Source organism: Perognathus longimembris, chromosome 17 (genome assembly GCF_023159225.1).
Source record: "Perognathus longimembris pacificus isolate PPM17 chromosome 17, ASM2315922v1, whole genome shotgun sequence".
Classification (NCBI taxonomy): domain Eukaryota; kingdom Metazoa; phylum Chordata; class Mammalia; order Rodentia; family Heteromyidae; genus Perognathus; species Perognathus longimembris.
Genome location: NC_063177.1, coordinates 37,776,847 through 37,847,192, shown reverse-complemented (window position 1 = coordinate 37,847,192; position 70,346 = coordinate 37,776,847). Strand labels below are relative to the sequence as shown.

Here is a 70,346-nt window from a genome sequence, read left to right as displayed (position 1 = left end):
CTGCCAAGACAAAGACATGGAGGATGGGTTAGTCAGCTCCCAGGTAAGAACAGAGTGCCCTCAAGGTCAGACATTTAGTGTTCCAAAATAGCATCTGAGGGCCAAGACACTTTTTGAGCACTGGTACTCTGAGCTAGTGACAGTAGAGAGAATTTGGCAAGAAGGAAACACCCAGAGAGCTTCCCTAGACCCTAGGGTTAGAAGATATATCTGGGGCTGGGGATATAGCCTAGTGGCAAGAGTGCCTGCCTCGGATACACGAGGCCCTAGGTTCGATTCCCCAGCACCACATATACAGAAAACGGCCAGAAGCGGCGCTGTGGCTCAAGTGGCGGAGTGCTAGCCTTGAGCGGGAAGAAGCCAGGGACAGTGCTCAGGCCCTGAGTCCAAGGCCCAGGACTGGCCAAAAAAAAAAAAGAAGATATATCTGGGTTTGTGCTGGAGATGTTTTGGGTGTGTGTTCTAATTTAGGCTGGGTGGGCCTTGAAGAATGGGATTATAGTTTAGAACAGCAACCAAGTTAGGGTTAAAAGCAGGATAGGACCAGAGTAGCAGCTAAAACTTGACTCAGGTGAGACTTAGAATCCAGGACAGAGACAGAGGCAAGATAAAGATAGAAGTCAAGGGCTTGCCTAATATGGGTGAGGGCCTAGGATCAATCCCCAGCTTGCATGGGTGCTCCCATGTGCACACAAACACACACACACACACACAAAATAAAAATAAAGATAGAAAGCAAGCACCAGTGGCTTGTGCCTATAATCCTAGCTACTCAGGAAGATGAGATTTGAGTATTGAAATTTGAAGCCAGCCAGGCAGGAAAGACCAACAGACTCTTATCTCAGACAGAAGTAGGGCTGTGGCTCAAGTGGTAGAGCAGTAGCCTTGAGCACAAAAACTCAGGGACAGCAACCCTGAATTCAAGCACCAGGATTGGCACAAAATAAATAAATAAACAAACAAATGAGGTAGAGGTCATGTTCAGGACAAATGAACTTGGACCAAAATTCAGGTCAGAATTAAACAATGGGGATGAAGCAAAGGTATATTTTAGCATCATTACCAGAGCTGAAAGAAAGTTTGCTCATAGGTCAGAACTGAATTGAGGATAATCAAGTATTATCACAACTATCACTGTAATAAGAAAATGTATTTTAAAATACAAAAAAGGGAGCCCTGATATATATTCTGTTATTTATAATACACCATACTGGTGCGCCAAATATACTAAGCTGATATAAGAAATTAATAATAGCCAGGTGTTGCTGGCTCATGCCTGTAATGTTAGCTACTCAAGAGGCTGAGATCTGAGGATAGAGGTTCAAAGCCAGCCCAGGCAGGAAAGTCCATGAGACTCATATCTCCAATTAGCCACCAGAAAACTGGAAGTAGCACTGTGGCTCAGGTGGTAGAGTGCTAGCCTTGAGTGCAAAGAGGCTCAGGGACAGCACCCAGGCACTGAGTTCAAGACCCAGGAATAAAACAATTAAAAAAAAAAAAAAAAGAGGGCTGGGGATATAGCCTAGTGGCAAGAGTGCCTGCCTCGGATACACGAGGCCCTAGGTTCGATTCCCCAGCACCACATATACAGAAAACAGCCAGAAGCGGCGCTGTGGCTCAAGTGGCAGAGTGCTAGCCTTGAGCGGGAAGAAGCCAGGGACAGTGCTCAGGCCCTGAGTCCAAGGCCCAGGACGGCCAAAAAAAAAAAAAAAAAAGAAAGGAAAAGAGGGAGGGAGAAAGTCTGAAGAGAAAGAAAGAGTGAGAGGGGAAGAAAAGAAAAAAAAGGAAGGGAGGGAAGGAGGAAAAGAAAGAAAGAAAGAAAGAAAGAAAGAAAGAAAGAAAGAAAGAAAGAAAGAAAGAAAGAAAGAAAGAAAGAAAGAAAGACTGGCTAGAGGCATGGCTCAGTAGTAGCATGCCCACCCAGCAAGAATAAAACTCAAACCATAGTCCTGCCAAAGAAAAAAAATTTTTTTAAATTGGGGAGCATTAAACAAAACGGTAGGATTTATGTTGGGCTAGAGGCTGAAGGCAGGCCAGGCATTCACCCATTGCACACCACCTTATGCCCTTTTCATGCCAAGCTGAGATGAACAGGTACTTTCCAAGTGGCACCTTTGCCCTCCTAGCAAGACTTCTGCTGGCCAGGTAGTGGCCCATCCTGGAGATGTGTGAGGCAAGGGGATATGTAGGCCAATGCTCACAAAAGCTGGACGGTACCAGTGCTCCCCAGGATACCCCAGCGGCCTGCCTAGATATGCCACCTTTCTAATGGGCTTGGGAAGGGTTGAAGCAGGCCGACCCTCCCAAAGATCCCAGGCTTCTGGGAGTTCCCCACATTGTTCCAACGACATAAATGAATACGAGGCTGCTACCTTCATATCTTCTCTCCTGCCCCTCCTTTCTCTGCTTCCAACCAAAGGCCCTGACTCAGGCTATCAGAGGCAGCTCCATCTCCACTCTTGCTGCACCCCAAGGGATGCTGTTGCTCAGCTTGGGAAGGATGAGCAGTTCCTTCCTGACTTCTCATAACTTGGGTCCTCCAAGCCCAGGTGAAGCCTGAGACATCAGTGATAAGGGAGCACTACCAGGAAATGAGGAGGGTGAGTGAGGCTGTTGGGAGCATGGGGTTGGCAGGATGACCACAACACAGATGGGAAAGCCAGTGGAGCATCCCTGGAGGGGAGCAGAGGTTTCCCTGCACTCACTGTGACTGAGGCCACCTGGACCTGTTTACTCTTTTCTGATCCTCGGTCTCTTCATTTCCAAAATGAGTGAGGTAGGCAAAATGAGGGGAGGTTCTGCACCTGGGATAGGGCAAAGGGAGGCCCAAGGGGTTGGGTAGGGATAGGAGTTTCCTCTTCCTACAGTCTCTTTCTGAGACTCTCTTTCAGAGAGGGAGCTAAGGCCAGGGCTGAGAAGCAGATGGGGGGACGCACCTGTTTGGGGTGGAAGTTGCCATTGCGATCGCAGTTGGGGATGGGGATGATGAAGAGGTCCTCGTGGGTGCGGCTCTGGGAGGCGGCCAGCCGCTCCAGGGCCCGGTGCAGCTCACTCTGGCAGGAGCCCTGGGGCTGAGGAAAGAACAAAACCGTTCATCAAGCTGGGAGCCATACACCTGTAAACCTAGCTACTCAGGAGGCTGAGATCTGAAGATCATTGTTTGAGAACAACCTGGGCACTAAAGTCTCTGAGACTTTTATTCCCACTTAACCACCAAAAAAGCAGAAAGTGGAGCTGTGGCTCAAGTAGTAAAGCACTAACCTTGAGCAAATCAGCTCAGGGACAGTGTCCAGGCCCCAAGTTCAAGCCCCAGGACTGGCAAAAAAAAAAAAAAAAAACATACAGGCAACTGTGCACCTTAGAGAGAGAGAGGCAAGAGGACTGCTTCAGAGTTAAATGAGGGCTGAGACTCAGCATTAAATGGGAGCTGAAGGCCCTGAATAAAGTCAAGACCTGGAGGTTGGGCAAGGCCTGAAGAAGTAAAAGCAGGGAGCCAGGTTCAAGGGATACTAGTGGGAAGATGCTGAAAGAAGGTCTTGAGCCAAAAATCTTCTAATTAGAATATGTAGGGCTGGAGGCATGGCTCAAGTGGTGGATCACCTAACTAGCAAGTATAAGGTTCTGAATTCAAATGGTAAAGTGAGGGACCTGGCTTAAAAGGGAGCTCTGGAAATGTATAGAGGCAAAGGGCAGGAAATTTCTAACCAGGAGGGATGAACCAAACCACACAATTAACACATAAGGCTCAGGCACAAGTCTATCAGAATCATTAATTTGAAAAGGCACTAGAGGGCTGGGAATGTGGCCTAGTGGCAAAAGTGCTTGCCTCGTATACATGAGGCCCTGGGTTCAATCCTCCAGCACCACATATATAGAAAACAGCCCAAAGTGGAGCTGTGGCTCAAGTGGTAGAGTGTTAGCCTTGAGCCAAAAGAAGCCAGGGACAGTGCTCAGGCCCTGAGTCCAAGGCCAGGGCTGTCAAAAAAAAAAAAAAAAAAAAAAAAAAAAGGCACTAGAGCCTGGCACTGAATCCTAGCTACTCAGGAAGCTGAGATCTAGTGTAAAGCGAGCCTAGGCAAGAAAGTCCATGAAACTCTTAGCTCCAATTAACTAACAAAACAACAACCCCCCCCCCAAAAAAAAAAAGCTGGATGTGGAGCTGTGGCGCAAGTAATAGAGTGCCAGCCTTGAGCATAAAAGCTCAGGGACAGCACCCAGGCCCTGAGTTCAGTCTCCAGAATCAGCACACACACATACAAAAAGATCATTAGTTGGGTGGAGTTCAATCTCCAGAATCAGCACACACATACACAAAAAAGATCATTAGTTAGGTGCTGGTAGTTTACTACACCTGTAATCCTACTTAACCTACAAGATTGAGAACTGAGGGTCATTGTTCTAAGCCAGCTGAGGCAGAAAACGTCTGTGAGACTCTTATCAACGACTAACCAGCAAAAAGCCAGAAATAAAGCTGTGGCTCAAGTGATAGAGCATTAGAGCATTATCCTTGAGCACAAAAGCTAAGGAACAGGGGGCTGGGAATATGGCTTAGTGGTAAAAGTGCTCGTCTCATATACATGAAGCCCTGGGTTCGATTCCTCAGCACCACATATATAGAAAAAGCCAGAAGTGGCGCTGTGGCTCAAGTGGTAGAGTGCTAGCCTTGAGCAAAAAGAAGCCAGGGACAGTGCTCAGGCCATGAGTTCAAGCCCCAGGACTGGGAAGGGAAGGAGAACAGGACCAAGAAACACTAGGAAGCTTGGAACCCTGCTTTTTTTTTTTTTTTTCTGCACCCTGATGAGGCAGAGGAGATGCATCTGGCACATAGTAAGTATCAAAGAGTGTCTTCTGGGTAAACATAATCTGTGTCTGGTGGTGATAGGGTGTGCGTGTGCACTAAGGTCCTCACCACAGGTCGAGCTTCCTCCCGAGGCATCCCTATAACCTTCATCTTGCCCCCACTGCTGCTCCGGTCTCTCAGTTTAGCGAAGTGCTTCTGTATGCATCTGAGGTCCTGGGCACTGCACGGGCTGAAGCTGTTGTTGGGGTGATCACCCTCATCCTTGTCTGCAGACAGGTCGAGAAGGGCAAAGGTCAGCACCTGGAAAGAGCAGAGCTTCACAACAACCCAGCCTCCCACCTGCTTCTTCCTCCTTGGGGATTCCAGCCTGAGCCTGAGAACAGCAGGGAACCCGTGGAGGAGCGGGAGGAGGTGAAAGCACCCCCTTCTGCACCTCACTCCCTTGGATTTCCTCAGGAGAGTACTCTTCTTGAAGTCCTTGACTTGTCCCTCACCCCACCCTGTTCAGCTTTCAGATGAGTCACTGGCTGCAGCTGCCCAGATGGCAGGAGGGTCCCCTGGGTTCTGTGCAGAGGTCTGATGAAGAAGGGGGTTGGGGAGGTAGGCTATTAAATCTCCCTCCTCCCACCATCCCCCTCTCCTTCTGTTCACTCTCTCCTTCCCCGCTCTTTCCAGTGCCTGACTGAGCCTGCCTGGGATCCCCGGGACCAGAATCAGACTTTCCATGAGCAAAGCAAAATCTGGCCCCAAAAGCTCTCCCACTGCCTGAGCGGGACTTAAGATCCATCTGCATGGGAAAGCAGGAAGGTGACACCCCGGGAGGACCAAGAGAAGAGTCACACACATTTCTCCAGCCCCCACCTCTAAGTTTCCCCTCCATAGACTTCAGACCCATCCAAAGTCGGTGTCTGTCTCCCCTGAGTCAGGGCTCTGGGTATGTGAGGGTAAGAGTGGCCCGGCTGGGCCCTCACTCCCTCCAGGGGAACCTCCTAAAGACTCTAGCTGAGCTGCAGAGAAACCTCATCCAGAAGATCCTGGACTATTACTGTGTTTCTCCCTCTAAGCAGCCAAGACTGGATTGCAGGGCTGAGCTGGAGAAGGAGGTCAGAAGACCTTTCAGCACATCAGAGCCACCTATGAAAGGCTCAGGCTTGGCAGCTTGCTGCAGGCCCCAGTGCAGAGTCCCTGCCAGCATTCCAGATGTTGGCAGCTGAACAGGAGGTTACATCTGGTTTGCGTCAGGACTTTTTTCTTCCTGAGGAGTTAACAGGTCCCTTCATGTGTGGCAACAGGCCCAGAGCTGCCTTTCGGTCAAATGGTATTTTTCTGCCTAGGCAAAGCTGAGGGGGGGGGCGGCAGGACGGGGGGCGGGGGCTGGTTCTCATTTTATTCATCTAGCTAGCAGGATGAAGGGATAAGTACATAGATTGAAAAGAAATCAGGCAAAAGATGATAAAGACCATCAGAAAATCTGTCAGGATTCTATACCAGAGTTATTAATAAGGCCAAGTTATTATAGATGGAAGATTTTGTCACAAGTGGAAAACTGGCTTAGAAAAAGAGTTCATAGGGCAGAAACAAGAGGACCAGAGACATCCCATCATCCTTTTATATATGAAACATCCCAATGGCAATCAAGAGGGGATTCTAACACAAATCAAGCTTCTGAGAATCAGCCAAAAATGATACACTACAGTTAGACCCACTCCCCACTACGTGTAGGCAGTAAAAGTGGTAGCATAGGGTTGTGCCAATTGAACCACAAGAAGATGCACTCTGAGCCCTCAGTCAGGAGCCAGAGAAAGTTCTAGAATCTAGGCCTTTCCTCAGAGCCCCTTCCTGGGAGCCTCTGGCACAAAAGACCCAACCAATTAGCATCCCCTTTCTTCCTATCCTCATCCTGCATAAAGCCATGAGTTTATAGATAGGGTCACACTGTTTCAGGGTGTAGACTGGACTTAGGTTGTGGAGAAAGAAGAAAAGGAAGACCCAAAAAATTAGAACCAAATCTGGGAAGGACAGAGGCTGAGCTCAGGTGTGAACAAAGGTGTGACCGTTGGCCCAGGGTATGACAGGAGCTAGGACACCAAGCTCTAAGGAGCACCCCTTCCTACCTGGAAAGCCTTATTCTTCCTGAGTTTGGGTTCCTTTCATAAACATGATGGAAAGTATGACTTTACACTGGGATTTTAGGTCCTTTCAGTAAATGGGCATAATGGGCTTAGGCTCAGAGTTCAATGATTCAGAAAGAAGTTTTTGTGTTGTGGTTTCTTTGGTGTTTTGTTGGAGGGGGAGAGTGTCAGTACTAGAGCTTGAACTCAGAGCCTGGGCACTGTACCTTAGCTTTTTCACTCAACGCTGACTTCCTATCACCTGAGTCACAACTCCATTTTTGGCTTTTTAGTGGTTAATTGGAGATAAGAGACTCTAGCTTTGAACTACAATCCTCAGCTCTCAGCCTCCTAGGTAGCTAGGATCCACAGTACCCAGCTAGGAAGAATTTTCTAAAGAAAGGGACTGCCTTAGAAGACTGAGAGCTTCCCACAAGTGTGCACCCTTGCAGCAAAGGAGAAAGCTCAAGAACCCAGAGAGGCTCCATCCAGACTCTGCTTTCTATTGAGGAGCTTCTACAAGCTCATAAATGACAAACCCTCAGGAAAACACCCATGGATATTTGAGTTGTTCATTGTATATGGAGGACAATCAAGTAGTTCACTGAAAACTAGGCTGCTGAGGATACAGAGTGAGCCTTCAAGCATAGTTTCAGCTCTTGTTGGAATGGCTCTAAACTGAGTCAGCAGTCTGCCTGGCCTCCCTATTGCTGATCTCCCCCCATCCCACTGACCCTGACCTCGTGCCTAAGCTTAGAGTAGAACCCACCCTCCTTACTACTCATGTGGGGACATAGGTACACAGAGTGAAGTCCACACAGGCGGAGACCCAAGAATCACAAACACATACAAACAATTATGTGTCCAGATATACACACTTGCCCACATGTGCACACCCACAGATTCAGGCCCTCTGACCCTACCATAGTCAGAGACATAGACCAAAGCAGGCCACAGTGAATTCCAGGTCTCTCTGGACCACAGATTGTTGACTTTTCAGTTAATCTGTGACTTTGCCTTATCCAGCCTTACTAACTGGTAGACTGAGGATCCACCCCAGGATCCACCCCTAGCAACTGGGTTTGTGGGGGTGGAGGGGATAAAGGGTTGCAGCATCAGGCCCACCTGAAATTCTTCCAGTGAGGATCACCTTGAAATGCCCTCTACAAAAGCCTCAATACCCTTGGACTCCCCTCTAAGCAGGAGCTGGGACCACAGTCCTCCCAGTGGAAGGTCAGACCTCTGAGAAGTTCTGGGAAGTGGTGCTTCCAAGACAAGCTAGGTCCTCTCCTTCAGCACTGGTTTGGAACTGAGCCAGCTGCCATTGGGCACACTGGAAAGCTTTGCTTTATGCTCTAGCCCCAAAGGAGAATAAGAAGCCTAAAGGGAGAAAAGGATGCATGGGCTTGACATTAGGGGCTACAAAGTTTTGCTACATGATTTGACCCCATGATTTCTCTTCAACTCCAGTTCATATCTCCATGAGACACCCAGACTATGAGCTGAGTGGATCCCACCACCCAAACCTGGAAGTTCCAGCCATGCCATGAAGGGTCACCCAACCAATGTGCCAAGAAAGGCCTTTCTTTTTTGCCTTCTTCCCTGTACTCTGCTTGGATAAGCCAAGATCATCCATATCAAGTATTAAGTCTGATTCAGAAGTGTCTCCTCACTGTTGTGCCATCCTTCTGGCCTCAGGTAAAGCAAATGGCCTTGTTTTCCCCATGTGTGTGCAGTAGCAAAAGGCACCAAAGCTAACCGACCCCTCTTAGCTCCTCTGAATGTGCTTCCAACTTTGCTCCCTTGACCTACAGGTCCCCAAAGTCCCAATGTCAGCTTCCTCATCACCATCTCTCATCATCACTCCAATTTATTGAGCTCTTCAGCCAGCTCTTCAGACCCCCTCTCCACTCCCAATGCTATCCTCTATCAGCATTCCCATTTTTAGTGGTGAGGAAATTAAAGTCTCCTGAGTATAGGAAAAGAAATGAGATTTGTTTCTGCCACTTCTATGTCTAAATAGACAGATTTCTGATAGCCCAAGGAACCAATAATTCAGGTTTTGCCAATACTAAAGAAAAACGCTAAGCAGCCATGCCCCTCCTTTCCCCTCCCCCAAGGCACAGAATTTCTGGGAAGGCCCTGTATCCATGGCATGACTGGATTCCCAGTACTGAAGTGGAGAGGGCAATATTTGCTGCAATGTCTAAACGTTAACCCAGCCTGCCTGTTCCTAAGCCTGTCCCTGAAGGACCCAGAGCACAGTTTGTGACCCTGTTCCAGGCCTGATCTCTCCATTGAAAATCTCCCAGATTTCAAGGGTCAGTGCCATGATGCAAAATTGTAGATTTCTGACGCACATGACCATCTCCACCTCTGCTGGCCTGTGGTTAATCCACAACCTGACTGAGAAAGGAGGGCTTGGCTGGCTACAGATAGAAGACCGAGAGAGGATGAGTGCCAAATATCCACTCTCTTGCTGAAGCTGAGCCTCAAGAAAAAAGAACAGCAAGAACAGACTAATATCCTCTACCAAACTGTTCTCAACAGAGGCCCCCCAAGCCTGGGAATCTAAAAGGGAGAGTAGCCTGCCGATAGTATCAAGCTAAAGAAGAGAGTGAAGACTGGGGCAGAGCCATGCTGAGTATCTCACCAGCGTCCCTGCAAGGCTGTCTTGTGGCTGTATGGGTGGCACTTCCCATGGTGCAATGTGGTCCAGGACATGAAAAGGGAGTACTTGCACAGTGACTAGAAAGTGAGAGGGCAGGGCATAGCTTGCTGACTGGGTACCTATTTTTCCAGGATCCTCCTGGCTTCCCCTTTCCCTTTTCCTGATATCTGTCTGCATCCGAGACACTGAGTGGAAGACAAGGCCAGGCAGGAAGGAGGAGGGGCCATTAGTAAACTACAGGTGCTGCAATCAAAGTAAACCTAAAGCCACCCCATCCCTAGACATCTTTGTCCCCCAGTCCTGAGGCTTGAACTCAGAACCTGGGTGCTGTCTCTGGCTTCTTTTTGCTCAAGGCTAGCACTCTACCATTGAGCCACAGAGCCACCTCCAGCTTTTTCTATTTATGTGGTGCTAAAGAATTGAACTCAGGGCTTCATGCATGTGAGGCAAGCACTCTGCTGCTAAGCCACATTCCCAGCCCCCTAGACATCTCTTGAGGCTGGTTTATATTATGTCCATAGGATAATGGCAAACTGTTCATGCCATCTCACCCCCCCCCCCAAACACCTAGGGGATGAGACTGTCCTCCACTACATCTGGGATGCTCATACAGATAAGATGGTGTCAGAGAATAAGCTGCCAATCTTCCCTGCTGCCAGATACCTACTAGCTGGTGTAACGATTCAAAGACAAAGTTGTACCCAGGAAGCCCAGACTCAGTCCTTACTCCTGGTCTCTCTGTTACTGGCATTTCTGCCCCCAATATCAGTGATTCTGTCCTTGAAAACCCCACTCTCCAGAAGTGCTGGTTTCCAGTTGGCATTTCCCCTAGAATGTTTTCTGCTGACCCATCTCTCCCTGCCCAAGGGCAGGAAGGGCAGAGAGGCCTGAGGCCCAGACTCCTGGGGTCCACCTCCTTCCTGTTTTCCTTGCATCCTGCTTTCCTCCAGCTCACATGCTACAGAGGATTGAGGAAGTAGAGCAGTCTGGGACCCAGGGCAGGAAGCTTGGGGCCAAAGTCCCAGCATCCGGAATGCAACAATGGAAGCTTTAAGCACCAAGAAAAGAGACACAGACAGACAGACAGAGGCTCAGAGAAAGCCAAACAGTCAGAGAGAGATCAACAAACAGAGATACAGCAAGGCAGAGAAAAACTGAGCAACAGAAATGCAGTGACAAAAAGAAAAAAGAAAAACAGGATAAGGCAGAGGAAAAGAAACTAATAATGCATAGAAGACTGTGAAGAAAAGAGAACTTGAGAGCATCATGGTGAAACCAGAAGTTGAGAGCCAGAAAAATATAACAAAAGAGTCACTGAGACAATGAAAGATTCTAAGGAGAACCTGAGAAGCTTGGTGAGAAATAGAAAAAGTCTAAAAATGAGGTGGAACAAGGAGCCATATAAGAGCCCCCCCCCCACACACACACACAAAATTTTATCTCTCTTGCCTATTGCATACCCCTGACCTGGGAGCCAGGGCTTCTCTCCCCCTACCTTACCAGATGGCACCTGCCAGGAGAAAGGAGCAAGCAGCCTGCATACCAGGAGAAATGGAGATGCCCAGACCTGGCATGATCACCTTCATCTTTCCACCAATTCTCAAAAAGATGGCTCAGGTCTTTGGGAAAGGACAAGCCTTATGCCTCTGATTTGTATGTTCCACTCCATCACAAGGAAACAGTGAAAAGTCCAAGCCCTGGCTCCTCACACCCCTGGGGTGTCATTTGTGGCCCTGCTTCAGGAATAGAAAGATGCCCCCCCCCTTCCCATCCCGACCCACCCTTTCCCACCAATTTTCTATCCCTAAACAGACCTGACTGGAGCAGGACACTTACTTGGCCTACCAATGAGAGCCTCTTCCCACACAGGCACCCCTGGGAGGTTTGAGATGAGGACTGGGACAAAGTTCCCTTGGGAGGTGGTGAGGTGCTCAGAAGCAGTTTCTTTGGCGGAACCTGTCCCACCAGTGGAGCCCTGCGGCATACCTACCGATTCTCCTCAAATCTCAGGGGATTTTCATGGCCTTCCAAGCCAGCCAGAACGAAGGAAGAAGCTGCTAAGTAGAGAATCCAATGCGGATGGAGTAGGGGGGCAAGGGTACCTTACCAGAAGGCTGCAGGCTTTCCTGGATGGCTTCGATCTCTGTCAGCTCCGTGCACACCCCTTGCCCGTGCACCAGCATGTGCAGGGGCCTCTCCACCCCCCGAGGTGGGTAGCAGCGCAGGCCTGAGCCACAACGAGGGGTGTACACCCCGCAGGGCATCCCCAAACCCAGGGCGCAAGTGGCACAACAACCACAGCCAGGTTCCCGCACCAGCTCCTCGCAGCCCACGGGGGGTTGGCAGCGTGCCAGCTTCTCCTCGGAGCAGGGTGGGCAGTGGATGGCTTCGTCGCCCAGGCTCGGCCCGGGCCCTGAGGCCAACAGGAGGGCCACCACGAGGCAAAAGGGCAGCATGACCGGGCAGGGACCAGGTACACGCACCCGGGCGCAGGCGGGGAGCGCGGGGCGATGGGACGGACAGCAGGGGTATCGGAAGCCAAGTGGCTGAGGCGCCTGGAGGACCCGATCCGGAGGGCACTGGGAGACGGGGCGGCCCGCGCAGGCTAGGAGGGAGCCGGGGAAGTTAGCGTGCGCGCTGGAGCAAAGCGATCCTGGGCGCCGGGACGCTACGCCGCATCCTCAGCCGGGGCAGCGAGCGAGCGGCGGGAGGCGGGAGGTTAGGGGCAGGGGTCTGAGCGGCTGCCGGAGACCGGCTCCCCAGACTTTATACCGGCCCCTGGCCACACCCCCAGCGCCTTCCTCGAGGTGGGGGAGCCCGGGCGGTGAGGGGGAGAGGGGGAGGCGGCCGTTAGGGGGAGGGGGCGCTGTCCTAAGTCGCCGTGGCTCCACACGCCAAAGTCCTTCGCTCTCAGGCACCCGGGAGTCCTGCAAAGAGCTAAGGGAGAAGCGAAGGGGCTGCTGCCTGGTCTCCCTCCTCCAACCTGGATTTCGTCTCTGGCCAGAGTCCTTTCCACCCCACCGGGAGTTTCAACTGGGGGAGACCACGCGGGGTGAGGTTGGGCACAGTCACCCAACACTAGCCTTGGGAAGGGCTGCTGGCCCATGACACTAATAGGCTCTCTGCCCACGGGCTCCCTCTCCCCAAAGTCTCATTTGGGCTCTGATCCACTCTGCCCTCCCAGGATGGAAGCCACCCAACTCCGAGGGAGTTGGATCCCGCCTGGATGTTTGCCTCTACTATCCAGATCCACTCCCAGAGGGAGACTGTACAAGTTGTGCACTGAACAACTCCAGGGGGCACCATTCCTTGTAATTTATGTATATGTGCATAGCCCTTATGACCATTTCCCAGTAGATAATAGAGGATTTTGAGGAAGAGGTACCTTTTTTCTAATTCACTCAGTGTTACTCTTTGGGTTGGTGTTCTGCTGGTTCCACTCCCCTCTCCCTGAAATCCTGTCAGTGCCCATATCCCCATTATTCTCTTGATGCCACTGAAATTGGTAGGAGGTCTAAAGGGGCTTCTCTTTAGCTTCCTTCTCAGCTTCCCCCAAAGTCTGCACCCTCCTCCTGCACAAGGTTTCCTGCTAGCCTGGAATACACCTCAACAGTAAGGGCACCTTGTCCAGGCACAATCCGTCCCCCAATGGGAAATGTTTTTGTCCTGGCTTAGAAAACTAAGGAGTAGCCAAGCTGAAGTGAAGTTTGTAAGCCCCCTTCCTGCTTCTTCTCCTAGGACAGGGGTCTTTCTGTCTCCTGGCGTTTAGGACACCTCCTACTTTCCACAAATTCAGACTGTTGTGGAGGAAGAATCCAGCTGAATGCTGACTTGTAGGACAGACCAAAAAGTTACGAACTGATGACACCTACTGGCAGTCACTAAGACTGCAGAGATGCAGACCAGGTGGCTTGTGCCTGTAAGAATACCAGCTACTTGGGAGTCTGAGGTTGTCAGGATGAGGAGGCCAAACCTAGGCCTCCTCAAGGAAGAACTGGATGCAATGGCACACACCTGTTATCCTAGCTACTGGGGAAGCCTAACATAGGTGGAGCTCAGGGACATCTGCGTAGAAAGCCAAACCTTATCTCAAAAATAACTAGTGGGCTGGGAATATGGCCTAGTGGTAAAGTGCTCACCTCGTATATGTGAAGCCCTGGGTTTGATTCCTCAGCACCACATATATAGAAAAAGCTGGAAGTGGTGCTATGGCTCAAGTGGTAGAGTGCTAGCCTTGAGCAAAAAGAAGCCAGGGACAGTGCTCAGGTCCTGAGTTCAAGCCCCAGGACTGGCAAAAAAAAATAAATAACTAGCAAAAATCAAGGTTAGAGGCATGGCACAGCAGTGAGTTTCTGCTTAGCAAGTTCAAAATCCCAGTACACCGAAAGGAAAAAGACTGTAGAACACTAGGGACTTACAGCCAGGAACAAAGTTCTAGGATTCTCTCCATCCCATCTTTCAAATGAAAGGGGATTCTTATGTCCCCATCTGCCTTTGAGAAAGGCAAACAGAACAAGGTCCCTCAAGTCCCTGGGGAAAGTCCTGCTTATTCCAGATTCAGAGAACTACTCCACACGCCCTCCTTTTCCTCCTCCTCTTCACAACCCAGTTCTGCCACCAGCTTACTGAATGAATTTGGAGTTTGTCCCTAACTGTAAAAGGAAGGGAAATAGACATCTCCGTCTACCCCATCTCTTGAAACTCTTATAGGACTGAGGACAGTTCTGATCCCAGGGCCAGATTTGTCTATGAGACAGCAATGTGAAAGTAATAGGACCCAGAGATCAGAGGGCAGGTGAGGCTGGAGAGGCCGAGATGAAGCTTGAAGTTCCAGTGATGTGAGAAACCCAACCCATCTTCTAATATCCTTTCCATGCCTCATTTTAAAAAACAATGTCTGGGATCATCCTAAGGAAGCAAAAGAATGAACCTGAGGAGGCCTTCCAAGCACCTCCCTACCAACATACACCACCAACATGCTGCCTAAGTTTACGGAGCACCTATTGCTCCCAAGTGTTGTGTTCCATCCTGGGAATGCACTCTCTATCTCATGGAGTTCACCGTCTAGTGAGAGAAGGCACGAATGAAAATAAAATAAGGATATGGAAAGCCCTTTATGAAGGATCTGAAGACAAGTCTTTCATGCAAGAGGAAAAAAAACCACAGATGTCAGCATCACCAAGCTGGACCAATCCTGGCTTTGTCTCTAAGAACTCACTAGGGACCTGAAGCAAAGTTACTTAAGCTCTCAGCTTCAAACTTTGTCAGGTAAATGGGACTTTTCAGCGAGAGACAGGGACCTGTACAAAGCAGATAGTGTTTGTTTCTCTTCTACCCCTACTCTGTTGTTAATTGTAACTTCCTCAAGTGTTTGGCTATCCTCTGGTGGCAAGATACCACTGAAGACTGGTTTCGTGTCTTGCCTTCTCTCAGTACCTGGGAATGGAAACATATGAAGAGCATGAGATTGGAAGAAAGAGCACCTGGATTTAAGTGGTAGCAAAGCTACTGATGGAGGAGACAAATTGTACATAGTAACAATCTCCCCAGGTACAGACTGAGTAGTATAATACTGATGAAGCTTCCTGTCCACTTGGGATTCCATACTTTCAGGAGACTCAGGATCTCCACAGAGAACCCACAGTGTAGAGGGAGGGCTTGTCCAGCCCAGCTCCAGAGCATAGAGCCCAGGTCCTTCCTTCTGGATGTGTGGCTCCAAAAGCAAATACTAGGGATGAGTGGAGATAGGGAGAATGGAGCCCGTCTGCAGCTGGGCTGGTCAGGATCTGATTTCATATCTTTAGACAGCCAGTCCTGCTACTTGCCCACCTTATGACCACTTTCCCTTCCTCAGCTTCAGTTTTGCCATCTAGTAAAGGAGGGAGAACACACAGAAAGCTGAAACCCTATCCAGCTCTGAGAGTCTAGGAATCTAGTTCTGCAGTCCTTTTGAGTCACCTTAGCCACACTTCCTCCTACTCCTGGCATAGGTCCCGATCCTTCAGTCTACACTGGCACAGGCAGGATTTCTTTCCCGTTGACTAAAGTCTGCACAAGAAACAAACCAAATAAATGATGTTGGGCCCTGGGCGAGCTCTGTCGCCACTCAGAGAACAGATCAGGTTCATTCAAGAGCACACAGCTAGAAAGTAACAGAGAGAGGCCTTGTGGCAAGTGTAATATTTGCTGCACAATTAGCCCTGTGCACCTTACTGCCTCTGTTGCCTCAAAGCCATCATCAGTGAGCTATAGGTTCAGGAGTCAAGCAAGAAAGGTAGGGTGGAGGGAAAAGAAGAAAGGGCAACCTGGGAGAATCTTGCAGGATACCTGCAAAAGTAAAGACACAGAGAACTTGAGCAGATGGAACTAGATGTTTTTAGAAGGGAAATTCCCTGCCCTGCCCCTTCTCCACTACACACCTCCTGCTGGTGTGTCCAAGAGGAAGGTGCCTATTTGCCCTATGACCTCACAGATCAGAAGGCCAGATTCAGAGAGAGTTCCTTATTCTTTTCCCCATACTCCCTGGAAACATTTAGTCTTTGTCTCCTGCTCTCCCAGCTCTGGGGAACATGGTTCTACCTATCCCTTAAGGATTGAAACTTGAACTCAGGGCCAGGGTGCTGACCCTTAGCTTTTGGCTCAAGGCTAGCACTTGAGCCACACCATATCATCATATTATTTATTTATTTATTTATTGGTGCTGGTATTAAGAGCTTGAATTCATGGCCTTACATTCTTGCTCAGCTTCCCTCCCTACCTCTTTTTTTGTTTTGTTTTTAGTTTCTGTGGTTTATTTAAGCACAAATAAAAAGTGTATGTGAGCCATCTATTCGTTCTCCTCACTGTGCAGCCTGGCATTGGGATTGGTGACTCTGATGGCCAGCTGGGCTGCTCGTTCCACGATGGCTTTTCGGTTCTTCGAGGAAACGTCGTGGGCGATCTCGGCACAGTAAGACTTGTTGCACATGAGCAGCACTTCTAGCTCCTTGACGTTGTGGACCAGGAACTTCCGGAAGCCACTGGGCAGCATGTGCTTTGTTTTCTTGTTGCTCCCATAACCAATGTTGGGCATCAAGATCTGGCCCTTGAATCTCCTCCACACCCGGTTGTCGATGCCCCTGGGTTTCTGCCAGTTCCGCTTAATCTTGACATAGCGGTCTGACTGGTGGCGGATGAACTTCTTGGTCCTCTTTTTGACGATCTTGGGCTTCACCAGAGGTCTGAGGGCAGCCATGATGCCGAGTGGGAGAGACGGCAGCCACCTCCGTGGGCAGCGCCAAGGAAGAAGGCCCCTCCCTACCTTTTATCCTCTGTATTTCTACCACTGGAGCAATGCCTCCAGTTGTTCCAGTTCTCAATTTATTATTGCTTGTGTCCATCCTGGGACTTAAACTAAGGGCCTAGGCACTGTCCCTGGGCTTTTGTGGTCAAGGCTAGCATTTTACCACTTGAGCCTCAGCTGTACTTCCAGCTTGGTACTGATTAATTGGAGATGAGAGTTTCACAGGTTTTCCTGCCTGGACTTGCTTCAGAATGTGATCATTAGATCTTAGCCTCCTGAGTAACTAGGATTATAGGCATCAGCCACCACCCAACTCAGTCCTCAATTTTTTTTTAATGAAAAAAATACTATGCTTGTTTTTGTTGTTGTTGTTGTTTTGTTTTTGTTTTTTGCCAGTCCTGGGCCTTGGACTCAGGGCTTGAGCACTGTCCCTGGCTTTTTTTTGCTCAAGGCTAGCACTCTGCCACTTGAGTCACAGCGCCACTTCTGGCCATTTTCTATATATGTGGTGCTGGGGTATCTAACCCAGGGCTTCATTATATGAGGCAAGCACCCTTGCCACTAGGCCATATTCCCAGCCCCTACTATGCTTATTTTTAAGTGCTCTATTTATTTATTGGCTAGGGATGGAACCCAGGACCTTGTGCATGCTTGGCAAGTGCTCTTCTCCTAAGCTAATTTCTAGCCCAAGTGATGACCCTTAAGTCAACCTAGGCTAGATTCCTGGCAATAGATTCTAGATGGTAACCTGGGCCCTCATTCTCATCCTTCACAGTAAGTGAAAATCATATAGAACTGCTATGACAATAAAAGTAACTGCATAAAATTCTTAAAGTGGTGTCTGATAAACAGTATGTGCCCAATGAGTGTCAGTTATTAACCATGACCAACCAAGTAAGTAAAATTTAAAGTCTGGGGCCAAAATGCCTGCACTAAATCCTGGATTTGCTATTAACTAGCTCTGTGACTTTGGCAACGTGGCCTCTTTTCTCTATCCTCAAATGCCCTGTTATAATGGAGGGATAATGTCAACCCAGTCAGACAGCCCAGCCTAACAGAGCTGAGACAATGTGCTTAAAGAATTTAACATTGTGGGCTGGGGATATAGCCTAGTGGCAAGAGTGCCTGCCTCGGATACACGAGGCCCTACATTCGATTCCCCAGCACCACATATACAGAAAACGGCCAGAAGCGGCGCTGTGGCTCAAGTGGCAGAGTGCTAGCCTTGAGCGGGAAGAAGCCAGGGACAGTGCTCAGGCCCTGAGTCCAAGACCCAGGACTGGCCAAAAAAAAAAAAAAGAATTTAACATTGTACCTGGTACAGAATTCTTCTCAATATATTAGTCATTATGATCACTGATCACATGGTAACCCAATAAAACCTTGTTATAAATGAAGCTCCCGGCAGTAAAAAGACCAGCCTAAGGTCACATGCAACTAAGCATGATTTAACACATTTGTGAGACAACACAATATGTGTTCCATTCACATCCAAATAGACACACCTCCAGAGGAGGCACTAGTTTTCTCTAAGAATCTCTTGACCCGGGTGCTGGTGGGTCACACCACCTGTAATCCTAGCTACTGAAGAGGCTGAGATCTGAGGACCACAGTTTGATGCCAGCCTGGGTAGGAAAAGACTCATCTCCAATAAACTACCAAAAAAGCTGGAAGTGAAGCTGTGGCTCAAGTGGTAGAGCACGTCCTTGAGCAAAAGAAGCTTCAGGGACAGTGCCCAGACCCTGAGTTCAAACCCTAGGACTGGCACACACACACACACACACACACACACACACACACACACACACACCAAACAACTTTAAAAACCCTGTACATCTAATTTACCTAGTTGTGGGACTGTGTTCATTACTCCTAGAAGTTAAATTGCTGAGTTAAAAAGTGTGCATAGGGCTAGGAATATGGCTTAGTGGTAGAGTGCTTGCCTAGCATGCATGAAGCCCTGGGTTCAATTCCTCAGTACCACATAATCAGAAAAGGCCAGAAGTGGCGCTGTGGTTCAAGTGGTAGAGTGCTAGCCTTAAGCAAAAAGAAGCTCAAGGACAGTGCCCAGGCCCAGATTCAAACCCTAGGACTGGTAAAAAAAAAAAAAAAAAAAAAAAGTGTGCATATTTCTGAAATTATGAAACACAGGATTATGAAATACAGGATTTTGAGGCTGCTGAAAGAAACTCTCTGCTAGCCCTTCTATCACCCTTTGTCACAAGCATGCCAGAGAGTGAGCTCAATGGAAGCTTTTGAGTTTTTCTGATCTCCTCCAACTTAGGGCTGGTATCTTCGGTTACAAAAAAAATTATATGTGTGGTGTGTGTGTGTGTGTGTGTGTGTGTGTACAACCAGATGCTGCCAGTGGTCAACCACAGTCAACAGAGCCTCTCCATCCTGCTTAACCACCTGAGCATCCTGGCACTGGCTGGCCTAGTCTCACCCAGAAATACCCAGTAGGTTCCAGCCTATCTATCTCCAAATCCAAATCCAGAGCCACACTTTTAGCCCAGCCCAGCAAGGGAGACACTGCTTCAGCTTAGGGAGACTGATGGTATGACTTCAGGACCTCCTGCCCCTGAGCGGGGAGATGAGAAACACAATACCTCGGAGTAAACAGCCAAAAAAAAAACCCTCAAGAGCTGGACATGGTGGCTCATTCCTGTTATCTCAACATTCAGTTCAAGGCCATCATCCCAACATTTAGTTCAAGGTCATCCTGAGTTACACAGGGAGACTTTGTCTCAAAAGAAGAAGAGAGAAAGGAGGAGTGTTACAGGGTTCGAGGGAGGAGATTCCATGTCCCTCCAAGAGTTCACCACTCAGAGACAGTCTCAAGCAAAAAGATAAATTTATTGGGGAAGCATAAAGCGAACTGACCAGCCAGGGATACAGCACAGACTCGGAGCTGATACTGTGACAGTAAAAAGCGGGCTGGTGGGCTGGGGATATGGCCTAGTGGCAAGAGTGTTTGCCTCGTGTACATGAGGCCCTGGGTTCAATTCCCCAGCACCACACATACAGAAAATGGCCAGAAGTGGCGCTGTGGCTCAAGTGGCAGAGTGCTAGCCTTGAGCAAAAAAGAAGCCAGGGACAGTGCTCAGGCCCTGAGTCCAAGCCCCAGGACTGGCCAAAAAAAAAAAAAAAAAAAAAAAGCGGGCTGACCAGCCAGGAACACAGTGCAGCTAACATTATGTCCCCTAACAGTCCTCCAGCTGTGTTTATAAAGGTAAAAGCATAGAGGGTTGATACAGTGGGTAGAGCAAGCAACAAACAAGTTAAGCAAGCCATTTACAGAAGCAGAATTTGGGAGTCAGATTGACTTAATAATCAAGATGGAGACAGCGCTACTCCCCCCAACATTTCCTACCTACAACAGGAGGTAGGAAAAGAAAGGGAGGAGGAAAAGGAGGGGGAAGGGGCTGGGAAGGTGGTTTAATGGCAGACTGCTTGCCTAGCATGCATGAAGCCCTGGGTTCTATTCCTCAGTACCACATAAACAGAAAAAGCCAGAAGTGGCTCTGTAGCTCAAGTTGTAAAGTGCTAGCCTTATGCAAAAGAGGCTCAAGGACAGTGGCCAGGACTGGCACAAAAAAAATAAATAAATAAATAAAGAAGAGGGTGAAGAAAGGAGGAAGAGGAGGAGAAAGAGGAAAAGGGGGAGGGGGAAGAAAAGCTGCTGCTGCTCAGACATACATGAAAATACACTCCAAAAGAGTTGATTGACCAGTTAAAAAGGGAAGACTCGGCTGGAACAGTGCCTAGGCCCTGGATTCAAGCCCCAGTACTGTCACCAAAAAAAAAAAAAAAGGAAAAAGAAAAAAACCAAAAACCTCTCTAGAAATGGTTTTGGAGGAAGGGACTGATGAAATGATGGGAACGTAAGTCGTGGAGAGAGCAGTTATCATTGCAAACCTGTCCTGAGCACTTGCTATTGCCAGGCAAGGCTAAACACTTTACCTGTGATTTCCCACCCTATCAGGAAAAACAAGAAGAAATGAAGCTCGACAACACTGGAAGATTTGCCCAAGCACATACGCTCAGAAAGTACACAACCACATTCCTACAAATAAAAGATTAGGAAGCCAGTTGAGCCCCTGCAGAGAGAGCGAGCTGAGAGACAATGAGAGCTTCCCCCGGCATCCAACACCTGTCACAGAGCCTCCTCCAGGGGGCTCATTTCCAAATGAGTTCCAATCCTGTCTTGCCTCCCAGGATTGGCATCTGGCAGGCACCTGGCATTCCTTCTTTGTGTGCAATGCCTCCCAGGCCCACCAGGCCCAGACCCCCCCCTCCCCCTCTACTTCTACCTTCCAAGATTCCCCACAAGTCTGTCAGAAACCCCAGTGGACAAAGAATCTGGAAAGAGGGTAGGCTCACCATAGGAGAGCCCAAAGCGAGACCACCCACGCTGGAGGGCAGAAGGATGGTCCTGAGTGCTTCCCTATCTCCTTTAACAAGCTTGAGGCGCCAGGAGAATCCTAACTCAGATTACAAGGACCCCAAAGTCACTCCGTCTCCACAGACGGACTCCCGCCCGTAGCAAAAATCTTAGCTACTCGGGAGGGGAGGCTTAGATCTGAGGATCCCAGTTGGAAGCCAACCCAGGCTCACAACTTCGAGAGATTTTTTTTAAATATCTAATTAGCCAGCAAAGAATTAAAAAAAAAAAACAAAAAACCCACAGGAGTGAAGGTATGGCTCGAGTAGTAGAGCGCCTACCTTGATGGGGAAAAGCTTAGGACAGCGCCCAGGGCCTAAGTACACACACCGACGCGCGCACACACACACACACACACACACTCTATTTGTCACGACCTCTCTACACCCGCCAAGGAAGCACTGAAGTCGCTGGGGTCCGGGAGGATGCGCGGGCCGGACTGTGGGTACGGAAAGCCCCGGCGCTCAGTTTTCCTCAGAAAAACGAAGCGCCCAGCCCCCCCCCCCCGCCCTCCCATCCCTCTCCCTCACAACCACAGGAGAGAGGATGGGAGTCCCTTTTTTTTTTATTTTTATTTTTTATTATTTTAGGGATGCGAAAAACAGTGGTAGTTCCTGAGGAATAAACACCTTCTTCTTTTCACTACCTCAGCAACCTCTGACGAGCCCCGCACGCTTCCGTGGAAGCTTCTGGACGCTCCACGAGTTTCCTCCACCACCCCCACCCCCACCCCGAAAGAGGAGGGGCTAAATTGGGCCCCTCTTATTGGCTAGATTCCCTGTCAATCATTCCGCTACGCCTCCGAGTGCGGCTTCCCTCGGCTACTTGGTTCCTTCCAACCGGCGAGCTTCCTCAAGCCTCTCATTGGTGGATATAAAACACCCGCTGCGATTGGTTCGTCTAGGCTAAGCCCGGTGAGAGCGAACCAGCGATTGGCTTATTTGATTTGGGCGGGCAGAGGGGTTTCAATTGAAACCGGAGGAGCTCTTTCTAACTGACGCGCGGCTGTGGAGAACAGCGGTCCGCGGTCGCGTCGTCTCGTGGTGTGGTAGTGGGTTTCTTAGTTTGGTTTTTTTTTTTTTTTTCCGGGGTTCTGGAGCGCTTTCACGACCGTCACCATGGAGGTGTCGCCGCTGCAGGTACAGCTCGCGGCCGGGGTCGGGCGGCGGAGCCGCGGTGGGCCTCTCCCGTGGGTGAGGGGAGAGGCTCGCGGCGACGCGGACGGGCCGGGAACCCGTATTCCTTGCGGGCCTCGCGTCTCCCGGACCGGGCGGGGGTCTCCGAATGGGTGAAGCCCCTTCCGGTACTAGCAGTGGAGTACAATGGCTGGCTGGGGGTATTGGGTGCGGTTTTGCCGGTTTGGGTTTCTGGGCTAGGGATTCGGTTAGTCCCCTAGTGGGTGGTGAACCTGAGGGCTGAGTGTCGCCCATCTTGGAAGTATGCGAGCCTATGGCGCAGTGTCCCGCCTGAGCACCCGGCGAACCCCAGGGGTCCCGGCGGCGGCCTTCCTGCACATGGGTAGCGCCCACGAACTCCTCCTGCACCTGCAGCGGCTACCCAGGTAGAGATTTTCTTCCGCCGGGCGCCGGTGGTACTTCACGCCTCTAATTTTAGCTATTCAGGAGGCCAAGGTCCAGAGTTACCTCATGGTTCGAATCCAGCCTGCACTGGAAAGTCTGTGAGACTCTTTATCTCCAATTATCCACCAAAAGCCGAATGTCAACGATGGAGTACCAGACTTGAGTGAAAATGCTCAGGGATCTACCAGACCCTGTCCAAGTCCCGGTAACAGCACACAAAAGTCCTTACTTTAAATAAACGGACACCTAGGGATCTTGCCCCAGTGAACTTAAAATCAACTAATTTCTCAAAACTATATGAACTTCAGTACTTACTGAACAGGTTGCAAATCGTGACGTAGTGTGTTGTAGGGCATGGGCATAGTAGGTATCTTGTTTATCATTTCTGATTAATTTACGGCTTTAAAAATCTTTCTTTTTAATGGCTAGCCTTTAAATGAAAACATGCAAATGACCAAAAAGAAAAATGAAGATGCTAAGAAAAGACTGTCTATTGAAAGGATCTATCAAAAGAAAACACAATTGGAACATATTTTGCTCCGCCCAGACACCTACATTGGATCTGTGGAATTAGTGACCCAGGTAAAAAAACCAAGCTAGTTAAGTGCAATTTAACTTAGTAGCTGAAATAAATACTCTGCCAGGTCAGTTTTCTATACTTTGTGTTCTGATGTCACTGGAACTGGCCTATCATTCTCACACACACAGTATAGTATTTTACAGTAATAACAAGATAATTAATGTACCATAAAAATAACCTTTCTTTGCCTCATTCTAGCATATGTGGGTTTACGATGAAGAAGTTGGCATTAACTATAGAGAAGTTACTTTTGTTCCTGGTTTGTACAAAATCTTTGATGAGATTCTTGGTAAGTTCTTTCATATAAAAACCTACTGGTCACAACCTTAAGAAATATCATTCATGGTGCTGGGAATATGGCCTAGTATTTGAGGGCTTGCCTCACATACATGAAACCTTGGGTTCTGTTCCTCAGCACCACATATATAGAAAAGGCCAGAAGTGGCTCTTTGGCTCAAGTGGTAAAGTGCTAGCCTTGAGCAAAAAGAAGCCAGGGACAGTGCTCAAGCCCTGAGTTCATGCCTTGGGACTGGCAAAAAAAAAAAGAGTCAGCCATAGGTGGCTCATACTATAACCCTATCTGATACTCAGGAGATTGAGATTTAAGAATCTTGGCTCAGAGCCAACCCAGGTAGACAATCTATCAGACTCTTCCAATTAACTAGCAAAATCCTGGAACTGGAGATATGTCTCCAGTGATAGCTGTAACCAAAAAACCCAAACCTGAATTCAAGTCCTAGTACTAGCAACCCCTCCCCCTCCCCACCCCCCCAAGTGCTCCAGTCTGCTGAAGTCTATGAAGATTTTCCCTAGAAGTCATTCTATAAACAAAAATTGCTATAAATTAACACCTTGTTAATGCTACTTTATTATTAGGGAATATTTTCCTTATGCTGTAGTTTAAACGTATTTTAAAGCATTTTTATTTCTTTCAGTTAATGCTGCCGATAATAAGCAGAGGGACCCCAAAATGTCTTGTATTAGAGTCACAATTGACCCGTATGTATTAGTATTTTTTTTGTTTTAATTCAGTTACTGTTAGTTGCATATTTACTTTGACTGTCAGGGAAAATGGCTTTTTTTTTTTCAGATTTACAAGAACACAGAAAAGGAAAATGCTAAAATGAACAGTCTGTGGGTACTTGCCACCTAGTTCTGACAGTGGTTAATATTCTTTCATATTTATCTCATGTTTTCCTGAATCATTAAAAAATAATGTGCAGATATGACAATGCCTAAATAATTTGGGAAGCATCTCATCTCTAGTAACTAAGCATTCAGGAATCTGGAGTTTTAACTGTTTTTTTCATGCTATTCAAACAGTAAGCCAGCAGGTGGTAGTAGAGAATAACTTGGTCTGACATTTCTGGTTTTAAATGCTAGTGTTTATTTTTAGGTGGTCCTAGTATTTGTTTCACCTTTTTTTACTAGCCTAGTCAGAACACACTATGCCCAGATGGAGTATGTGTCAGTGATGACTGTATACACTGGAGTGCCCCTGAGGATCCAATATCATCTTTCAAAAAGTATTGGGCTTATTTTAATTGATCTTTTCATAGACAGTCCAATATTACTATTTGAAGTAAGAACCATAGTTTGTCCCTTATCATACCTAAAATGTATTGTCTTCCAAGAATTAATCTAAAATGACCTAGGGACGAGTCCAGGTTTTGTTACCAAGCCAAACAGCTTATAATGGATAATGTTTTTCCCTTTTATCTGTTTTGCAATATGCTTTTTTGGGTGGGAAAGCTAAGGGAACTAGAGGTTTCAGATGATACTCTTACACATATTATAGTATTTTTCCGAAGCTTAATTTCCACTGAGCATAATTTCCTTTGTTTATCCCTACATTTTAAAATTTTGTATTTTTTCAACATTATCAGTGTCTACCCAGGTGCTGGAAAAGATTTCTCCCCACACCCCACTCTAGTTCCTATTTCAGTAGTGTCAGGAACTAAGCATGGTGGAAAAGATTGTAAGCAAAAATACATATGAAAACAGTGATAATAAAAGTTGAGACTTGTGAATTTAGGTGTGCTAGAAATAATATTTAAATATTTTAAAATATTAAAGTTAACTGCCATACAATAAAATTTTCAATCTTTTCTTAGAGAAAACAATTTAATTAGTATATGGAATAATGGAAAAGGAATTCCTGTTGTTGAACATAAAGTTGAAAAGATGTATGTTCCAGCACTCATATTTGGACAGCTCTTAACTTCTAGTAACTATGATGATGATGAAAAGAAAGTAACAGGTACAGTATATTGAGAGAAACTAAAGTCTTATTTGCTGCTGTAAAAAATATTTTTTTAAATGTCTATCTGTGGCACAAGGGTTAAAAATACAGGAATAAACCTCTCTAGGATAGGAATGTGGCTTAGTGGTAAAGTGCTTGCCTAGCATACATGAAGCCCTGGGTTCAATTCCTCAATATCACATAAACAGAAAAAGCGGGAAGTAGCACTGACTCAAGTGGCTCAGGGACAGTACCTAGGCCCTGAGTTCAAGCCCAGGACTGCCCTCCCCCCCCCCCAAAAAAAAAGAAAAACCCTCTCTAAATAAAAAATGGAAATCAGGCTCTATACTTGAATAGTCTTGCCATGCCAGTGGTTAAGAAATAAATCCAGGGGCTGGGAATGTGGCTTAGCAGTAGAGTGCTTGCTTAGCAAGCACAAAGCCCTGAGTTCAATTCCACAGTACCACATAAACAGAAAAAGCCGGAAGTGGTGCTGTGGCTCAAGAGGTGGAATGCTAGCCTTGAACAGAAAGAAGCCAGGAATAGTGCTCAGGCCCTGAGTCCATTCCCCAGGACTGGCAAAAAGAAAAGGAAATAAAGCCAGTGGATCATGCCTATAATCGTAACTACTCAGGAGACAGAGATCTAGATGATCAAAGTTCAAAGCCAGTACAGGCAGAAAAGCCCACAAGACTCCATCTCCAAAATAACCAGGGATTTGGGGTTGGAGGCATGGCTCAGGTGGCAGGGTGCATCCCAATAAGCAGAAAGCAAGTTCCAATTCAAGTCCTGTCTAGGACCAAAGAAAAGAAAATAACCAAGCTTGGTTCAAATGGTAGAATACTAGCTGAGCAGGCACAGGGTCCTAACTTCAAACCCCAGTAGCAGAAAGAAAAAAGAGAGAGAGAGGAAAAGAAAGCTGTCAATGAGGTAACAAAATAATATATTTATTTCTCCAGGTGGTAGAAATGGCTATGGAGCCAAATTATGTAACATATTCAGTACCAAATTTACTGTGGAAACAGCCAGTAGAGAATACAAGAAAATGTTCAAACAGGCAAGTAAATAGATATTTTGATTATAAACTAATGTAGCTACTTATAATGTCATTACTGGTTTAACATTTATAAGCTAGTAAATGAGAAAACGTTCATGACATATATATACTAGGTTATATTTAAGAATTTTGCATTTATATTTTTTCATGTTTTCAATTTTCCATAGACATGGAAGGATAACATGGGGAAAGCTGGCGAGATGGAGCTCAAGCCTTTTAGTGGAGAAGACTACACATGCATCACCTTCCAGCCTGATTTATCCAAGTTTAAAATGCAAAACCTAGACAAAGATATTGTTGCGATAATGGTTAGAAGAGCATATGATATTGCCGGATCAACTAAAGATGTCAAAGTCTTTCTTAATGGAAATAAGCTTCCAGTGAGTATTGTCTGATACTAGGACTTAAACTCCGGGCCTAAGCACTGTCTCAGCTTTTTTTTTTTTTTTGGTGGCCACTCCTGGGCCTTGAACTCAGGGCCTGAGCACTGTCCCTGGCTTCCTTTTGCTCAAGGTTAGCACTCTGCCACTTGAGCCACAGCACCACTTCTGGCCGTTTTCTCTATATGTGGTGCTGGGGAATCGAACCCAGGGCTTCATGTATACGAGGCAAGCGCTCTTGCCACTAAGCCATATTCCCAGCCCCAGGTCTCAGCTTTTTTGCTCAAGGCTGGAGCTCTACCACTTAAGCCACACCTCCATTTCTGACTTTCTGGTGGTTTATTGGAGATGAGATTTTCACAGATTTATTCTTCCCAGGCTGGCTTTGAACCTTGATCCTCAGATCTCAGCCTCCTGAATAGTTAGGATTATAGTTGTGAGAGACACTGGTGCCTGATCATGTATTTTTTTAAATCATTTCTCAGATAAGTTTTTGAAAAGAAACCATACTACATGTTTAAAATCAGCTCATTTTAAACATATTAAAAATTTCCTCAGAGAAACACTTGTGCACTTTAAATGAATATTAGCCTGTCAATGAGCATCATTTTATTAGTTTCATAACATCTTCATAGTTTATTGTTTCCTCTATTTTTATGAGATTTTTAAAAAATATCATTATATTCAATTCCTATACAGGTGAAAGGATTCCGTAGCTATGTGGATATGTATCTGAAAGATAAGTTAGATGAAACTGGCAACCCATTGAAAGTAATACATGAACAAGTAAACCACAGATGGGAAGTATGCTTAACAATGAGTGAAAAGGGATTTCAGCAAATTAGCTTCGTCAATAGCATTGCTACTTCCAAGGTAATTAAGTTTTCTTATTGTTTTTAATAAATAATGATGTTAAATGGACGGGTAAAGAAAGCTATGTTACATTTTTTAAATTTTTGATTATTTGTAATTTTGAACTCAGGTTTACAGTGTGGTACTTTTCCTCATTAGGGTGGCAGACATGTTGACTATGTAGCTGATCAGATTGTGAGTAAACTTGTTGATGTAGTGAAGAAGAAGAACAAGGGTGGTATTGCAGTAAAAGCACATCAGGTATGGTATTTTAGCATTTCTTGTTCTAAAGTCAAGGAAGAGTAAAGCATGAGGACATTTTAGTGAGTATGTCAACTTCTATTGCAGGTGAAAAATCACATGTGGATTTTTGTTAATGCCTTAATTGAAAATCCAACTTTTGACTCTCAGACAAAAGAAAACATGACTTTACAAGCCAAGAGCTTTGGATCAACATGTCAATTAAGTGAGAAGTTCATCAAAGCTGTGAGTACTAAGAGGGAAATAACAGAAGTATCTCACTTTATTTTTTATTATCTTTCTCAGTTTTGCAGAAACGGATTCCTCTTATACGTTACATTCCACAAATCTTCCCAACCTGTTTTATTTTTTTCTTGCTTTATTTTGTTTGTTTTGTTAACAGGATCTCTCTATGAAGACCACATTGGTCTTAAATTACTATGTAAGTTGGAGGTAGGCTTCCAACTAGTGATCCTCTTGCTTTAGTCATCAAAGTATATAGCCACACCAAGTCAAGCCCCAATTTGAAAAGGAAGGTTTTGTTGGTTGGTGTTTTTTTTAAAAGCCTTTTACTTCACTGGTCTTTCTTAGCCAGAGACCTTTAGCAATCAACATGCCTGTAGTTCCCAGGTACATAAAAACTGAACTAGTTATCTGCATATTCATTGACCCTCTTTACAAGGAACCTCTTTCTCTCCAACAAACAAAACCTTTTCCTATCTTAGTTAAAAAACCACAGTGCCCAGCTTCTCTTGAAATCTTTTAATGATTTCTACTCAAGAAAAGTCAAATCCATTTCCTCAGTAAAGCCTTTACTTTTTTATTTTTGTTTTTGTCAGTCTTGGGGCTTGGGTGCTGTCCCTGAGCTCTTCAGCTCAAGGCTAGCCCTCTACCACTGGAGCCACAGTGCCACTTCTGGTTTTCTGCTCGTTAATTGGAGATAAGACTCTCATAGACTTTCCCGACTGGGCTGACTTTGAGCCAAGATCCTCCTGAGTATGAGTAGCTAGGATTACAGGCATGAGCCACTGGTGCCCAATGGAACCCACAGTATTATTATTACTGTTATGTAGCAAATATTTTACTTGATCATAATTTGGCATCATGCTTATAATTTTTTATCTGTCTTCCATATTATAACTTCCAACTCCAGGTGGACAAAGGTTGATGACTACTTTGCTATAATCATTTCATTTAAATAAGGTCTCCAACAAGTAGTAGAATGTCAACACAATATAGAACATAGAAAATACTTATTGAACAGATGAGCCAAAAGGAACCAGTTCCTTCATGTTAGGTGAAAACCTGACATGGGAATATCAAGAAGCTATTGTTCTACCTCTTTTTTTCTGCCTTTAGATTGTTTATTTTCCTGGGAGCTTGCTTGTGTTCTAGATTTGATAGAGCCCTTCTTTCCCAATATGGATCTTTTTGTTGTTTTCAGGCAACTGGTTGTGGTATTGTAGAAAGCATACTAAACTGGGTAAAGTTTAAGGCCCAAGTCCAGTTAAACAAGAAGTGTTCAGCTGTAAAACATAACAGAATCAAGGGAATTCCCAAGCTTGATGATGCCAATGATGCAGGTACACTTTTAATGTTTCCAGTTCTTTCCATGGATATTTTTTCCAATTGCCTGTTATTGACCACTTAAATCATTTCCAATTTGGAGCTTCTAAAAATAATATTGAGATGATTTTGGTAGGGATATAAAGCAAGAATGTTTATACAATGACCTTATCCCTGACATATTTTTAATACAGTATGACTATATGACTGTTTAGTAGGAATAAAGGTATTGTGAGAAATTAAGAAATTAAAGCAAAATCATCCTCTTATTCTTCAAAGTCTACAATGGACAATTGAAGTCATGGATAATATCAAACCTTATTTTTTTCCTGTACATACATATATATCTATAGTGCAGAATAAAAGATTAACAACAGTAATAATAAAATAGAACACTTAGAACAATATAGTAGTACGTTTATATCTTCTTATACTAGACCCACCCTTATAATGGGCTATATTAACAATGCTTATGTGATAAGTGATATGAATTACATAGGCATTATGATAAGAGCACTGGGCAACTGTGTAAATATGATTTGAACAGAAGCACTAGGATGCCAAGATACAACTACTAAATGCCTCATAACTAGATAATGTATACAGTATGAACACCTGAACACAGTAGTGATTCATGTCCCAAATGAGATTGTGAGGTTTCATTATTCCATTCAAAACTTAATAAATTATTTATTTTTGACATTTTTCCATTTAATATTTTGAACCGGTTGATCATGGTAACTCAGACTGCCAAAAGTGAAGCTCAGTACTGTACTTTATACTTCCTGTAAATTTTAAAGTATATATCTAATTATTGCTGGTTCTATTTTACTCCTAAGCCAACTTGTTATGAATTAAAAGTCATCTGTGTTTTATCATTTACAAGGCTATTGGCAGAATGTCTGAGTTGGTGTATTTGAGGGTGAACTAAAAAGTTCTAAAATTCATTTTGTGTATTTTTCTTTTAGGGAGCCGAAACTCTACCGATTGTACACTTATTCTGACTGAGGGAGACTCGGCCAAAACTTTGGCTGTCTCAGGCCTTGGTGTAGTTGGGAGAGACAGATATGGGGTTTTCCCTCTCAGAGGAAAAATACTCAATGTCCGAGAAGCTTCTCATAAACAGGTAAAATATAAACTGTTTAGAATCTGAATCTCTGGGGGCTGGGAATATGGCCTAGTGGTAGAGTGCTTGCCTCACATACATGAAGCCCTGGGTCCAATTCCCCAATACCACATATATAGAAAAGGCCAGAAGTGGCGCTGTGGCTCAAGTGGTAGAATGCTAGCCTTGAGCAAAAAGAAGCCAGTGACAGTGCTCAGGCCCTGAGTTCAAGCCCCAGGACTGGCCAAAAAAAGATCTGAATCTCTGGCTGTAGATATAACTCAATTGGTAGAATGCTTTCCTAATATACACAAAGCACTGGGTTTAATCCCCTGCATTGCAAAAAAAAAAAAAAAGTGGGGGAATCTAGATCTAGTAGTTTATGATGCAGTACTCTATGCTTATATTTCATGCCCTCATTGGACATTTTGAAGTGTATCTTAGATTTCTGCCTTTTCAAGAAATTGTGCTTTAGCATGCATAAAGTTTTAGGTTTAGTTCACAGCATATATATATTGGGTACTGTATGGTACTGGTGGTGTCCTGCTTGAGCCATACTTCCAGTTTTAGCCTTTTGCTGGTTAATTGAAGATAGTTTCAGGATTTGTTTGCCTGCGCTGGCTCTGAACTTAAAGTCTTCAGATCTCAGAGTCTCCTGAGTAGCTAGAATCATAGGCATGAGCCATCAACACGTGCCTGTCTTCACAACTGGAGTTGAAAAGAAAACCCAAGAAACATATTGTCAAATTTATTTGTTCTTTTCAGTTTTATAAGCAAAGCATTATTCATTTTTGATACCTAATATACCCATTTCAGATCATGGAAAATGCAGAAATTAACAATATCATCAAGATTGTTGGTCTTCAGTATAAAAAAAACTATGAAGATGAAGATTCATTGAAGACTCTTCGTTATGGAAAGATAATGATTATGACAGATCAGGTCAGATTTAAATATGTTGGTTTTGTTTTGAGATGATCCCACTATTTTGCTCCAATATTTAGTTTCAATCTCATGGATAAATAAAATCATTGGTTTCTTGACTGACTATATATACAAGCCTGTGCCTACCTAGGCATCTTTTCTTGCCATAAAAGAAATATTACTAAGGAGCTTCATTAATTTATCTCCAACCAATACCTAATTAAATACACTTATATTACATTTACAGGTTACTCCTTGAGTGGAACATATATAGCTCCATTTCCTGCTTTTTTGGTAGCTAATTGGAGATAAGAATCTTACAGACATTCCTGCCTGGACGGGCATTGAACCTTTATCCTCAGATCTTAGACTCCTGAGTAGCTAAGATTACGGATATGAGCCACAGACACCTGGCTTGAATTTACTTTTGAATACTCTTGCTGGTTGAGCCAGAGTTTCAGTATTTAACCCACACTAGCCTCAAACTTGTAAGTCTCCTGCCTCTACCTCCTGAGTTCTAAAATTACAGGCCTGTGCTACCAACCCCTGTAGAAAAATATTTAGAAATTACATCAGTCATAATTGATTTAGTTTCTAAATAATCCTTTTGTGCTTTGACTTTTCAAATATTTCTAGGACCAAGATGGTTCCCATATCAAAGGTTTGCTAATTAATTTTATTCATCACAACTGGCCCTCTCTTCTGCGGCATCGTTTTCTGGAGGAATTTATCACTCCCATTGTGAAGGTATACTGATTTCTAGGATACAAAAATAGATATTCTAAGATGCAACTGCTCAGTCCTGGGATACAGATAATTCCCAGGATACATGATGGTGGACAGGGGAGCCCATTTTGTGCAGAGTTAAAACAAAGTGTTCTTTACCATAGGTGTCTAAAAACAAGCAAGAAATGGCATTCTACAGCCTTCCTGAATTTGAAGAATGGAAGAGTTCTACTCCAAATCATAAAAAATGGAAAGTCAAATATTACAAAGGTTTGTAAAATTCTATTTTGGTATAATTTATTTTGTACAAGATTATATGGCTGAATGATATTTTTGACTTTATAGGTTTGGGCACCAGCACATCAAAAGAAGCTAAGGAATACTTTGCAGATATGAAAAGACATCGAATCCAATTCAAATATTCTGGGCCTGAAGATGATGCTGCAATCAACCTGGTAAAATTGAGTTGTTTTATGTGTGTGTGCACGTGTGTGCATGCATGCCTTGAGGAATCATTACTTTAGCTAGCCAATTGTAGCGGTTGAGTGTTTTAGAGAATAAAACGTAATATTTTTTGGCTGGGTGCTGGGTGGCTCATACCTGTAATCCTAGCTACTCAGGAGGCTGAGATCTAAGGATCATGGTTTGAGGCCAACCTGGAAGCAAAGTCTGTGAGATTCTTATCTCCAGGAAACTACACAGAAAATGCCAGAAGTGGTGCTGTGGCTCAAGTGGTAGAGCACTTGCCTTGAACACAAAGAGACTCAGGGACAGTATACCCAAGCCCTGAGTTTAAGCCCCAGGATTAGTAGAGAGAGAGAGAGAGATTTTGGAACCTATTGGTATTAGTGACATCTTTTTCATCTTCTAATTTACAGGCTTTTAGCAAAAAACAGACAGATGACCGAAAGGAATGGCTAACTAATTTTATGGAGGATAGAAGACAACGGAAGTTACTTGGCCTTCCTGAGGTAAAATTTTTAAATATATCCCATAAAGTGTGCTATTCAATTGATCTTTTAGGATTGATATTATAGCAAATTAAAGCTTAACTGACGGTTGGGAATGTGGTAGAGTTGTGGTATAGTGCTTGCCTATCATGCATGAGACCCTGGGTTTGATTCCTCAGTACCACATAAACAATAAATAAAAGTAATAACGTTTTTAAAGGGGGAAATTATTTTTTACAAAACTTAACTGAATAGTTATTTGAGTAAAAAATTCAATATGACAGCCATAGCAATGCATTACATAAGTGTTTCAAACAATGATGAACTACACATACAAGTGGTCCTGTGAGGTGTTTTTTTCTTTTTAAATTAAATTTTATTGACAAGGTGTTGTGCAAAGGGGACACAGTTACATAATAAGCCTGTGAATTTTGGGGGGGGGGGTTGTTTGTTTATTTTTTGGCCAGTCCTGGGGCTTGGACTCAGGGCCTGAGCACTGTCCCTGGCTTCTTTTTGCTCAAGGCTAGCACTCTACCACTTAAGCCACAGCGCCACTCCTGGCCGTTTTCTGTATATGTGGTGCTGAGGAATCGAACCCAGGGCTTCATGTATACGAGGCAAGCACTCTTGTCACTAGGCCATAGCCTCAGCCCCCTGTGAAGTTTTTTTAAAAGCCAAAAAAGTCCTAAAGTCAATTAGTACCTTGAGTAGTAAACTTGATTTACCTCTAAAACAAAATAGGTTGGGCATCAGTGGCTCACAACTGTAATCTTATCTACTCAGGAGATTGAGATTTGCAATCACGGTTCAGGTTCAAAGCCTTCTGGGCAGGAAAGTCTAAGAGACTTAACTCCAATGAACCACCAAAAGAAATGCTAGAAGTGGAACTGTGGCTCAAGTAGTAAAGCGCAAACCCTGAGAAAAGAATCTCAGGGACAGGGCCTAGGCCCTGAGTTCAAACCCCAGGACTGGCACACATACACAGAAAAGAAAAGGATCCTGCTTAATTATATTTTTGAGGATCTTAAAGCATATGGTGATTTGCTAAGCTTTTTTGTTAAGTGTTAAGACCCATGTATTATTTTAAACTAGATCATGTGATACTATCTTGGTCCCTTAGGATTATTTATATGGACAAACCACCACTTATCTGACATACAATGACTTCATAAACAAGGAACTTATCCTATTCTCAAATTCTGATAATGAGAGATCTATCCCATCTATGGTCGATGGTGAGTTCTGATTTGTTAATCTGTTTTTATCTTAAAGTAGAAATTAATACTCAGAAATGGTTAAATTGAGAATACTAATGACTGTCCTTTCATTTTAAAGGTTTGAAACCGGGTCAGAGAAAAGTTTTGTTTACTTGTTTCAAACGCAATGACAAACGAGAAGTAAAGGTTGCCCAGTTAGCTGGGTCAGTGGCAGAAATGTCCTCTTATCATCATGGTGAGGTAAATACACAATCACATACGTTTTCAGAAAGCACAGCAAAAAGCCTTGCATAGTCCTTCCCTAGACACTTTTGATGCAAGTCTAAGCTATTATATCTATAGTAAAGAAACCATTTGTTAAACCTATGAAAGTTTAAAATGGAATTACTCGTTGAACTAACAATGTTATTTCTAAAACAACATTCCTATAAGAATCTATGTTTGGGGGGAAAGTAGGAGGAAAATGAGGGAATGGGTAACAAGTTTGATAAGAAATGTACTCACTGTCGTATGTATGTAACTCTCACCCCTCTGTGTATATCACCTTGACAATAAAATTAAAAGAAATCTATGTTTAGGGCCAGGAAGGTTATATAGTGGTAGAATGCCTGCCTAGCATGCGTGAAGCACTGGGTTTGATTTCTCAGTGCCGCATAAACAGAAAAAACTGGAAGTGGCACTGTGGCTCAAAGGGTAGAGTGCTAGCCTTGAGCAAAAGAAGCTCAGAGACAGTACCCAGGCCCTGAGTTCAAGCCCCAGGACTGGCAAAAAGAAAGAATCTATGTTTACAGGTATTTAGTGATATTTAGTATAATGTCATGGTGTCGAAATTTAGGCTTCCAAAATGAATATTTATTGTTACAAAGTTGTTGTGACGTGTCTATGTATGGAGTCAGTGACAAAATTGTATACACTAATTTTGAATAATAGGCACCATCTATTGGCAGGTAGAAAATAAAAGAGGTGGGAGGATACTTAAACTATCTAGAGGGCATAAATTGTTGACTTTGTTAACCCTGGAAATGGACAAACTGAGTTGTTTGACTTTACATGAATATATATTATTTATTTTATGATTGAATTATTCTTAGCTTTTGTGGTTTGGTTTGGTTTTACTTCAGTCCTGGGGCTTGAACTCAGGGCCTAGACACTGTTCCTAAGCTTTTTTTTTTTTTTTGCTTGTGGCTAGAACTCTACCACTTGAGCCACAGCTCCACTTTCAAGCTTTTTTGGTGCTTAATTGGAGATAGAGTCTCAAAGATTTTACTGCCCAGGCTGATTCAAACCTGGATCCTCAGTTCTTAGCCTCCTGAGTAGCTAGGTTTACAGATATGAACAACCACCACCTGGCTTGGGTTTTTGTTTGGTTGGTTTTTTTACCTTAATTATGGTCGGGTTTTTTTGTTGTTGTTTTGTTTGTGTTTTTGCCAATCCTGGGGCTTGGACTCAAGGACTGAACACTGTCCCTGGCTTCTTTTTGCTCAAGGCTAGCACTCTACCCCTTGAGCCACTGTGCCACTTGCATCTTCTTCTGTTTATGTGGTGCTGAGGAATCGAAGCAAGCACTGTACCATGAAGCCACATTCTTAGCCCTCTACCTTAATTATGTGTGACACTTTTTTTTTTTCTTTTGTCAGTCATTAGGCTTGAACTCGGGACCTGGTCAATGTCCCTGAGCTTTTTTGCTCAAGGCTAGTGCTCTGCCACTTTGAGAGCCCCATTTGTGGTTTTCTAGTGGTTAATTGGGAACTTTTCTGCCCAGGCTGGCTTCAAATGGTGATCCTTATATCTCAGCCTCCTGAGCAGCTGGGATTATAGGCATGAGCCACTGGCACCTGGTTTATGTATGCCACTTCCGTTTTAGGGTTTTTTGTTATCATGGGGCCTGAACTCAGGGCCTGGCCGCTGACCTGGAGCTTTTTCACTCAAGGCTAGCACTCTACCACTTTATTTATTTATTTATAAGTGGGAACATGTTTCTATTAAACAAAACAAAAAGTGGATTTTCAGAGTCACCTCTGAACAACAGTAAAACTCCTGCATAAGAACATTTAGATGAAATATAAAACAGGCAATTGTCTTTCTTTGTTCAATAGGTATTTTTCTAATGCTCATAGGAAGGAAGAGATGAAAAACAAAGAATGCACTGATATGCTAAACTGTAAAGATCAAGAAAGAATTTTTTTCTATTAGCTAATATTCCACTGAAAGGATTGTAAAATGCAAACACAAACCCATCAGTTTATTCATCAGTCATGGAATGAAGAGGCAAACACCTCTGAGCATCTTTCTAGATATTTCTAGTTTGAGTGACGGATACATGTCAAATCTAAAGACTAGCACCTACAAGTAAGGGACAGTAATTCACTGAGACGGTAAAAATAAGTTGTACTACCTGTGCTCAGTGACATAGGAATATCAATTCACTTTCTCAAACCTTATCCTGTCACTAAGTTCACAGGGGTGTTCCTTATATTGTAAATTTTTCATAAGTGGAATCATTTTTTGATGAAGAAAAAAGTCTCAGTCACCTAGGTCATTGGTTCCTATAGCTCTCTAGCTGGGGAGTAGTCCAAGCATGTATATAAGTAAAAATATGACTCTTTTCCTCTCTTTCTACCTATCTGCATGAGCTTTTAACACATTTCACTACCACTTTAAACCACAGTACCACTTCCATTTTTCTGGTGGTTAATTGGAGATAAGAGTCTCAGGGGGCTGGGGATATGGCCTAGTGGCAAGAGTGCCTGCCTCATATACATGAGGCCTTGGGTTCAATTCCCCAGCACCACATATACAGAAAATGGCCAGAAGTGGCGCTGTGGCTCAAGTGGTAGAGTGCTAGCCTTGAGCGGGAAGAAGCCAGGGACAGTGCTCAGGCCCTGAGTCCAAGCCCCAGGACTGCCCCCCCCCCCCAAAAAAAAAAAAAAAGTCTCATAGGACTTTTCCTGCCCAGGGGTTGGCTTCTGACCTCAATCCTCAGATCTTAGCCTCCTGAGTAGCGAGGATTACACTTTTAAAGAACTAGGTTGCTTTTAAGTGTCTAGAAATTTAAAATGTTGTCTTATTACTTTAAAACAAAGTATAAGCCAGGTGACAGTAATTCGTGCCTGTAGTACTACCTATCCTGAAAACAGAGATCTAGAGATTACAGTTCAAAACCAGCCAGTTCAGAAAAAGTCTTCCAAGATTCCATCCCTGAAACCGCATAAATCCAGGCTTGAGGCATAGAGCCCTGGCCAGGCAATCAAGCAAGTTAAGCTGGTCAGGTGTGAGTCTCTGATTTCAAACTCTGGGACTAGCCAAAATAAAAAATTTAGAGCTAATATTCATACATAATTTGTTCAGATGCTTTCCTCATACAAGGTATATAAGGATAAATGTAAAGATATATAAATATAAGGATAAATGTATCTTTGAAGTAATCCAATTTAGCATACCTTATAAGATAAAATACCACGTTAGAATAGAAATTAAAAGTGTGACATGGAGGTGGAAAAACTTCATTTTGCAGAGCATAGAGCTAAGTATTCTTTCAAATTTGAGTGGGACTTAATAGGTAGAAATCATTAGAAGACAAGAACTCTAAACTTGGGGCAGTACTAGGTACTACTTGTGTCTGCTATCTCTAGGGGAAAAAAAATCACTAGACATTTCTAAACCTCATAAAACTTTGTAAGATTATATGAGTTAGTCATAAAAAGGATATGTATTATGAAAAACTTTCAGGTCAGATTTAATGAATCTTTTGTCTCCCTCTCAGATGTCATTAATGATGACCATTATCAATTTGGCTCAGAATTTTGTGGGTAGCAATAATTTGAACCTATTGCAGCCCATTGGTCAGTTCGGTACTAGGCTGCATGGTGGCAAGGATTCTGCTAGTCCTCGATACATCTTTACAATGCTCAGGTGAGTATGAGTTCAATTTCTAGTGTTTTGCCATTCCAGTCTTGGAATAATATTTAAGCCCAAAATGTAAAATTTTAATTATTTAGGAAGGAAATGTTGACATCTACAAACAACCGAAGTCAGATCGTTAGAACAAAGAATTTTCTGGCCCCAAATGGTCATTATCAGCAAGGTTAGCAAACAGATAGTTCACACCTGTTATTTTAGCTACCTATGAGGCTGAGATTGGAAGATCAGTTTCAAGCTAACAAAAAAGTCCATGAGTATGCACTGCCTTACCTATGAAATTGTAACCCCTCTATATCACTTTGACAATAAAGAAATAAATTTTTTTTAAGGTCCATGAGACTCCAATTAACCACCAAAAAGCCAGAAGTGGAGTTGTGGCTCGGGTGGTAGAGCACCAAGCTTGAGCAAAAAATCTAAGTGACAGTGTCTAGACCCTGAGTTTAAGTCAACACTGCAGTACTGACAACCAGGGGAGAGAAGTGAGGCAAGCTAAAATTACTGGTGTGAGCCACTGGAGACTGGCTAGGAAATAGTCTTTGTAAATGGGATGTCATCATTCTAATTATTTAAGCTAAAAGGCTTATTCACTCTTGATTCCTTTTCTTGACATTTCCATCTAGTTTCTGAACAAATCCCATGAGTTGTGCATTGGAAAAACACTAAGCCACCCTTTTCATTGTGTCTTCTTACAGCAGCCAATTAATTATTCAAAAGTAGGTCAGTCTGGCTCAAAACCTTCCATCTGCTCATTCAGAGTAAATTTAGCTACTTCCCATATCTTTTGATTCCTCTCATGCCTTCCCTGCTCCCTGAACTATCTTCTGTCTACGCTCAAACATCTCCAAAGTACATCTTCACTTTGCCTACACTCTATAGATATGCACATGGTTTATTCTCTCAGGGCTTTTTCTCAACTCAAATGTAATCTTATCATAAAGGGCTTCATTTTTCTTAGAACTCTTGTTTTTATTTATTATTTCTTGTTTATTTATTTATTTAGCTAGTTCTGGGGCTTGAACTCAGAGCCTGAGCACTGTCCCTGGCTTCTTTGTGCTGAAGGCTAGCACTCTATCACTTGAGTGTATGTGGTGCTGAGGAATTGAACCCAGGGCTTCATGCATGCTAGGCAAGCACTCTACCACTAGGCCATATTCCCAGCCCTTTGTTTGTTTTAGATACAGTGTCTTACCATGTTGCAACAGGCTAGCCTGGGAAACTCCCAACTTCAAATAATCCTGCTTCCCAAGTAGCTGGCACTAAGGAAAGGCCTCTATGCCAGACTTCATTGCATTTTTAAAAATTTTCCAGTTTTGAGACAAGATCCTCACTATGCAGCCCAGCCAAGTACTAGGAAATTAAATATGTGCCACTGTACCCAGCCCTTTAAGTCTGTTCAGTCCCTTTTTGTTTGGTGCCAGTCCAGAGGCTTGAACTCAGAGCCTGGGCCCTGTCTCTGAGCTTTTCTGCTTATAACTTGGGCTCTACCAGGAGCCACTGCTCCATTTGTGGCTTTTCAATGGTTATTTGAAGATAAGAGTGTCATGGAGTTTCCTGTCTGAGCCATCCTTACACCATGATCCTCAGATCTCAGCTTCCTGAGTCCCTAAGATTACCAGTATGAGGGACTGGGAATATGGCCTATTGGCAAGAGTGCTTGCCTCCTGTACATGAAGCCCTGGGTTTGATTCCCCAGCACCACATATATGGAAAACGGCCAGAAGGGGCGCTGTGGCTCAGGTGGCAGAGTGCTAGCCTTGAGCAGGAAGAAGCCAGGGACGGTGCTCAGGCCCTGAGTCCAAGGATCAGGACTGGCCAAATAAAAAAAAAAAAAAAAAAAGATTGCCAGCATGAGCCCCCAGCTTAGCCACTTTTTAATACTTCAAGAGTCTACTTTACAAAATGTGTGCTCATTGTCTCCCTCTACTAGAATGTATACTTCTTGAGAGTTTAGACTGTCCCCAGTGCCTGGCATATAGAAAATGCTCAATAAACACTGTTAAATGAGTATTAATAATCAAGGTAAAGTAGCAGTGCCATTTATTATCATCAGGTACTAGGTACCGCACATAGGTACATATGCTATACTTTCATATGGCCTTCAGGCATATGCATCACACCGCCATGTTACCCAAGCACAAAGCCACTCTGCCCTAGGAATTTCCAGCCTCATTATGATCAGTGAGACCACTGCTAGTCATGTATGTGGTACTGTTGACTCCAACCTCTCTGTTGCAATTATAAGTTGCATAAGAATGCAAGCTCAGACTTTTAAAGTGAAAAGGTGTTTTCAATTTTTACTTGAAGTAAATGACAAAGATGCTTTTTTTTGATAACTAAACCTGCACTAATAAAAAACACTGTTAACTGGGGGGAAAAATAAGGTGATTTTTATGTTGTAGAAGTAACACATCCTTTCTAAAGAAGTGTCAAGCCAGTCTTTTTCTCCCCAAAATGGTGTTCTTTGTTTTCTTTAGCTCTTTGGCTCGGTTGTTATTCCCACCAAAAGATGATCACACACTGAAGTTCTTATATGATGACAACCAACGTGTTGAACCTGAATGGTACATTCCTATTATACCAATGGTGCTAATAAATGGAGCTGAAGGCATTGGAACTGGGTGGTCCTGCAAAATTCCCAACTTCGATGTTCGTGAAGTTGTAAATAATATCAGGCGTTTGATGGATGGAGAAGAACCTTTGCCAATGGTAACTATTCAATGTTGGGAACTTTAGTTTTCCTCAGGTTTCAGTTAAGTAAACTATAGAGTTTTTAGAGGATGCTAATATAAAGTAGATTTATTGTTGAACATCTTTGTGATTTCTGTCTCTAGTATTACACTAAGAAAAATTTTTTTATTAAAATCCCAATTTAGCTGCCAAGTTACAAGAACTTCAAGGGTACTATTGAAGAGCTGGCTTCAAATCAATATGTAATTAGTGGTGAAGTAGCTATTCTTAATTCCACTACCATTGAAATCTCAGAGCTTCCCATCAGAACATGGACCCAAGTAAGGAATTAGATTTCTATTTCTTTTTTATTTCATAGTCAGCACTTCGTAATATTGCTGTTGTTTATTCACAAGACTTCATATAAAAACATTATTTCTTTCCTTAGACATACAAAGAACAGGTTCTAGAACCCATGTTGAATGGCACTGAGAAGACACCCCCTCTCATCACAGACTATAGGGAATACCATACAGATACTACAGTGAAGTTTGTTGTGAAGATGACTGAAGAAAAACTGGCAGAGGCGGAGAGAGTTGGATTACACAAAGTCTTTAAACTCCAAACTAGTCTCACCTGCAATTCTATGGTATGTCTTATTTTGTATGTATTAAAGATGAATACCAATTTTAAAAGGTATCTTAAGCCACTTGTATTAAGTTTACCTAATTTATTGATTCTTGGCATTACTCATTTTCCTTTTCCAGGTACTTTTTGACCATGTAGGGTGTTTAAAGAAATATGACACAGTGTTGGATATTCTAAGAGACTTCTTTGAACTCAGGCTCAAATATTATGGATTAAGAAAAGAATGGCTTCTAGGAATGCTTGGTGCAGAATCTGCTAAACTGAACAATCAGGCTCGCTTTATCTTAGAAAAAATAGATGGAAAAATTATCATTGGTACGTAAACATTTGATGATCAGCTACTTGTGTGTTTTTGTTTTGTGACCAAATCCAAGGCCCCATATATTGCAATCTTAAAAAGTTAAGATTTAATTGACATTTGGACAAGAAGAAAATTGAGAGCTCAAAAATACCTTATATAAACTGACTGATCACAAGAAGAGACAATCCGAAGGAAAAGACGAAAGGGACAATTATAAATTGCTTATAAATAAAATGTGTGACCACAAGTAGAAAGGTCGGGCCATACAAAGTACACTGTAGGGTTGGTTTTTTTTCCTTTTTTAGTTCTATATTGGAGTTTGAACTCGGAGCCTCAAGCTTGCTGAGCTATATACCCTCAGTCCTGGGATTTTTCTTAGCAATTGCTACTTAGAAAAGGTTCCTAAAGGTTTAAGTGATCAGGATGGAAAGTTTTGGCTAAAGCTAGACTATATGGAAAATTAAAGAAATAGCTTGGAAGTAGAGGTTTGGCTCAAATGGTAGAGAACCAGCCTTGAGTGAAAAGGCTAGACTAGAGCTTAAGGCTCTGAGTCCAAGCGTCAGGAAACAGGAAGCAAAAAAAAAAAAAAAAAAGTTTATCTTTTGCCAGAACTAACTAGAAAAGCCACCTAATTTCACTGAAATAAGCTAGCAAATTCCAGAATGTAATAACACAAGATATTAGAGAATCACTGGCTGGTTTTTCTAGTGATACAGAGAAATGTTTAATTTGATAGTAACATGGACTTGGGATTTTTTTTGTGTTGTTTTATACTCATTGTTTGGTAATACTGGGGCTTAAACTTGAGCTCAAGCTTGCCTAGGGGAAGGGCTCCAACCACTGAGCCTCACTTGCTGCCCAGTTTTCCACAAAGCTAAGATGACAGGCCATGCTACCATATCCTAGCCCCACAGATTGTTATTAGTCAAAGGGGTCTTGTGGAAAGTACTTTTGTCTAGGCTGGCCTCTAACCATGAACCTCCCTATTTTAGCCTCCCAAGTAGCTAGGATTGTAAGCGTGACCCACAAATGCCAGCTAAATATCAGAGCATAGTATTGTTTGTTTTGTGATATTGGAGATTGAACTCATGGCCTCAGACTTTCTAGGCAAGTGTTTAACACTTGAGCCACACACACAGTCATGTTTGTTTTAATATATGCTATAATTACTAGCATTAGCTTATCAACCTCCTTATACCACACATAATGCTTAAAGCAAAGGTAAAATAAATGATAGTAGACATGACTTGGAGGGAAAAAAGGGCTTGGCTTACTGCAATTGGGCAATCATAGACATTATCCAGTCTTCTTGAGGAATAAAAATAGATAATTTGTAATCTATGTCAAATTAATTAGTAAAAGATGGTAGATTCTCAAAAACTGTATAACTAGTGACTCATTGTACCTCAAAGTATAATAAATTGACTGCATCATAGAGCACACAATTAAGAAAAATCAGTTTTTAGGTGGGTGGCACTAAACCATGTTCTATCAGTTGTTGAAATAAACCAAAGAGAATAATTGATGTAGACTTTTTTTTTTTTTTTTTTTTGCCAGTCCTGGGGCTTGAACTCAGAGCCTAAGCACTCAAGGCTAGCACTCTACCTCTTGAACCACAGTGCCACTTGCAGCTTTTTCTATTTATGTGGTGCTGAGGACTCAAACCCAGGGCTTCATGTATGCTAGGCAAGCACTCTACCTAAGCCACATTGTCTTTGGAGATCTGTCTGTGTACCAGGATGTACATACATATATATATGCAAGACAATTTAGTTTTGATCTTTTGATTTAGTGTGGTAAAACGTTGTTCCTTTCCTCAAAATTATTTTCTCTCTACTCTGTACATTCTTTAATAGAAAACAAACCTAAAAAAGAACTAATTAAAGTTCTGATCCAGAGAGGATATGATTCAGATCCTGTGAAAGCCTGGAAAGAAGCACAACAAAAGGTAATTCCTTGGTTAACAATTTTGTTAAGCAACACTATGCTCACATTTCATTTGAATTCTACATTTTGATTAACCCTTTAGGTTCCAGATGACGAAGAAGATGAGGAAAGTGATAATGAAAAGAAAGAATCTGTACCAGATTCAGGGCCATCCTTCAACTACCTTCTTGATATGCCCCTTTGGTATCTAACCAAAGAAAAGAAGGATGAACTGTGTAAACAAAGAAATGAAAAGGTAAGTTGTTAATGGAATTGTATGTGTTGCTTAATATTCTAATGGAAGAATAAAATTTGTGTGCTACATAAAAGTGATAGTTACGCACATTGACTCAATTTTCTGGTATTGTTATGAAGGAGCAAGAACTGGAAACCTTAAAGAAAAAGAGTCCATCAGATTTATGGAAAGAAGACTTAGCTGTGTTTATTGAAGAACTAGAGGTATGTAGTTTGTAATGCACATTTAAATTTTTTATTAATAAAATACTGTATTCCAGCAATGTGCCTTTTGTCAAGAAAATTAAAAATTGACCATAGAAAGAACATAGGAAGCATAAAGGTACATTCCAAAACAATGTTAAGAAATCAGATGTAATGGCATGTGCTTAGAATCCCATCAATTAGGAGACTGATACCTGGATAGTCAAAGCCAGCCAGGGCAGAAAAGTTCCTTACACTCCATCTCCAAAATAACCAGCATAATTCCAAGCTGGAGGTATGTCTTAGCTGGTACAACTGTATAGCTACATCAACCTAGCATTTAGCAAAGCCCTGAATTCAAACTTCTAGTACTAACCACCCACCCCACCCCACCCAAAAGAAAAATCCTAAGGTTGTATATAGCTCAGTGGTGTACATATATATATATAAACAGATTATTAAATACTGGTTAGACTGAAGCAAATTGTTTTGGGTTCTTGTTGCCAGTACCAGGGCTTTTAACTCAGGACCTCTCACTCTCAGTCAGAATCAGCTTTTTCTGCACTTAGCTGGTGTTCTACCACTTAAGCCACCCCTCCAGCCCAACTTCTTTGAAGGTTAATTGCAGGTACCATCTCTCGAACTTGTCTCCCTAGCTGTCTTCAAGCTGAGACCTTCAGATCTCAGCCTTCTGAGTAATTAGAATTCTGGATGTGAGCCACTGGCATACAGCTATTCCACTATTTTTATAAAATTAAATAGGAAAGGGGCTGGGGATATGGCCTAGTGGCAAGAGTGCTCGCCTCGTATACATGGAGCCCTGGGTTCGATTCCCCAGCACCACATATACAGAAAATGGCCAGAAGTGGCACTGTGACTCAAGTGGCAGAGTGCAAGCCTTGAGCAAAAAGAAACCAGGGACAGTGCTCAGGCCCTGAGTCCAAGGCCCAGGACTGGCAAAAAAAAAAAAAAATTTTAATAGGAAAGACCTTTAATTAGGACTGAGAAAATACAGAGCTTAAATGAGGAGCATAGTCCCCTAAGTGAATCTTAAAAACCATTTACTTTTGGGGCTGGGAATAGGAGCCAGGGACAGTGCTCAGGCCCTGAGTCCAAGGCCCAGGACTGGCAAAAAAAAAAAAAAAATTACTGTCAAGGCTAGCTAGTCAAATTGTGGGTATGGATATGGGTGGGTAATTGGTTCTAGAGCTTGAACTAAGAGCCTGGGCACTGCCTCTGAGTTTTTTTGCTAAGGGCTAGCACTTTACCACTTGAGACACAGCTCCACTTCTGGCTTTTGGTTAGAGATAATGGTCTCACAGACTTGCCTGCCTTGGCTGGCTTTGAACTGTGATCCTCAGCTCTCAATCTCCTGAGTAGCTAGGATTACAGGTGTGAGCCTTTGGCACCTAGCAACATTTTTAACACCACCCAAAAAAATCTTGGGCTAGGAAGGTGGCTTAGTGGTAGAGTGCTTGCCTAGCATGCATGAAGCCCTGGGTTCAATTCCGTAGCACCACGTAAACAGAAAAAGCCGGAAGTGGCACTGTGGCTCAAGTGGTAGAGTGCTAGCCTTCAGCAAAAGGAAACCAGGGACAGTGCTCAGGCCCTGAGTTCAAGCCCCAGGCCTGGCCAAAAAACATATAATATATATGTACTATATAATATAGTGTACTTTTATCTCTTTAAATTGACTATAATGAATTGTATACATCTATACCCAAGGGTTATATGAATTTATTTTGTGGTAAAAGGGCTTGAATTAGTCTTTGGGTTACTAAATCAACTATTCTACCACTGAGCCATACCTCCAACTTTTGCAGTGGTCATTTTTGAGGTGGGAGTCCTTTCTTGCTCAGGTGTATACCCAGGCTGCAATTTGTCTATTTTAGGCAGTCAGTCATAGCCAAAAGGCACCTAACACTGTGCCCAGTTTCAGTTGAGAAGAACTTGGTTGTTTGGGCTGGCCTTACACCATTATCCTCCCAATCACAGTTTCTGAAGTAGCTAGGATTACAGGTGCCTATAAGCATGTAGGCGCAATTTATGAAGATTTTTTTTTTTTTTTTTTGCTAGTCCCTGGACTTCTTTTTGCTCAAAGCTAGCATCTACCATTTGAGCCACAGCAGCACTTCCAGCTTCTTCTGTTTATATGGTGCTGAGGAGTCCAACCCAGGGCTTCATGCGAGTTTACAAATATATGTATATATCATGCTCACAAATGTGCATGAGTGTTACCAATTTATCTTGTACAGTACTGGGAATTCCTGTAACCACTTCCCTACCCCCAGCCCCCCTTGGCTGTATTGAAACTGGGTCATAGTTAACCAGATAAGCACAGTTATTCACACGTTATTTCCTTTTTATTTTCATGTTTACCAATTCTGCCTAGTTGGTGAATACGTTCTCTTTTCATATTATTTCCATCATTTTGATGTTTCAGACATTTTGCATACTGTTTATCATGATAAGGCTTCATGAAGTAAATAATTTTGTATATAATTGCAATAACCACTGACTTTTTAACTGAAAAGAAGGAAAGTGGGTGGTTTTTTTTGTGCAGTGCATCTGAGGTTTCAAATAATAGTCTTGTACTACAATGAGCTTTACTACACCTTAAATGACAGAAGCAAGCCCTGTTTCATGTTTTCATTGAGTGCAAAAGGTCAGACTTCCCCAGTGTTGTCTGTTGTACCTGCTGAAATGACAGTTGATATGGCAGTAGCATTTCAGTTCTCTTTTTTATTAAAAAATGCTCAAAATTGTTTTTTAAAGGTCTTCAAAGATGATTAAAAACATTTTATTAAAAAATATATATGCATATGTGCTTTTTTTGGCCAGTCCTGGAGCTTGGACTCAGGCACTGTCCCTGACTTATTTTTGCTCAAGGCTAGCACTCTGCCACTTGAGCCACAGCGCCACTTCTGGCCGTTTTCTATATATGTGGTGCTGGGGAATCGAACCCAGGGCTTCATGTATACGAGGGGAACACTTGCCACTAGGCCATATTCCCAGCCCCGTATATGTGCATTTTTTACCTTTAATTCCCCCATTTATCCTCAAAAAAGGTTAAGTAATAGAATTACATATAAAACTTATGTTTCTATACCTTTCAAAGTGCCTCAACTACCTCTTCACTGTTGATGGTATACTCAGTCATGGGATAGTTTATCTCAAATTGATCTTACAATTCAACCAATTGGAATCAGTTCAGCCGTTGCCATTTTGTATTTGTTTGGGGTTTTTGTCAATTGTAGGGCTTGAATTTGGCCTGGGTGCTGGCCCTGAGCTCCTTCACTCACGGTTTGTGCTCTGCCACTTTGAGCCACAGCTCTACTTCTGATTTTCTGGTGGTTAATTGGAGATAAGAGTCTCAAGAACTGTCCTGCCTGGGATGTGTCTTCAATCCTCAGTCCTCAGATCTCAGCTTCCTGATTAGCTAGGATTATAGATGTGAGCCACTATGGCCCAGGCTGTTGCATTTTCTGAATGCTATATTTAGACTTTGTCCATTACTTCATTATATCTGTTTTGTAGGTTGTTGAAGCCAAGGAAAAACAAGATGAACAAGTAGGACTTCCTGGAAAAGGGGGAAAAGCCAAAGGGAAGAAAATACAAATGACAGAAGTTTTACCTTCTCCACAAGGAAAAAGAGTCATTCCCCAAGTGACCTTAGAGATGAAAGCAGAAGCAGAAAAGAAAATTAAAAGGAAAATTAAGGTAATACTCGTAGAAACATGACAAAGCCGGGCAAGTTTGGAATTTATACTGTAGCTTTCTTTTTGTTTGAGACCAGGACTTGAACTAAGTATCTGACACTGTTGCTTATTGGCTAGTGTTGACCACCTGAGCCAAGCCTCTAACTCCTAGCTTTCTGCTTTCCTTTTTTGGGGGCAATGGTCATGGGGCTTGAACTCTGGGCCTGGGCACTGTCACTGAGCTCTTCACCTCAAGACTAGCACTCTACAGCGCCAATGGACTTTCCTGCCTAGGCTGGCTATGAACCTAGATCCTCAGATCTCAGCCTCCTGAGTAGCTAGGATTACAGGCATGAGCCACTAGTGCCTGGCTTTCCTTTCTTTTTTTTTTTTGGCCAGTCCTGGGCCTTGGACTCAGGGCCTGAGCACTATCCCTGGCTTCCCTGGCTTCTTCCCGCTCAAGGCTAGCACTCTGCCACCTGAACCACAGCGCCCCTTCTGGCCATTTTCCATATATGAGGTGCTGGGGAATCGAACCAGGAGCTTCATGTGTAGGAGGCAAGCACTCTTGCCACTAGGCCATATTCCCAGCCCCAGTGGCTTTCCTTTCTTAAGCACTTATTTTTTTAATGTTTAATTATCTCTTTTTAAAAAATGGAGGGAGGCACCTGGGAATGTGCCTTAGCAGTAGTGCTTGCCTAGCATGCATAAAGCCCTGGATTCAATTCCTCAGCACCATATAAACAGAAAAGGCCGGAAGTGGCACTGTGGCTCAAGTGGTAGAGTGCTAGCCTTGAGCAAAAAGAAGCCAGGCCTAGTGGCAAGAGTGCGTGCCTCATACACATGAAACCCTAGGTTTCGATTCCTCAGCACCACATATATAGAAAATGGCCAAAAGTGGCCCTGTGGCTCAAGTGGCAGAGTGTTAGCCTTCAGCAAAAAGAAGCCAGGGATAGTGCTCAGGCCCTGAGTGCAAGCCCCAGTACTGGCAAAAAAAAAAAAAAAAAAAACCTATGCCACTCAGTTCAGATCTCTTGTTTGTTTGTTTGTTTTTTTTGGCCAGTCCTGGGCCTTGGACTCAGGGCCTGAGCACTGTCCCTGGCTTCTTCCTGCTCAAGGCTAGCACTCTGCCACTTGAGCCACAGCGCCGCTTCTGGCCGTTTTCTGCATATGTGGTGCTGGGGAATCGAACCTAGGACCTCGTGTATCCGAGGCAGGCACTCTTGCCACTAGGCTATATCCCCAGCCCCTCAGATCTCTTAAATCCCCCAAAAAACATACTCTTTAACTATTGTATATTTGATTAATAATATTGCAAAAGGTTACGCATATCGGGGCAGGGAATGTAGCATAATGGTAGAGTGCATGCCTCCCGTTCATGAGGCCCTGGGTTCAATTCCTTGGTACCACATAAACATGAAGTTAATAAACTAAAAGGAAAAATAACCACTAAAAAAATTTTTTCTTTCTTTCTTTTTTTTTTTTTCTTGCCAGTCCTGGGGCTTAGATTCAGAGCCTGAGCACTATCCCTGGCTTCTATTTGCTCAAGGCTAACACTACCACTTGAAGCACCACTTTCAGCTTTTTCTGCTTATATGGTGCTGAGGAATTGAACCCAGGACTTCATGCATACAAGACAAGCACTCTACCTCTAAGCCACATTCCCATCCCCAACCATTATAATTTTTTAAAAAGAAAGTATTGTGGATAGTTTTTTGTTTTGTTTTTGTTTTTGTTTTTTGCCAGCCCTGGTGCTTAGACTCAGGGCCTGAGCACTGCCCCTGGCTTCTTTTTGCTCAAGGCTGGGACTCTACCACTTGAGCCACAGCACCATTTCCAGCTTTTTCTGTTTATGTGGTGCTGAGGAATTGAACCCAGGGCTTCATTCATGGTAGGCAAGCACTCTACTGCTAAAGCTGTATTTCCAGCTCTGAATAGTTTTTTTTTTTTTTCCCTTAGGTAAGCTTTTTTTTTCTTGCTATCTTTTTTAAATATTTTGTCTTTTAGAGTGAAAACACTGCGGGGACACCTAAGGAGGATGGGATAGAAATAGAAAGCCTAAAAGAAAGATTGGAGAAGAAACAGAAAAGAGAACCAGGTATTACAATATTTTATAAATGGTATTTATTTTCTAATATAAAACCTAGTTAAAGAGACTTCTCTTTTTATCTCATTTGTATTACATACTCATTTTCCTTCTCCCTCTCTAGAACATCTTAAACTTTGTCTTGTCAAGACTAATCCAAGTTTTCTTTCTTTCCTCATTCTATCCCCTTTGACCTTCTCCCTCCTCTCACCCCTCTATCCTCTCCTCTCTCCTCTCTCTCATACTAGAACTTGAGCTCAAGGCCTTATACTCTCACTTAGCTTTTTTGCTAAAGGCTGGTGTTCTACCAATTAAATTGGTCACACCTCTACTTCTTGCTTCTTAGTGGTTAATTCAATTTTGTCTATCTGGTTTGGGTTTGAACCATGATCTTCAGACCTCAGCCTCCTGAATAGCTAGGATCATAGATCTGAGCCACTAGCACTTGGCTCCCAATTATCTCTTTCATTAAACCTTTATAATCTCGAAGGGCCTACACTGTTTTCACCTTTTAAGTCCCTACAATGGTCAGCCTGGGCAGGAAAGTTCATGACTTTTATCTCCAATTAACCAAAAAGCTGGAAGTGGATCTGTGGCTCAAGTGGTAGAGCACTAGCTGTGAGCAAAAATGCACAAGGGAGGTGGGGAAGTGATGGGTCATGCCTGTAACCCTAGCTACTTGGAAGGCTGAGATCCAGATCGAAGTTTTAACCACCAGAAAACCAGAAGTGACACTGTGGCTCCAAGTGATAAAGACATCACCCGGGCCCTGAGTTAAAGCGCGCACGCGCGCACACACACACACACACACACACTTACTTTCTGCTCAACATTATATTGGAAGTACCATTGCAGTAATGAACAACCACTGGAGCTGAGTACCAGTGGCTAATGCCTGTAAGCCTAGCTACTCAGGAGGCTGAAATCTGAGGATCACAGTTCAAAGCCAGCCAAGGCAGGAAAGTGTGCAGGACTTTTATCTCCACTAAACTACCAAGAAATCCAAAAATGGACATATCACTCAGATGGTAGAGCACAGTCTTGAGGAGAAAAAAGGCTCAGAGACAGCCCCTAGGCCCTGAGTTTAAGCCCCCAGGACTGGCACCTAAATAAACAAACATTGGAAAGATGAATGAATGATACATGAAGAGTCTAAGGGTGTATAAATATGGTTTTAATTTAATCTTGCCTCTAGGTACCAAGGCAAAGAAACAAACTACATTGCCATTTAAGCCTGTCAATAAAGGAAAGAAGAAAAATCCCTGGTCTGATTCAGAATCAGATATGAGTAGTACTGAAAGCAATTTTGATGTCCCTCCACGAGAAATGGAGCCACGGAGAGCTGCAAGTAAGGAAAACTGAAGAATGTACTGTACATGCTGTAAACTTTGAACAGTCAATGGCTTTAGTACTTAATTCCAGAAACTAGCTTTTAGAGCAGTAAGTTATACTAAATATTTTGAAGAATTGAAGCATCATTTAGGTGATTAAACTGAAGCCTACATATTAAAATGTTACATCAGTCTTTGAATCAAATGTGTCTAGTGCCCTCTAATTCCTTGCATATGTTTTTAACAGCAAAGTTCAAATTCACAGTGGATCCAGATTCAGATGAAAATTTTTCAGATTTTGACGAAAAAAATGAAGATGAACATTTTGCCCCATCGGATGCTAGTCCACCTAAGACCAAAATTCCCCCAAAGTAAGTATTCTTGTGTAATATGGAATTTTTATGGTTTGTGGTTGTGGTAGTACCTAGGTGTAGACTCAGGCGCTCTACTATTTGATCCACACTTCTAGCCCTCTTAATATGTATTTTACCATGCTTTTAACAGTAGATAATGTGTTCTTTGTTGATTTTTGTTGTTTGACACTTAGAATTGGTTGTCAGGACATTGTCTTTTTTTTAATTCTAGACATACTGAAAAAGAACTGAAGCCACAGAAAAGTACCATGTCAGGTATGTGTTTAAGTAAAAGTAGTAAGGTATCTCTTCTCCTGGGACACTCAGACCCAAGGGGGTTCTAAACTTGACTATATGATCCAAGTACTTTACTTGAAAATAAACATAAGGTATTTTTCTTTCTTTTTTCCTTCCCCCTCCTCCCCAGCCCCCAAAGCTGAGAAACAAACTCAGGGCCTTACACTTGCCAGGCAAGTGCTCTTACACTAAGCTAAATCCCAACCCCTATTTTTCTTGTTAGCATTCTGTTGCTATTAATCGGTTAGCTTTACACGTCAGACAGGTAATCAGAGTATTTTCCAGGTACTTGATTAGGTGCTTCTTTGCTCAAGGCTAACTTTCTACCACTTCAGGCATTTTGGTGGTTCATAGATGTTAAGAGTTTCATGTAAACCAGTGGCTCACGCCTGTAATCCTGGCTACTCCAGAGGCTGAGATCTGAGAATCTCAGTTCAAAGCCAGCCTGCCCAGGAAAGTTCATGAGACACTTATCTCCAATCAACCAGCAGAGAACCAGAAGTGGTGCTGTGGCTTAAGTGGTAATTACGCACTAGCCTTGAGCTAAAGACCTCAGGGACAGAGTTCAAGCCCCATGACCAACCAGGAAAAAAAGGTGCATGCACGTGCACACACACACACAATTATTAAAGTTTTACAGAGCTGGGAATGTGTCTTAGTGGTAGAGTGCTTGCTTTAGCATGCATGAAGCCCTGGGTTCAATTCCCCAGTACCACATAAACAAATGGTGTTGTAGAGCACTAGCTTTGAGCACAGAGAGGCTCAGGGACAGTGCCCAGTCCCTGAGTTCAAGCCCCATGACCTGCAAAAAAAAAAAATACAGAGGGGTTACAATTCCATAAATCAGGTAATAATAATACAATTTTTCTTGGACAATTGTCATCCCTTCCTTTACTTCCCCTCTTCTATTCCTGCCTACAAGTTGGCTAGTTCATTTTTTACATTGTATATATTGACCACCATGACTGCATTTGTTCACCCTTCCCTCCATTTCTGAGGGACTTTTCAACCTGGAAGTGGAGACATGGCTCAAGAAGTAGAGTGCCAGCCATGTGTGAAAAAGCCAAGGAAGAGCTCATTGCCTAAACTTCAAACCCTAGTAACAGTACCAAAAGGAAAAAAAATTGACAGTAATGAATTCCTGTGCTGACTTGCAGGTCAGTCTTCCACCTCTGTTGCTGGTACCAAAAAAAGGGCAGCTCCAAAAAAAACCAAAACAGATCCAGCCTTAAATTCTGATACCTCTGAAAAGCCTGGCCCTGCCAAGACCAAGACTCGCCGCAAAAGGAAGCCATCCACTTCTGACTCTAATTCTGATTCTGACTCTAATTTTGAGAAAATCATTTCTAAAGCAGCCACAAGCAAGGTATTTATCCCTTTCTATATTTATCCCTTTGCGATAGATGTTTTAAAACACCTAAGATTTTGCTCTTGGTTTTATATACTTTTAAGAAAAAAAAAATATATATATATACTTTTAAGAAAATAACTTTAAATCTGTCAATTAAGCAGTAATTTTGGACCTATTTGTTACTACTTAGTAGTAGATAAAGAACTCCTTGTAATTAGGAAGTTATGCTATTGGATTTGCATTTTCTCTCCAGAAACCCAGAGGGGAGGCCAGTGACTTCCTTGTGGACGTGGACTCTGTGGCTCCTCGGGCAAAGTCTTCACGAGCCAGGAAACCTATCAAGTACCTCGAAGAGTCAGATGAAGATGACCTGTTTTAAAATGTGAATAGTCTCACTGTGTCTGACTGGTTTTAAAATTAAAGTTCTTAATTTCCTCTCCTCTAAATACAGTTTGAAGAAGACCTTTTAATACAAGACTAGCAGAGTAAAGTGAATAGAGCCCATGGACCATTAACATTTTATACAGTGTACTGTCTAAATAATGACCACCTCGTGAGCATTATTTTCTTCTCTACCTTGTCTGTGTTTTATGTTTTCTTTGTTCTCTGTTTTCTCTGATTTCATACTATTCTACACCCGAGAGATGGTGTATGGACACTTCAGAAAAAAAAATTTTTTCAGCAAAACATTATTAAGCTAAAACTGGAGCCATTTTACTTAAGTATCATTCTGCCTCTTTCCCTGTTGTTACTAAATAGGAGATAGTATGATTTGTTGTTTCATCTCAATTTAATAGATGATATTCTACTACCAGGTAGAACATGATACCTTTAGTATAACTATCATTTGGCCTTTTATATGATTTTTGTTTGAACAATGGGAAATTGCTCTTATCCTTGAATATCACCATGGGCTAAAGAAGACTACTCTATGTCTGAATCACCTTATATAGTCAGGGATGAAGGAAATTAGACCAGTTATTTGACTATGTCAACTCTTCACTTGTCCCCTCTGCCGTCTCCTAGAATTGATTTCTAGGGAATGCTGAACTCTGATTTTAAGACCTTTCTAAATTGGTATGTGTTTCTTGAGTGATGTTATCCATGTTTTTGTAAATATTTACTATGTTTTTCTACTTAGCTTTAGTCCACCATTTTGTATTTTAATAAAAATGTTCTAAACATTTCCAGTTGATTGGCCCCTTTTTTTATCCCAATCATACTTAACTCTGAAATATAGCCCTCTTCACTTCATTGTTCTAATCGGGTTTTGGTTTGTTTTTTGTTTTTTGTTTTTTTTTTTGCCAGTCCTGGGGCTTGAACTCAGAGCCTGAGCACTGTCCCTGGCTTCTTTTTGCTCAAGGCTAGCACTCTGCCACTTGAGCCACAGCGCCACTTCTGGCCATCTTCTATATATGTAGTGCTGGGGAATCGAACCCTGGGCTTCATGTATAGGAGGCAAGCACTCTTGCCACTGTTGTGCCAAGTCACGAAACCACCACCAAGAAGACCACCGAGACTCAGACATTCCGAAATGCAAAAGCAAGGCAAGGCTTTATTTAAGCGAGCTGCAACTCGGGCCTCGTCCTACCCACCGACACAGCGGAGGTTAGGAGGGAGCCTCGAGCTGTGATTACACAGGGCTTATAAAGGCAAAGAACAAAGTTACAACAATCAGGTGTTCAAGCAAGATTAGGACACAGGTACAAATCTGATTGGCTCATGGTTCTATTCTAGGGGTGGTTAGAGTTAAGCATTCCCAGCGGTTAGAGTTCTAGACCAACTGGGCCCTAATGGGCTTGTCCTGGGTCTGCTCACAGGGCCTGCTTATCTCAGGTTCACTTGGTAAAGTGGGGCCTGACTTCAAAGTCTGGCACTTCATTTCCCCCTTTTTCTTTTTGGTACCTTGGGAGCCAATCATGGCTCCATTCTGTCCATTTCAATGGCTTGCATGTCTAGGGGATGATATACAGATAAGGCATGGTCCAATAGGGCCCAAAGTAGTAACCAAAGGGCCTGTCACCATTTCTCACAAGTACAGTCTCTGTACCTCTGTTTTGCATGCCTCTAGTTTATCCTGCCTCATCTTCCCAAAAACAACTCTGGTCCCTCGGTTTTAAAGGGGGGCTGATGGGTGAAGCTCATCCATCTTATGTAACTTCAGGCTGACTCAGGGGCGTTGACCTTACCCAGCCAGGAACCTATAACCTTAGTCTACTTTACCAAGGGACTGCAGGATTACTGCAAACTGAAAATTAACTTTCAGCTATACAGACTTACTATTAGCTGTATAGTGTTTAGTATCCAAATGTAAGCAACAAAATAATACATAAACTTCTCAGCTGTGCTCTAAGGGTTGCATGGCTATACCCGTATTCCTGAGCAAGCCCAAAACTACCCAAAATAAGGGAGTGAGCTGCCAAAATAACAACACTAGCCAGGGTAGTAAGGAAAGAAGGCAAAAAGAAAATTAAAACAATGTTCAGTTTAACTTTCTTTTCTTGAGGCGAAGGTGAAGCAGCTGAGTCAGGCAGGTGCTTGGAGACCTCCCATGTTCCACCACGGTAGTCGTCCAGAGCAAAGGGGTCAGCTGGCCTGGCATAGAAGCAATGAACCCAAGCGGCGATGCCGTCTAGGTCCCTTCCACCGTGGTTCTAAGGATTTGGGGTTATGCCTTCGGACGTACATCCAGTCCCCTGGTCTAAACAAATGGAGGGTAGGGACAGAAGCAGAATCATATAATGCTTTAAGTTGGGGTCACATATTCTTGTGCACGAGCTGCAATCGAGTTTACACAAAAAGTCAGCATCATCCAAATCAGCAAGCAATTGAAGCCAAGCTGATAGGGAGAATTTCTTCCTCTAAGCAGAGCAAAAAGGAGTGACACCCAGTCTGCGCCAGTCTCTAAGGCCAATTTAGTTAAGGTCTCTTAGAGTCCGAATCACTCTATCTGTCCTGAACTCTGGGGTCTATAAGCACAATGCAATTTCCAATCCACCCCCAGTGTGGCGGCTATTCCCTGACTTACTTTTGAGACAAAGGCTGGTCCGCTGTCCGACCCAATGGTGGATGGGAAGCCATACCTGGGTAGGATTTCTTCCAGGATCTTCTTAGCCACTACATTCGCAGTCTCATGCTTTGTTGGATAGGCTTCAACCCATCCTGAAAAGGTGTCTACAAAAACTAGCAAATATTTGTAATTTCTGTGAAATCTACTTCCCAATACACGCCTGGCCACAGAGGCAAGCTCCTTTAGTAATCTGTTGATTGGGGGCATTGGTAAGCTGACAAGCCTTGCAATTATCCACTCCAAGCCTTCTTGGGAATACTGGGGCACAGGAGGCAAAGCTCATGGCCCTGGGTCTACTAAAGTCTGTTCCCAGGAACTCTGACTTGCCTGGCTGATTTAGGCACAGGGATTTTCAGCACAGTCTACGTGCATCTGACAGCCAACGCTTGCTCTCTTTTAATATGAAGCCCAGATGGGTGACTTCAGGTTTACAAATTTGTGCCTTTTAACATTCTAGTTTGTAAAAGCATTTTCCTGACTGGCTGGGGACCTGATCTCTGATGACCTAAAAAGTTACTTTTGCAGGCCTTTAACAGATCTCAATAAGGACACAATCTCAGGTCTACAGGCTTTCTTTCCTAAACAGATGTATCAGCTTAAAATTCTCACTGCCAGTCAGAGCTTTGAGTAGATGCAGGGGGTTGGGATTTTAAAGTCTCCTTTCATTTGACAAACTTACCCTTACTACCCACTATTTCAGATGACTGGCAAGTTCCTGCCCAGTAGACAGACATGGGCATTGGAAAGGCATGCTTATGAACTATTCTTCTAGGACTTCCCGGCTTTGATTAACTTTTGAAAGGCCAAACAGGAGTGACTCTAGGATCTGACACCATCTCTGCCATCCAAGCAGTGGCTTACTGCCTCTGGATGCTCCATCACTTTTGTCCCAGGAGGAGTGACTTTTCACTGGACTTGGACTCAGGGCCTGAGCGCTGTCCCTCAGCTCTCCAGCTCAAGACTAGCACCCTACCACTTTTGAGCTCCACACCACTCCGTTCCCAGCACTCTGTTGGCTGATTAGAGACAAGTCTCTCACAGGGACCTTTCTCTGCCCGGGCTGGCTTCGAACTGCAGATTTCAGATCGGTGAATCTTACAAGGGGCCACTTTACTCCAATTATAAGCAACAAGGTGGTCCACACAGAAGTAGTTTTTAAGCATTGCGCTCTTACCTGGAATTTATTAAGGGTCAGTATTAGATCTCGACAAACTTGTAGGAATCACCTGTGCTTCTCTGTGGGCCTGCTGGAAACTGTTACAAAAAACCTACAAAGAAGCTGGAATGGCAATTAAACATTTTGGTAGCCATAATTCTCCTTTTCTCACCTTGCAATAATTATTTAGGACAATTTTACTTCCAAATTTCTTATCTAGAAATGTATTCTTGATTTCCAAAGCCTTTTTAACACTAACACTTTAGCTTTTATCTGCATCAGAAAAACTGAAGCTCACAGGCATTCTGAAGCCAGGTGCCGCCCTTTGCCTATGGGCTGCTTGTTTCAAAAGAGCCTCTTTTTTTTTTCTTCAGTCCCAGTTACTGCATGGCATGAAGACCTTTGAATTTTTCCTTAATGCAAGAATTACAATTAGAAATACTTATCCATTCAGCCTTCCAATATATTAGTAAGAAACATTGGCCCATTTTGCCATTTCTTCCTATATACATAGAGTTAATGAGAGTTTACTTCTATCCCCATTAGTTTAGTATATATATATATATGTATATATATATATATATATATATATATATATATATATATATCCTTTTAAATCCAAATTTCTGACAGCTCTGATTTTTTTTTAATTTTAATTAAAGAACCCTGAGAAATCCTTTAAAGCATTTGGTAATGCCCAAACTTGATGATCCTTTGACTTTAAACTTAAACTTAGTTTTGCATCATACTGCAGTCTTGAACATGTTCACACTCACACATGCACACACACATACATTTTCAAAAGATCTTAAAGCGTGCAGAATAAGCATCAGCCGTACATTTTAAGACAAAAACCTTTAACAAATGATTTTAGCATTCTCCAGCCTCATTTTCCAGGGCTTGATAGTTTTAGTAAAACATTTTAGCACACCAAACAATTTTCTGCTTAAGAAGGCTGGGTGGGGGTCCCCCTAGAGTTCTTTTTTGCAGACACTCTCACTCTGTGAGCTGTTACCTGTACATCTTTCCGGTGAGCTAAAGTCAAATCCAGGGGAGTGGAAGGAACGTTCCCCATCATCCGTTTGTCAGTCAGGCACAGCGCAAGAAAAAAACACACAAAAATAATCACAGGCACAAAGACCAGACAACACGTACAGACTTAGGAAGCCCCGCAGCTTACAGGTTCAACTGTGTCTCTCCTGCCCCTGTGAGGGGGCAGACCACACAGTCTCACTGTGTCTCTCCTGCCCCTGTGAGGGGGCAGACCACACAGTCTCACTGAGTCTCTCCTGACCCTGTGAGGGGGCAGACCACACAGTCTTGAAGCTCTCTCTCTCCCATTCCTGTGTAGGAGCGGACCAGACAACCCCGAATATAGAGTGGACTGGACGGGCACCCTTTAGAAGGGCCTCCCGGTCCAGTCCTTCAGGTTCAGGGTGGTAGTGGGAAGCCTGAGCCCCCTGTGGAGGGCTTGAGGCGTCCCCCAAGTCCTCCAGGACTGCCCATACAAGCGTGCCCACACCGGCTGGTCCTTCATTACCTACAGGTTCAGATTCAGGCAGCTGGCCAAAACAGAAAACAAAACTACAAATCACACAGACACACAGAATGAACAGCACTATTTTCTTTTCTTTTCTTTTTTTTTTTTTGGCCAGTCCTGGGCCTTGAAGTCAGGGCCTGAGCACTGTCCCTGGCTTCTTTTTGCTCAAGGCTAGCACTCTGCCACTTGAGCCACAGCGCCCCTGTTGGCTGTTTTCTGTATATGTGGTGCTGGGGAATTGAACCCAGGGCCTCATGTATACGAGGCAGGCACTCTTGCCACTAGGCCATATTCCCAGCCCCGAACAGCGCTATTTTCTTACCTTCGGAGTCTGGGGTCTTGGGGGTCTCTGGGGCCATCCCGGACGAAACCCCAAATGTTGTGCCAAGTCGCGAAACCCCCACCAAGAAGACCACCGAGACTCAGACATTCCGAAATGCAAAAGCAAGGCAAGGCTTTATTTAAGCGAGCTGCAACTCGGGCCTCGTCCTACCCACCGACACAACGGAGGTTAGGAGGGAGCCTCGAGCTGTGATTACACAGGGCTTATAAAGGCAAAGAACAAAGTTACAACAATCAGGTGTTCAAGCAAGCAAGATTAGGACACAGGTACAAATCTGATTGGCTCATGGTTCTATTCTAGGGGTGGTTAGAGTTAAGCATTCCCAGCGGTTAGAGTTCTAGACCAACTGGGCCCTAATGGGCTTGTCCTGGGTCTGCTCACAGGGCCTGTTTATCTCAGGTTCACGTGGTAAAGTGGGGTTCACGTGGTAAAGTGGGGCCTGACTTCAAAGTCTGGCACTTCACCACTAGGCCATATTCCGAGCCCCTAATCGGGGTTTTTTGTTTGTTTGGTTTTTTGGTGCCAGTCCTGGGGCTTCAACTCAGGGCCTGGGCACTGTCCCTGAGCCTCTCTGTGCTCAAGGCTAGTGCTCTACCACTTGAGTCACAGTGCCACTTTCGGCCTTTTCTGTTTATGTGGTGCTGAGGAATGGAACCCAGGGCTTCATGCATGCAAGGCAAGCACTCTACAGCTAAGCCACATTCCCAGCCCTGTTCTAATCGTTTTTACAAGACACAGAATCTAGCCATGGTGGCAGTTATAAGAGATAGGTACTGTGACCTAGTTAAGGCCAGTAAGATGATTTTTTTTCCTGAGATTTTATACATAGGTACTAAGTTCTTCATCTTCTCTACACTTTGATTAAATAACTTTAAATGTATGTATCTTGAATAATGATTCACTACTTTCACAACTACTTTGATAACCTATATAGAAAAAGCTAGAAGTGGCGCTGTGGGCTTAAACTCAGGGCCTGGGCACTGCCCCTGAGCCTCTCTGTGCTCAAGGCCAGCGCTCTACCACTTGAGCCACAGCTCCACTTTCAGCTTTTCTTAAGTAGTTTATTGGAGATAAGAGTCTCACGGGCTTTTCTGCCAGGATTGGCTTTGAACTGCACTCCTGAAATCTCAGCCTCCTGAGCGACTAGGATCGGAGGCATGAGCCAGTAGCACCCGCCTTGTATGTGGACTTTTCAGTGTGTTTTGAGATTCACGTTGCATGTATCAGTAATTTTAAACTATTCTTGGATATTCTTCCATTGTAGGAATTAATTTACTCACTCACCTGTTGATGGACATTTGGGCTGTTTCCAGTTTGGCTCTATTGTAAATAAATGTTATAACATTTGACTAAATATCCTTTTCAGAGATAACCTTTCCATTTTTCTACACCTAGCCAAGGAATTAGACAGGCATTGATGGTTCATGCCTCTAATTCTAGCTACTCAGGAATATGAGATCTGAGGATCATAGCTTGAAGCCAGCCTGGGTAGGAAAGTCCATGAGTATTGGCATGAATAAAAACAAAAATGTAGAAATCTGGGGCTGGGGATATAGCCTAGTGGCAAGAGTGCCTGCCTCGGATACACGAGGCCCTAGGTTCGATTCCCCAGCACCACATATACAGAAAACGGCCAGAAGCGGCGCTGTGGCTCAAGTGGCAGAGTGCTAGCCTTGAGCAGGAAGAAGCCAGGGACAGTGCTCAGGCCCTGAGTCCAAGGCCCAGGACTGGCCAAAAAAAAAAAAAAATGTAGAAATGGAAGCTTCTGGGGCTTGTAACCCTAGCTGATAACTGAGGATTGCAGTTCCAAGCCAGCTGGAGCCAGGCGCTGGTGGCTCACGCCTGTAATCCTAGCTACTCAGAAAAGTGAGATGTGAGCATCACAGTTAGAACCCAGCCTGGGCAGTAAAGTCTCAGACTCATCTTCAATTAACCACCAGAAAACTGGAAGTGGCGCTGTGGCTCAAGTGGTAGAGCGCTAGTCTTGAGCTGAAGAGCTCAGGGACAGCACCCAGGCCCAGAGTTCAAGCCTCACGACTGACAAAAAGAATAGCAGCCCGGCCTACAGGTGACCTTGTTTTCTGCCTTCAGTGACTTTCAGCCAGTTTCCAGGATCTGTGCCAAGTGCACAGGAGAATTACTTTCAGGGAAGGAGATTTGATGCTCTCTCTGCCAGCCGATTAGTCTTTATCTGACCTCATCTTGTGTTCTTCTTGAGAGATGTTGCAAAGGACTGGTCTAGAGTGTGGAGGTTAAAAATGATGGATGGAGGTTGAGCTCCCCAGGCAGGGATCGTGTGGCGATTGTGACTGCCACTACACCTCGGCACTCACAAACCACAGTCATTCTGAGCTGTGGAGGGGGACAGGAACTTCAGAAGGTGCTTGGAGAGCCCTTCCCTACCCCGATCTCAAGGTGGTTTCTATTACCTGTTACTTCACTCTGGACTTTCGAGAAAAGAAAGGGAGGGACTTCCAAGGTCACTCAAATGAAGTCACAGCAGGAAGTATCCTAAAACTGGGTGAAATGGAGGGAGCAGACAGAAACCTGGGTTTGGGGCTAATGATCCCTTTGTGCACAGATGGATAAGAAGATGCAAAGAGGTAGGAAGTAAGGGGAGGCGGGGGTGCAGTGATTTGGAAAGGCCTGGGCTGCTCCTTTCCACAGCAGAGCTGCACAGGAGTGTCTGGTGTGGACGAAGACTTAGGGAACATGGAGTGTCCCCAGGCCCCACTGCAGAATGGAGGGCCAACCCCAAAGTATAGCTGTTGTAGTGAGGGCTAGTGTCTCAACCTGAGCCCAAAGTCTACATTTCCCAGCCTCCCTTGCACACAGGCACAGTCATGGGGACACACCTGGACAAATGCAATGAGAGCAGGTCTGTCACATGCCATCTTCAGCTCTGTGAGGTGGGCAAAGGACTGCTGGGGCATGTGCCCCGTGTGCGTGCGCGCGTGTGTGTGCACGCACATGTGCACTAGTCCTGGGGCTTGAACTCAGGGCCCAGGCACTGTCACTGAGATGCTTTTGCTCAAGGCTAGTATTCTATCGCTTGAGCCATAGCTCCACTGCTGGTCCTTTGCTGCTGCTGATTAGTTGCTAATTAGTAAGAGTCTCTGGGATTTATCTGGCCTAGCTGTCTTTGAGCTGTGATCCTCAAATCTCAGCCTCCTCAGGAGTTAGAATTACAGGCGTGAGTCACTGGACCTGGTAGAAGCACCCAAAGTTCTGCTCCGGTGGAACTGGCATGCTAATATGTTTATCTTGCACAAGATAAAATTTTTTTTTAATGTATAGAAAGTCTACAATGAGGGGCTGGGGATATGGCCTAGTGGCAAGAGTGCTTGCCTCGTATACATGAGGCCCTGGGTTCGATTCCCCAGCACCACATATACAGAAAATGGCCAGAAGTGGCGCTGTGGCTCAAGTGGCAGAGTGCTAGCCTTGAGCAAAAAGAAGCCAGGGACAGTGCTCAGGCCCTGAGTCCAAGCCCCAGGACTGGGAAAATAAAAAGAAAGTCTACAATGATGTGGTGATAGTGGAAAGGATAGAGAGCTGAGAAGGGACAGGAAGTAGGGGTGAAGTTCAGGTAGTGCTGCTGGGGAAGGTGGCACTAAACCTTTAAATGTTAGAGGAGCACAGGAGACCGAAAAATCACCATGCCTTGATGGTGACCCTGGCGTTCTTTGGTTCCAAACATGTCAGCGCCTGCCTATGGGTGTCCCTGTGGGACCGGCCCCGCAGGGCAGGGCGAGGCGTCTGGAATGGAGTGTGGAGCAGGGCAGGAGCCTCTCAGCCCAGCCTGTCTTCAAGGAGAACCAGGGCCACCCGCTCTGGGCAGTATCAGCAACACCTTCTCCCGGGCTGGACAGGGCTATCTCAGAAGCAGGGGGCGCCCTGGAGATTATGCAGTCTCCTTTGTCTGGCCCTTTGTGGCTTGGAGAGCTGGGTGGGAGAGGGGGGTGCATGGAGGGGACACTACAGGACGATCATGGGCTTTCCACCTCCTGCCCCACCCTAGCTACTACCTTGGCTCCTTTCCCACTCCCCACAGGCTGACGGGGCCCCGGTGGGTTTTTTCCAGGCTGGGACAGTGGCCTGACCCGCAGGGGTTCCAGGGATGAGGCAGGAACCATCCCTGGACAGTCAGCAGATGTGACCCTGAGCCCAAGTGGCCAAAAGCAACGGAAGGACAGGAGCAGGTAGAGGACAGGGAGGGGAGGTGCTCCACCCCACATCCTGTTTTCAGAATGTGGGGCCCCAGCCTGTGCTATTTATCCCTTTGGACTGGATCCAGGGCAACAACCCCCCCGCCCCCCCCCCACAGGCCCACTCCCATGGATCTATAGGGGGAGCATGGAGGTCCCCCACGTGCCCCAGCAGAGGTTAACCTCCAGTTTTTCCAGGCGGGCCTGCACCCCTGAGCCAGGTGGGGGTGAAGGGCACACGCCCCACCCCTTCCTGAAAGGCTGGCCAGGGGGCCCCTGTCAGCTGATGGAAGACCATGCAGGTCCCTGTGCCTGGTTGAGAGAGGAAATGGTACCTGAGAAGTGAGGCCCAGGGCTCTTGCCCCTCACACGGTTAAGAACGTGGCCTCCAAGACTGGCGCTGATACCTCAGGCCTGTGCTCCTAGCTACTCAGGAGGTTGAGATCTGAGGGCCGTGATTCACAGTCAGTCTGTGAAACTCTTATCTACAATTAACCAGCAAAAAGCTGAGAGGGGAGGTATGGTTCAAGTAGTAGATCACCAATTGAGAAAAAAAAAAAAAGCTAAGGGATAGCACCCAAGCCCTCAGTTCAGTACTGGCACACACACGCACAAAAGAACACGGGGCCAGGGGCTGACGGCTCACACCTGTAATCCCAGCTACTCAGAAGGGTGAAATGTGAGGATCACAGCTAGAACCCAGCCTGGGTAGGAAAGTCTCTGAGATTCTCATCTCCAATGAACCACCAGAAAACCACAAGTGGAGCTGTGGCTCAAATCACTAGAGCGCTAGCCTTGAGCGAATGAGCTCAGGGACAGCACTCTCGGGCCCCGAGTTCAAGCCCCACAACCACCAACAACAACAAAGAACAAGAGCACAGGCTCTAAGCTGAGCACTAAGTTGCTCAAGCCTGTAACCTTTGCTCCTTGGTCGGCAGAGACTAGAGGATTGTAGTTCTCAGCTAGTCCCAGCACAAGACTCACAAGACTCTATCTCAACCAGTGAGTGTCTGGGCGCGATGGCATGCATTCCTTATCTCAGCCACAGGGGAAACGGGGGCACCTCTGGCACCCGCAGCCCCACGGGGAAGCACACACTCACAAGGGTCGCAACCCAGGCCAGCCAGGGCAGTAAATGAAAAGAAGCCATCTGAGAAAGAGTTTAGGCACAGTTCAGGCGTCACTTGCAGCACCAGCCTTGACAGCAGGAGGCCTGGAGTTCAATCCCAGTACAGGAAAAAAGAAAAGAAACAGGGGCTGGGAATATGGCCTAGTGGCAAGAGCGCTTGTCTTGTATACATGAAGCCCTGGGTTCGATTCCCCAGCACCACATATACAGAAAACGGCCAGAAGTGGCGCTGTGGCTCAAGTGGCAGAGTGCTAGCCTTGAGCAAAAAGAAGCCAGGGACAGTGCTCAGGCCCTGAGTCCAAGCCCCAGGACTGGCCAAAAAAAAAAAAAAAAAAAGAAAAGAAAAGAAACAGTTGTACTGAGTGTGAGTCCAGGACCAATTTCCTGGCTGAATAACTGTGGGCAAGTCGAGCCTCAGTTTCCCTGCCAGGGCTATTGAGAACTGAATGAGCAAATGGGTGTGCCAGGCTGTATGTATTTAGGTCCCGGCTCAGCAGGTGCACAGGTAAGCAGGAGATGGTGTTTGGGCTTCGCAGGCTCCTAGAAGGTCAAGGGAACAAACAAAACACCCCCACCAGGCCAGGCACTGGTGGCTCACGCCTGTCATCCTAGCTACTCAGGAGGCTGAGATCTGAGGATCACAGTTCAAAGCCAGCCTGGGCAGGAAAATACATGAGACTTTGATCTCCAATTAACCACCAAAAAACTGGAAGTGGTGCTGTGGCTCAAAGTGGTAGAGTGCTAGCCTTGAGCAAAAGAGCTCAGCAGTGACCAGGCCCTGAGTTCAAGTCCTACAACCAACAACAACAACAAAAAGCTTAACCAGGTGCTAGTGACTCACCTGTCCTAGCTACTCAGGAGGCTAAAATGTGAGGATCATACGTTTTAGCCAGCCACAAATGGAGTTGTGGCTCAACTGGTAGAACAGCAGCCTTGATGGGGGGGGGGGGGAACTAAGGGAGAACTCACCTGTCCACAAATACACACTCAAAAAAATTCAACTTGGAAGTGTCTCCCCCCAGGCTATTTCCCCTGCCCTATGGGACAACTTCTGCCCTCTAAGGAGGAAGAGGAGAGGCTTAATTTGTAGCCTCTGAGCAAAAAGGGAAGGACTTCTACCTGTCACTCGCCTTATAAAATACCATGTGCGTCATAGTAAATGTGAGCACTTCAGAGAAAAGCTGAGAAAGCCAGCCATTCTTCCCCCACCTCAAAAGACTTCTTTACTGAGACTAAGTAACTACATAAACTTCACAGTACTGTGGCACAGTTATGCTTAAAGTCACAAACGCATTTTGGTTGTTGTTATTGTTGTTTTGCCAGTCCTGGGGCTTGAACTCAGGGCCTGGGCACTGAGCTTCTTTTGCTCAAGGCTAGCACTCTACCACTTGAGCCACAGCGCCACTTCTGGCTTTTCCTATATATGTGGTACTGAGGAATCGAACCCAGGGCTTCATGTATACGAGGCGAGCACTCTGCCACTAGGCCACATTCCCAGCCCACAAACACATTTTAACCTTCACAATGAGAAACATCATCATTCTAATCTACAAAGCTTATGAACTCTACGAACTTTAACAATAAAACCATTTCTTCCAGAGCAGGTGATATGTACATTTCTTTCCTTTTGCTTAGTATCAGCTGTTCCCTCTTTCTCTCCCATTCCCTCCCTCCCATCACCACCCTTGAGTTACTTAGTTCACTTTCATCAATGTCCACTGCAGCTGTTGGGCCCCTCTGCTATATATATATATATATTTTTTTTACCTGCTTTCCACTGATTCTGTATACATGTATACACCATATATGAGGTAAAAAATATAGTCATCTCAAAACAGTAAGACAAATTAAGAAGAGGTCCTTTGTTTCCTTATCTTTGGGGTTCTTTTCAGTTGGTGTATTATTTTATGTACATATGAAGAGGTGCTTGGGGATTACTATTTGGTACTTTTCTCCCAAGAGGCCAGTCCTGGGGCTTGGACTCAGGGCCTGAGCACTGTCCCTGGCTTCTTTTTGCTCAAGGCTAGCACTCTGCCACTTGAGCCACAGCGCCACTTCTGGCTGTTTTCTGTATATGTGGTGCTGGGGAATCGAACCCAGGGTCTCATGTATACGAGGCAAGCTCTCTTGCCACTAGGCCATGTCCCCAGCCCCGGTCTCACTGTGTATTGGTATCTTGAGTCCTGTTTACTTTGTCGTATTCATTGCGTTTTATTTATTTTTTATTTTTTATTTTTTTTGGCCAGTCCTGGGCCTTGGACTCAGGGCCTGAGCACTGTCCCTGGCTTCTTCCCGCTCAAGGCTAGCACTCTGCCACTTGAGCCACAGCGCCGCTTCTGGCCGTTTTCTGTATATGTGGTGCTGGGGAATCGAACCTAGGGCCTCGTGTATCCGAGGCAGGCACTCTTGCCACTAGGCTATATCCCCAGCCCCTATTCATTGCGTTTTAAATCTAACATCCACATATCAGGGAGGCCATGTGCTGTGTGTCTCTGATCTTGGGAAGCTGGCCATTCCTGACAGTCGTGTTTTTCCACATGGGATTTTTCCACACATTGGGGTTTGGGGATTTTTGTCAAATGGTTGAGACCTATACTTGCTGGGCATAGGTGGCTCACATCTGTAATCCTAGCCACTTAGGAGAGGGAGATTGGGAAGATGGAAGTTCAAGACTCCATCTCAAACAATGACTAGGTTCGGTAGCACATAGCTGTCATCCCAGCTACATGAGAAGCGGGGAAGTGGCACATAGGTGGGTTGTGTTCCCGGCTGTCCTGGGCACACACTTGAGAATAAATATAACCAAGCAAAAATAAAATGGGGGGGCTGAGATTGTGGCCTAGAGAGACAGAGTGGCTACCTAGCAAGGGCAAAGTGCTGAGTTCAACTTCCAGTACCACCAAAAAAGAGAAAGGAGAGAGAGGAAAGAGAGAGTCACCACACCCAAGAACACTAGATGAAACTTGGGGTCAGCCCGCACAGCCCCCTTGAGAAATACTGAATAATTTGTCCAAGGTCAAGTAATGGCAGAGTCGGAGCCAGAAGCCATTAGACATTTGCTGCCTCCTAATCACCAGCACAAACCTGTCACCCAGTGCCAAGGCGAACCCCCATCGGGCGCCAAAGGCCACCCTCCTCAAGGCGACAGTCGGCCACAGGGAACCCAGGCCGCTCAGTCTGGGGTGGGTGTTCCCTCAGTATGGTTTGTGGCTCTGGTTCACGCCCACCCCTCTCCAGATGGAGACTCAGTGATGGGATGGGCATGAGGGTGGGGGGAAGGAAAGGGAAGGCTGGCAAAGCCCAGCGAGGGGCGTGGCCCTGGCTCGGTTGCCAAGGTGGGGCCAGCCAGCAGGGTCACCCTGTCCCTTTAAGAGAAGGGGGAGAGCTAGCCCCTCTCAGCCATCCTGTCCTGTCAACCATCCCAGCCAAATCCAAAAGGGAAAATGAAAGAGGGACCAGGAGGAACAGGTCCCAGCTGTCTCCCAGGGTCCTGTCCTCGGCGCTAACTCTCCAGCTTCACGGTAAGTGGGGCTGGGAGCGGGGCTGGGGGCACCCGGGCCCTGGGGGCACCTGCGAGAGTGTGTGTGTCCTGCAGGAGATGTGAGAAGAGGTGAGGAGGAGGTGGGAGAAGGCTGCGCTCAATTCCCACCCTGCTTGGGGGAGGAGTGGGAGGGAGCACCACTGCCAACGGGGATCCTGAAGAGTTAGGAATGCCAGTCCCCAATCTAGAGAGAAGTTCACCACAGTGGAAAGAGCCAGAGACAAGGTGGGCATGAGGGGGTCTTCCAGGCTGCCTCCCGGGGATCTCAAATGAGGCCTGCAGGCCTGGCCTCAGGAACCACTCGCCCCGGGGAAGCACCGGCAGCAAGCAGGGCCTCTGCAGCCACTGTGCCAGTGGAGGCTTGTCCTGAGGACCTAGACGCTTGGCCTGAAGTCCAAAGGACCTTAAGGTCTAGCCAAGCAGGTCCAGGGACTTCTAGCTAAAAACTGGGGTGGTGTCTCTTCCCCAGCACCCTCTGTGTCCAAAGAGAAGAGAGCCTGTGGCTGAGAACCACCTACTACACTCAGCAGGTCCTGCCCGGGGTTTCAGGGGGGGGGGGGGTGGGGGGTGTTTTTTGTTTTGATGCTGGTTCCTGGGACTTGACTTTAGGGCCTAGGTGCTGTCCCTGAGCTTCCTGGTTGTTATGAAGGTGATGGACAGAGGGGTTACGGATTAGTCGAGTAAAGAGTACTTTTTGTTTGGAGGGGAGGACAAAGTCACCCCTTCCATCCCCATGTCCCTGAGCTTTTGTACTACTCAAAGCTGGTGCTTGGGCTGGGAACATGGCCTAGTGGTAGAGCACTTGCCTCATATGCATGAAGCCCTGGGTTCGATTCCTCAGCACCACATAAAGGGAAAAAAGCAGGAAGTGGCGCTGTGGCTCAAATGGCAGGAGTGCTTTGCCTTGAGCAAAAAGAAGCCAGGGACAGTGCTCAGGCCCTGAGTTCAAGTCCCAGGACTGGCAAAAAAAAAAAAAAAAAAGCTAGTGCTCTCTTTACCCCTTGAGCCACAGCTCCACCTCGAGCTTTTTGCAGGTTAATTGAGAGGAGTCTCGTGGACTTTCCTGCCGGGGCTGGCGGGTCAGCCAAACCAGGACGCTCACATCTCAGCCTCCTAAGTAGCTGGGCTTACAGGCAGGCAGGAGGCGAGGGGAGGGGGGCGCCCCGGGGCGGCTAGGGCTTCGAGGGTTTAACTCCTTAGTTCCCACAAAACCCAGGTGGAAGCCAGGCTTCCCTGATCCCCTGCCTCGGCCTCCAGTGAGAGACCCCCAAAACGGGTGTGTCCCCCCTCACCCCCCGTCGGATGGACGTGGGAGGGGCCGGGCCGCCGCGGGCCCAGCCCCTGACGGGCCCGGGTGCCCCCCGCCGCGCGCCCCCAGCGCCATGGGGGAGTGGGCGTTCCTAGGCTCGCTGCTGGACGCCGTGCAGCTGCAGTCGCCGCTGGTGGGTCGCCTGTGGCTGGTGACCATGCTGATCTTCCGCATCCTGGTGCTGGCCACGGTGGGCGGCGCGGTGTTCGAGGACGAGCAGGAGGAGTTCGTGTGCAACACGTTACAGCCGGGCTGCCGCCAGGTCTGCTACGACCGCGCCTTCCCGGTCTCCCACTACCGCTTCT

The 70,346-nt window shown here is 44.8% G+C and overlaps 4 protein-coding genes across 4 annotated transcripts in view; 2 read left to right on the top strand and 2 right to left on the bottom strand.

Moving 5' to 3' along the window:
• Positions 1-12,546, bottom strand: part of Igfbp4 (insulin like growth factor binding protein 4) — a 13,777-nt gene extending 1,231 nt beyond the window's left edge. Inside the window, exons 1-3 of the mRNA XM_048365272.1 lie at positions 11,691-12,546; positions 4,910-5,067; positions 2,937-3,071 (exon numbers count right to left, since the gene is read on the bottom strand). Coding sequence (XP_048221229.1) covers positions 2,937-3,071; positions 4,910-5,067; positions 11,691-12,039 — 642 coding nt within the window. The 5' untranslated portion in view covers positions 12,040-12,546. The remainder of the gene's footprint in view (positions 1-2,936; positions 3,072-4,909; positions 5,068-11,690) is intronic.
• A 3,815-nt stretch (positions 12,547-16,361) lies between these two features.
• On the bottom strand, positions 16,362-16,866 carry LOC125365585 (60S ribosomal protein L32-like). The gene has a single exon (XM_048365758.1). It carries the CDS (start codon positions 16,815-16,817, stop codon positions 16,410-16,412), a length of 408 nt encoding a protein of 135 aa, XP_048221715.1. The 5' UTR covers positions 16,818-16,866; the 3' UTR covers positions 16,362-16,409.
• A 5,434-nt stretch (positions 16,867-22,300) lies between these two features.
• On the top strand, positions 22,301-54,935 carry Top2a (DNA topoisomerase II alpha). Its single transcript, XM_048366002.1, has 34 exons — positions 22,301-22,448; positions 23,319-23,471; positions 23,668-23,758; positions 24,405-24,468; positions 25,584-25,729; positions 26,671-26,768; positions 26,936-27,148; positions 27,848-28,021; positions 28,160-28,261; positions 28,349-28,486; positions 29,685-29,823; positions 30,775-30,932; positions 31,728-31,853; positions 32,472-32,582; positions 32,726-32,831; positions 32,907-33,016; positions 33,440-33,532; positions 34,632-34,746; positions 34,847-34,968; positions 38,492-38,640; positions 41,124-41,355; positions 41,523-41,657; positions 41,765-41,965; positions 42,084-42,279; positions 44,122-44,213; positions 44,295-44,447; positions 44,567-44,650; positions 48,167-48,349; positions 50,335-50,425; positions 51,609-51,761; positions 51,992-52,115; positions 52,330-52,373; positions 53,552-53,760; positions 53,999-54,935. Exons 1-34 carry the CDS (start codon positions 22,428-22,430, stop codon positions 54,122-54,124), a joined length of 4,452 nt encoding a protein of 1,483 aa, XP_048221959.1. The 5' UTR covers positions 22,301-22,427; the 3' UTR covers positions 54,125-54,935.
• A 15,179-nt stretch (positions 54,936-70,114) lies between these two features.
• Positions 70,115-70,346, top strand: part of Gjd3 (gap junction protein delta 3) — a gene marked incomplete at its 3' end in the record, with an annotated part of 747 nt that continues 515 nt past the window's right edge. The window contains exon 1 of the mRNA XM_048367340.1: positions 70,115-70,346. This exon is cut by the window's right edge and continues 515 nt beyond it. Coding sequence (XP_048223297.1) covers positions 70,115-70,346 — 232 coding nt within the window.

Excerpts from the sequence above, each read along its gene's own strand:
- LOC125365585 (XM_048365758.1), bottom strand. The coding sequence starts at position 16,817 with ATGGCTGCCCTCAGACCTCTGGTGAAGCCCAAGATCGTCAAAAAGAGG.
- Top2a (XM_048366002.1), top strand. The coding sequence starts at position 22,428 with ATGGAGGTGTCGCCGCTGCAG. Across the intron at positions 25,730-26,670 it reads TGATGAAAAGAAAGTAACAG|GTGGTAGAAATGGCTATGGA; the intron begins GTACAGTATATT and ends TTATTTCTCCAG. Across the intron at positions 30,933-31,727 it reads GAGAAGCTTCTCATAAACAG|ATCATGGAAAATGCAGAAAT; the intron begins GTAAAATATAAA and ends TACCCATTTCAG.